The sequence below is a fragment of the Pieris rapae genome, chromosome 16, assembly GCF_905147795.1.
Source record: "Pieris rapae chromosome 16, ilPieRapa1.1, whole genome shotgun sequence".
Lineage (NCBI taxonomy): Eukaryota > Metazoa > Arthropoda > Insecta > Lepidoptera > Pieridae > Pieris > Pieris rapae.
Genome location: NC_059524.1, coordinates 676,582 through 742,273, shown reverse-complemented (window position 1 = coordinate 742,273; position 65,692 = coordinate 676,582). Strand labels below are relative to the sequence as shown.

The following is a 65,692-nucleotide window of genomic DNA, read 5'->3' as shown; positions in this document are numbered from 1 at the left end:
AGAATAAAATTTAATTAGGTGTCTAGAATGCGATGTATAACTTATAGCAATCACCGAAATCAATTAAGGTACCAATTCAGGAAGGTTTTTTATGATTAAGGTTCTGTATATACATGAAGCCAGTATAGATGAAATTAATATAATAAAAAATGTGAGCTGTGACGGGACGCCTGGCAGATGCGATTATTTTGTAAAAGTAATATGCAGAAAATAACAGATTGTAATAGAAACCAAATATGTCATAATGATAAAATAAAATATTACGATTTTTTTCCAGATAACGATGACTATTTGTTGAATAAACATTATTTTCATTAAATATTAAAACTATTATAAACTTAACATTACACATTAAAAATATGAAATTTACTACTGCATTTAGACTGTATATCAAATAGTGTGGCGACGCGTCGCCACGGCATGCGTCGCCACGCCAGAAATCGGTTTTACGTGCGGCTATAGATGTTTCATATTAATATAAATGATTGGCAAAAAAAAATCACATATAGTCCTAGGCTGCTAATCTAAAACGAACTGTTTTCTGGTCGATCGGGGCATCGAGGTCGTCATTTATTAAATGGCTTCATCATACTATGTGTAGTGGTGCTGTTCGGATTAGTATGCACCTGAATTTCATAACATCATAAATCATTCAGTCCATAATTGACAATTTTTGACAGTTGGAACCAGTACATACTGACTGAAGTATTTCCGAAGAAATTGGACTTAGGTTCCTTCAAGAAAGAATCAAATCTTAAACGACCTGTAAAAAATGAAATGTAAATTTACGATTAATTTAATTTGTTTTTCTTGACGTTCATAAGTGTACATGTTTACCGAAATGAATAAAGATATTTTGATTTGATTTCATTTCATTTGACCATTAATCTGCATATGATATAAAATCAAGCATATGATATATGAGGAAATAAAATCAAGTTTGTATTATTAATAATAATCTGTGTAAACCTTTAATAATCTCCATAGCCGAGATACGTTTCCATTATTAAATTGTGTTTTAATTACATTAGCTCGCACATGACACGTTCCACACAAATTCTATCGGCGTTAGAGAATTATGCCTATCGTATATTTTGATCCAGTGGTGTTGATAGCGGTCTTGTCTTGTGCCTACAGTATTACTAAAATTTTACGTTTTGTTCGACATTTGTGTTCTGCGATATTAATTACTTAAAGTCATGTAGAACATGGTGTAATCGTTATAGCTCCTTAAAACATTGTGTAAAACAAAAATCTTGGTGATTAAATGAGTAGGTTTTTTTTTAATTGAGAACTGGCAGTAAATATAACATTAAAAGCATTTCATATGTATTTCTTATTTTAAGTTCATAAGTGTTCATAGGTAACACAATGTTACCTATATGACTTTGACTTTGATACTGTGATAAATAAATAAATCAGTGGCGCTACAAACTCTTGAGGTCTTGGCCTCAGATTTAAGAATCTGTTTAATGATAATTTTTAATTCAAATAAGCAAGTAGGTGATCAGCCTCCAGTGCCTAACACACGTCGTCTACTTTTTGGGTCTAAGACATGTCGGTTTCCTTACGATGTTTTCCTTCACCGTTCGAGCAAATGTTAAATACGCACATAGAAACTCCATTGGTGCACAGCCGGGAATCGAACCTACGACCTCAGGTATGAGAGTCGCACGCTGAAGCCACTAGGCCAACACTGCTGATACTGTCATAATTTTGTGAAAATCCATGAAATTGAGGTTTCAGAATACGATCGAAATCCTCAAATAATTGGAGCACACGTTCTATTTGAAGTACGTCTAATTGTTCATTGTTCACTAATTCGTTCGTGTCGCCAGTCTCAGGGGAACCAGTGGTCATTAGGAAATACTAACTTCCTACTAAATTGCACAATGCAAGTTTATGTCTTATGTTATTGTAATAAAGGATAAAGTGGAACTTGAGTTTCAGGTTTCAAACTGATAGCTTGTGCAACGGTGAATATGTCTCTCGGACTCTATTTATAGACGTTTTTATTTGTAATAGACTATTAATGACTCCTTAAAACCTCCTTACCTAACTAACCTCCTAACTTTACTTGAAAAAAATCATGCTATCTTACAAAAATTATGTGTATGTATTATTTAATAATAAACTAACGAATTTATTTAAATAGATTTAACTATGGTACAAAATAGCAGTTCGAGATGGATCACAATAATCTTTCGTCAAGGCAGAATACAAAACACCATCCGTATGAACACGACGTTCGTCGTTCCACAACAGAGCGTTTATTAAGGCTGTTTTTGTAGTGCACCACCACTATGTAGAACCAGTTGCCCACCACTGTTATCACTAAATAATTTCCCAACCAATTCGACATTTTTTTTAAAGGCCGGTATCGGACTTGCGAACCTATATGAGTATCCAGGGGTATCACTTAACATCATATGAGTTGAGTGATACCTACCCCATTCCCCTGCACACAAAATAACCTGTCAATAAAAAATAATAAATCAAAAATTTGATTTAACACTTGAGGCGTCAAATAACAAAGTTTAACAACAGTTATTAACTAGTTGTAACAAGCAGTGAAATCTCGCTACACATATTTCCGGCTCTCTTCGCCTAATTTACCACATCTCTCGCGTTTTGGATTCGTCCTGTATCGCTGGTCAACCGGGTTTTCGTGGCATCATTTTGAACAGAGATAGATATGTTTTCTGAACAATAGTTCCCATATTAGGTGAAGCGAGCACACCCACTTAGAAAAAGGTAAATTGGTTGTATTTAAAAATGTGGTCCCAGTTTCCATATTTTTATCGAACTGAGTTTTGGATTCAAATGAAATACGGAATATGTCGTTATCCAAAAATGTTATTTGGAGACTCGTCAATTAATAAGTTCTATGATATTGGTTATCATATTTTTTCACGAACTCTGCCTAAGACACAATATACACTAAGATATATAAATATGATACAATAATCTTTTCGGCAAAACATATGAAAAGAGGAGTTTTAAGGATGAAATGAGACGATTCTTTTCTTTACTAAAATTAAAAGGAAAATAATTTTCAAAACATTTTCTGCTTAAGCTGAAGTATTTAGCACCTAAAGTAAGAAACCGGCTTTCATTTCAGGAAAAATCTTGCAAACGAGAAATGCATTAGCACGTTCTTTTTATATTTTAAAACTAGGTATGAAATTAATTTTGACTTTAATAAAACACTTTAAGCTAAACAAACTTTAAACTACATTTTTATACGCAAAAATATTTTAATTTTACATTATTAAAGTACTTTTTGCGGTTGCTTGGTTACAGTATGGATTTTGTAACGGCGTAGCGGTGCTACGGCGTATCGTAATTATAATAACGAATAATATAAGAGGAATTTAAATATTTTTGTCCATTACAATTTTAAATAAACGTTTAAGCTTTACCTTAAAAATAAAATTGTTAGTATATTTATGTGTCGAGCTTACATGAAAAGAGGATAATTTGATGTAAATACGTTTTAAGCTGTGAATAAAATATTAAATTAGGTTATGTATAATATGAATCTTTTAATTGCCGATTATTAAAAATAACATGTATGATTCGCACTATTAATTGACTAATGTCATCTAATACAGAATCAAAAAAATCAAAAATGGAAGGCTATGCCGGCACCTCTGATCACCACTTTAAGTAGCTGATCTATGTTTGTTCTAGCAAGGTATCTGCTACCATTTGTGCGACGACTTTTGGTTTGAAACATGAAGATGAAGACCGGGAGACCAATTTTATAATTTTAATTCGATAATTGTAAAATCGATTCCGGTTTCCGGTTCAAGTATCACAGTATAAACGGATTCAGATTTCATTTGTCAGATTTTTCCTGTACTCGATTTTCACAATTTTGTAATTATTATTATAACACAGTTGTATAATTTCTGACTTAAGTTCACTTTGATTACATACTTGTTTAATAATATACATAGACGTAATACATTCTTTATAAATTTATAATACATTATTTATCTTAAGTTAAATCTGATTACTTGTTTCCCTAGCCATTAATTACCTTTGTGCTTGGCATTATAAAATTCGGATTTCAAACTTTACTGAGGTATATCATATACGTTTACATTCGGAGATACTATTAATAAAATTTTCTGCTCCGTATCGCACTTAAAATACTTATCGTAGAGGCAGCCGCAGTAATGCGAACATTACCTATCATTACCGGCAATGTCACGGTATTAGCATAATCAGGCTATATAACGCTAAATTAAGAATCCCATTGCGAAGGTAAATAAGGTGTTAACATAGCACAAAACGTCTACCGAAATTAGCCAGTGTTTTTCTTAGAAGTTCAATTTCCTTAAAAATTCTACAAGTGTGCAAAATAAACCTTAAAGTTAATATATCTAGTTGCACACTGGCTGAATATTAGCTTTAAAAAGGTTTAGGTTTGTACTATATCTTGTTTTTTTAATTATGTCCTTTTTTTATATGAATAATTTTGTATTGTATTAGGATTAAGTTGCTGCAAGAATTTAAAATACGGAAATAAGTACATAAATAAATATGTATTTCTTCAGATCTCCTATCGTCTAATTGGGATAGAGTACGCCATCTTATTTGGCAGTAGTTTTAATTTCACTCCCACTTTCTTTAGCTTAGCAATGATGTTTGCCGGGTCTGTTTTGGACATCTATTATGGCTTTGGGCCTCTAGACTTAAGTCCTTCCGTAAGTATTATATTTTAGTAACACACTGTAGACCTACTGTAGTCAATTATCTATAGTTGCAGAAAACTGATTTTCGTTACATTTTAAATTTAGTGTAACATAAATGAATACAAAACTTTAAACTTAACCGCCGCGTGATGTCTAATTCATTGGTATTTATTGTTTTCATTATTATATTAGGGGAATCACCCCATATTTAACTATTTTAACAATCATTTACACTAATATTGAAATAGAAAACTACCTGTTTCTTTAAAATAAAGCAAACTCTTTAGCCAAATTTGATGGGTCACTGTAATAGTCTGTAAAGCCTAGGCGTAGCTGTCGTGTTTCAAATCTCTTAGCTATGAATGTGTGATGTCATACAATTGTATGATTTATGAGTCCCTCTTTGAAATTCTTGAACTATAGTATTATCATAGCATTCACATCCAAGGCATGTGCGCTCCCCGGGGCAAGCTCTGATTTATCGCCCTCTGGCCACTACTTCGCATTCCTGATTTCACACGTAAGCTCCCACTATAGCTTTGCAAATAAATTCATGAAAATAGCCGTGGACTTAAGAATAATTTAAACTTTAAATTTTATCGAATCAAAAATATTTTTTTTAAGGAAATTGAAATAATACACTGTCATAAGAGAAACAGATTTATCGCTTCAGATGCTTCCTTGACTTGATGGCAATGGCATGGCAATCAGACATGAGGTGCCCACTTTGACGTTCATAAGTATACATAGTGTTATACATATGAATCAATGATTTTGTATTTTTGACTAAAGAGAGAGGGAAATGTAGGCACACAAAACAACAAATCCATTAACTTATGTTTAATTTAAACATCAACAATCTTTATAACACTCCTTGGATGCAGGTCTTCAGTTAGATATGATGCTAAAATCGACCATATTATACGTAGTGAAATACATACATACATAATCAAATTTGATAGGTTTTTGTATTTAATTAACTGTATAGTAGCCGTTAGTATACGAGAGTTATACTTAGCGCTAATAATAAAAATATAATATTATTTCTAACCCAATTCAAATAATTGCTGGAAAAATACGGGTTTAATTTAATAAAAATATTTATTCTACAAGAGGATATGGTTAGAATTACAGTTTTTATTGAATGGAAAGTAAAATAGCGGATTTTCCGATGTGAGCGGGTATTTTCGTTACAAAACGAGGCATAATAGATCTTGGCTATTGTTTGGAAACAATGAAACATACGAATTAGTCGTTAAAGATGAACTGAACTTTGTTCATTGATGGATCGAATCCAATTTTACGTAAAAAAATAATGGATGTTGTTTTTAAAATAATATACAATGAAGAACATCTTATCACAAAAATCTAGAGAAGCAGCCAGCTATAACATTCAAAACTTTGTATATATAAACGTAATTTTATTTAAGTGTGTACTACTTGTATGAGCACTGGTGGCGTCGTCAGTCAAATCACTCGAATCTTGGCTGTCATTCTAAAGTCAAGAAAAATCCCAAAACTTTACATTATGTCGATTATAAAGATATCAAAGAAAAGGTTGTTATTTTAATAGCGTTATAGCAACCCCAGATTTATTGCTCATGTCAACCAATTATTAACTTACCAGTTTGTATAGAGCCATCTATTGTTCTGAACTGTAAATTAGGCTATTCGCTATTCTTAATGTCCTGTATGACTCCTTTCCCTTTCCTTAAAGTTTTAACGGTTAGACAACTATACTTAATAGCAATAAGCAGATATTTTCGGAAACAAACAACGACCACAAATCCCACACAACGCAAACCTACTACTACGCTATCTAAAACGCAGTTTTCACCCAACCCATTTTCTCTTTTTTTTTCTTTTTCAAGAAAGATGAAGGCATCTTTCTTTAAACACTTTCTTAAAGACAAAATTATCACTTATTCAAAACATTATATATAAGGCTAACAATAAATGAATAAATAACTATTTTACTAACTTATTTATCTTAGTGGTTTGATTGCAATTTAGTTGAACAGTGAAACTCAACGTGATGATTCATATACCAGGAGTTAGGTGTCGCGTGTTCAAAGCCACCATTTACTGTTTATTACTGGGTTGGGAAATAGGCGGGAAACATTTGGTGAATTGATGTGAAATTGCTAATATTCGGGAAGTGGCTTTATTGATGTATGTTAAAAGAGTTAATATGATAAGTATGATACGAGAAACACTCTTCTAAAGTAATGATGGGATGATTAACAAATAAACAGTGATCTAATTTTATTTATAATAGTCGCAATTCTTACTTCACAAATCATATGTTTTGTCAATATTACTCTTATAATTTACAATGTATTATTTTAACTGTCTTATTAAGATTGTGTCATTGTTGTCATATCCATTGCACTCCCTTTCCCCACTGACGTAACACCATTACAAAAGGAAGCAGACAACAGATACCAACAGCTCAGACCAAGCTAAGCTCGCAAAAACAGTCCGAGCGAGATTCCTTACAAAAAACAAAATACAGCTGACATCGGACCTGTCAATTTTCAACTAGTAATAAGTCTATAATATAGATCATTGATCGTGCACCTCATATCGGGACGATTAAATAGTCATATTTTGTCTCAATTATTTTAGTAGTGATTTATTAATGTAATTTAAATAATATTGTTATTTGTTAGATTCACCGCTAGCCCTCAATTACTCTGTATCCTTATCCTCCAAAGGCATCGCACATCAAGGAAGTATCCTTAACAAAATACTATGCTATCTATCTCTCTATATAAAAACCTAGTAATAAAAAAGCTACTAATTTCGTTATTTATAACATAATATTTTCGTAGACAATATTAACTTCAACATTTTATACGAAAACATGAGTCACGCAAAATTCTTTTACACTTATGTCGTTCATAGACAACACCATTTTTTATTCATGTTGGGGGAAAATTGTTTTAACTATGACTCATAAGATTTATTAAGCGGGTCTACACGATTATTTTGTCAAATCATTTAGTGTTATATTTATGATAAGAGCGATAGAAAATCTGATTAATATTCCTGTTTGACAACCGTAATATGTGACTATACAAAATAAAAACTATTGTATACGCGTGATTAATCGTAAAGGTAAACTTACTTATTGTAGAAAATATATGGATTTTTTCCTCACAAGATACCCTACGGAAAATTGTTAACACGCATACCTATAGATATGAAGGTAGAGAATAAAATAATAGCTAAAACGTTCCCATCTTCTTGTCACATAACCCATATGAAAAGAAGATAAATACATTTACCCACACAAAGAAGAAGATAAATACAGTTACAAATATTAAAAGTCATAATATCTTATTGATCAATAGGACAAACTCAAATCAGATGAAACTCTAGGTAGTCATATGTTCTATAAAAAAATTGTCAATGACGCATTCCTTAATTTAATCTTGGAAAGATTACCGCTTTGAGATCAGGTTGGGTTCAGATTTATCAGTGGGGTAATTACTCATGCTTAGAATTTTGAGCCTATATTGATATGTATCTCTCCTCAACAGTACAGAAATGTGAGCAATGACACAGACGGCTAACTAAATATCTGTCTCTGCCCCATGTCCCATTTGGGGGTTAAGGAACTTCACACTTAAGCCCGGCTGCTAGTATAACTAACCTTTAGCCAAACACCTTAAGGTACATTTTCTTTTCCACAATTTTCCAATTGCAAAATATGTACGACGCCAGCGGCTGCACAAAATTTCCATTTTCCACCCGATTTACCACAAATTAATGCCCCGAATCCGTCGACGCCTCACCAATTTATGAGAGGATTTGCATCTAACGAAGTTAGAGTTAAGTTTTCTACGGTCGACCGATGATTGCAATTTGTTGAAATTGGCCCAATATGTTTTAAAAGCCAAAGTTCAAACCAAATTAATTTTTAAAAGAATAGAAACAGTATTTACGTAGTTGATAGGTGTGTTAAATGGTGGTTAAAATAACCCCAGTTGCAACAATAGATCATTATACAGACAATTGATATACATACACTGAATCAAAACATCTTGAGGAAATTGCAGGTATGTGCATTTATGCGTCTTAGATATACAATTTCTTTACTTCTTATGTCCATGAAACAGAAACAGAATTGTGTCTGAATAATTATACATGCGTCTGCATTATGCAAGCAATAGCAAGTATAATAACAGTACCACAAGTTATACATCATAATTACACTTTAGCCTGGAGTGTTCGTCATCATCTTTGAGGTGCCTTACACACGAATTTTCATTTTATTTATTAGTATTGAATAAATTAAAGGTATCGATAAAGAAAATCCGTTCGCTAATCGCCAAGATATAAGAGAATCGTCCAGGCGTTGTTCATTTAACTCGGCTTACGTTAAATTCGCAATGAACCTCAGGTCCGCTCCCTGCGGACACAGGATAATTCCACCGGGATGAATTTTAATTGGGATTTAATTGAAGAATTACGAGATAAGTCCTAATAGAAACGTGCTAAAGGTTTTTTCGGTAAATTAAATTATTCAATTGAAATTTCTCTTCTACGTATTAGATTGCCGAGTGTTAAAATATTTTCGCGATATGATGAATTTCATTATAAGAAATTTAATTTTATAAAACGTATTAGATTAGGAATATATTTTTGCTTGACAATTAGTTGTGTTAGCTCTTAATTTATCATTTGTAAACAAGAAACAAGAAAACATGTCTGAGATGTTCTCAGGCGATAATTAATGTGAAATATGAACATCGTAACAGATGTTAATTATTGAATGTGTATTATTGATATATGTAATTCCTAACTCAAGGACGATCTCTGGCTATGCACCAATGGACATTCTTTCTATGTGTGCTTTAAAATTCTTCTTTTCTCTTCTTCTATTCAACGCTCGAACGGTGAAGGAAAACATCGTGTAAGAACTGGCTTGCCTTAGACCCAAAAAGTACGTTTACCTTATGTTATATATAAAAACATTATTGGCTTCAATTCTTAAAAGGCCGGCATCGCACTCGCGAGCCCTCTAGCATCGATTGTCCATGGGCGGCGGTATCACTTAACATCAGGGGTGCGTCCTGCCCGTATGCCCCCTGTTCTATAAAAAAATACAACTTTTGATTGATAATTTTCTTTACACGCAAAATAATTTATTAATTGGGTATAATAGTAACACTATATGTGTATGTATTGAAGGCAATAATGTGTGTCTATGCATGTGGACGTAATTTCAGCACTTAGATACTCATTGGGTCCGTTGTGCGTAAAGTGATTAATAATAATTATTATTTATGCGTCCCATATAATACTTGCAACAAACTATAAGATTACAGTTAAGAAGAAGGTATTGGAAGACTGGTTTATTAGGTAAGAATAACCAGGCATCCACAGCATGTCATACTGAGTGATAATAAAAAGTACAAACATATGGGTTGGCAAACAAATTAATGCCAGCTAAGCTCCTTCTAGCTTAGAAGTTCTGGGCGCGTTGCAGGCTTCACAGAGTGACCTCACTGCTACTCGAATTACTTGAAGAGTCATAGTTTGCGCTCAGTCTCCTCTCAGAATCTCTTAGAATGCTGATAAAATCCTGGCTGATAATATAATCATTAAGATCAGTAATAGCAATAACGTAACTAAGAATTCCCAATTTCCTTGAATTGCATTTAACCGAAGCTAAGCTGACTTCTAATTCTATCTTCTCAATCTTGTATTTAAATAGCTCCCATCAGCTTAAATCCTTTGATCCCGTAACATGAGAATAACTATTTCCTTTTATACATTGCGTTATATCTTACTGTTCTACGTTCAGGAACTAAATTTGTCAAGTAATTTACGCAATGTATCCGCGTATTTGAAATATACAATCGAGCTAATTACGATACGCCAGGTGAGGTAGGATTACATTTGATTAGCGATGTTTAGTTTTACGTCTAGTTTGCTTGACTTTGCAAGAGATACACCTAATCTCTTAACGAACGATGTTTTTATTATTCGAAAATCATTCGTTCATTTAGGTAGCACAATGTACACTTATGAACATCAATAAAGAAATACATATTAAATGCTAAATGCTTGTAATTTTTCATTTACATTGAAAAACTGGTAGGGATTAACGATAAATATTAAAATTATTCAAAGAGATTTTATTTAAATAAATGAATTATTAGTAAATACTATCACCGTCGTATATGAATTTAATTTAAAAACACCAAAATAACATTTATTTATTCACACTGTTTAATTGTACCTACTGTTACGAAACACGTGCTCTAAATATAAAAATACTAGAATATACAACTTGAACATAGTAATCGATTTTCATGCCACCTAGAACTTACTTTACGATGTCGAATTTAGGTGTTGGTGTGCGCGCTTCATTAACATTCACTCTCATCATTTTTCTCCATCGCGCCTAAAGAAGTATAACCTCAAACAATAACATAAATACATATCTAGCCGTGCATACTTTTGCCGTGGCGTGGCCAATAAGGCCTTTAGATAAAATTAATACGAGAAAGAGAATGATAGATTATCCCTGGCTATATATCTGTAAACACAAAGATAAATATATTACTAATCTACTCAAAACTTCCTCGGTCATCTTTTAATAAAGTGACCAAGAACTGAAAGAAACGTTTTTTATCAAATATTTTTCTATTTTATCAACTTAACTTTATGAGGTTTGACGGACTTAACGTAAGCCATTGAACCAATAAAGTGCAGAGTAACTTCACTTTTATGATGCTATTAGATCCAAGTCGTATTAAAAATATTTTCTTTGATATTGGCAATTGAAGTCTCGATAATATAATGGCATAGTTGTATTAAATGTTCCATTAGATATAAAAATATCACACGGTTCAAAGCCATTCGATTTCTGTATCTGTTCACCTATTTCTATTCTCAAAATAGCTTCTGCGTTTGGCACAACCCTATGGACCATAGACCACTTTTCTGTCTAAGGCAACCCTTTTTCCTCACCATGGATTCCTTCACCGTTCAAGTGTCGGCAACTGTCGAATCGATGCTTAATTCACTAAGCCATCACTACTCGCTGAAATGGCGAATACATACATATAGTAGAAAGTAAGCGAACATGCGAGTCAGGATTCGACGCCATAAATGAAATGGTAAGTAGATTTTGTAATATAATATTTGGTTATACAAATTAGAATTCACATCTCTATTCAAAGCCAATGCAAAAATTAAAGGTGAAACAAGCTCCCAAATGAACTCATTAAGGGCCCTTCGTTAACATTTATAAGATCTTAATGAGGCTTAAATGTATAATTACATGATTTCCTTTTTACAGAAAATTAAGAAAAACTTCCTTAGAAATTTCCAAATATTTACTGAACAATTTATATTTGCTTTGGAATACCAAATCTAATAAAGCATTTTTTTTATATAGAACAGGGGGCAAACGGGCAGGAGGCTCACCTGATCTTAAGTGATACCGCCGCCCATGGACAGTCTCTATGCCAGAGGGCTCGCGAGTGCGTAGCCGGCCTTTATACATATATATTTTTGCATAAATCTTATATATATAAAAGAAAGTCGTGTTAGTTACACCACTTATAACTCAAGAACGGAAGAACAGATTTGGGTGAAAATTGGTATGGAGGTAGCTTAGAGCCAGGAGACGGACATAGGATACTTTTCATCCCGTTCGACAGCGTTCCCGTAGGACTTGACATGAAACGTCAATCACTATAAAACGTGGTATAACAAAAAAGAATCATACTTAGAATAATAGAACGCAAATGATAGCTATGTAATTGACGTATATATGACAATTTGATATTTGTAAGAAATCAATATTCAAAATATTTCTATTAAATAAATAATTAAATGTAATGATAGTGCCATTGCCCATTCGTATAAACAGTGAAGAGAACCATAAAACTCGGTATGGTCGTATGTATACAGTTCATCCAAAGAATGATGAATGTTTATATTTGTTGTTGTTGTCGAATGACGCATTTAATCGAGTATTGGAACGGGAACGTGAATATGATCACCAGGAATTAGATTTAGTAGTTCAAACGAATGTACTCCTGTTGAATTACCAACAAAAGGATATGATACTTTAATGAAGGCAAACGATGATGAAAATGGTGGTTTATATTTCCTAGATGCCCTTGGTGGAACTGGCAAGACATTCCTCATGTCATTAGTTTTAGCAACTGTTCGGGCGAGATCCAACATAGCGGTTGCAGTTGCTTCTTCTGAAATAGCAGCCACATTGTTAGAAGGATGCCGTACGGCTCATTCAGAATTAAAATTACCGTTAAATCTTCAAACTATTGAAGAACCAACGTGTAATATTGCAAAACACTCAGCAATGGCCAAAGTTTTAGCGGCATCGAAAATCATCATCTGTGACGAATGCACAATGGCGCATAAACGTGCATTAGAAGCACTTAACCGAACATTAAAAGATTTACGCAATGACTCGAGATGTTTTGGAGGAGCAATGATTTTACTGTCTGGCGATTTCTGCTAAATACTGCCAGTAATTCCAAGATCTACGGCTGTCGACGAAATAAACGCTTGCCTCAAATCGTCAAATCTATGGCGCTATGTGAAGAAACTGCAGCTGACAACAAACATGAGAGTTACATTGCTTAATGATACATCTGCTGAAGATTTCTCGGAACAATTGCTCACTATCGGTAATGGTCAAGTACCTGTCGATGAATGGAATCAAAAGACGAACTTATCAACAATGTATTTCCAAACATTATTTCTAACTACAAAAATAATGAATGGTTGAGTGAGCGAGCAATTTTAGCGGCTAAGAATAAAGATGTAGATGACCTGAACTACATAATTCAAAATAAGATCATTGGAACAATGCATTCATTCAAATCTATTGACTGCGTCACAAATGAAGATGAAGCCACCAACAATCCAATTGAATTTTTAAACTCTTTGGACGTGCCTGGCTTACCACCGCACAATTTACGCCTAAAGGTTGGCTCCGTAGTAATCATGCTTCGAAACATAAACCAACTAAAACTGTGCAACGGTATGCGTTTGGTGGTTAGAAAATTGAAGAACAATGTAATTTACGCTACTATAATGATAGAAAAATTCAAAGGTGAGGAAGTTCTTATTCCGAGGATCCCGATGATCCCAACCGATATGCCGTTTGAATTTAAAAGACTTCAATTTCCGATACGTCTTGCATTTGCCAAGCTACTTAAGTGAAGAGTAACCTATGTACTAAAATACAGAAATAATAATGAATGATTAATAAAAAAATAAAATAAAAAATTTATAGTATAGTATTAAAACTTTATTACAATAAACAAATATTTTTACTATATTTCTTTTATTAGCACCCCAGTAGCATTGTTCTTTTACATATTGTTTTAGTTTAGGCCAATTCCAATTGTAAAACATGCATTGAGAAAGGGACATTGAAACGTGATTCTTGTAATTAGACTGTAATCCTGAACATTTATACTCAATCACGAGTATAATTGAATGGCCGAAATCGCGAACGAAGAATAAATTCGATGCCTATAAAGATTCACCCAAAACCTCATTGTTCGATTTTGTGGTGAATTTCTTGCTATCACAACAAGCTGTAACATTTTATACGGATTAACAATTTTTTTTATTATTAATTTAATTAACCGCATGATATATAATGCACTATCTATAGTATGATATATAATCTATAATCTTATTATGTTAAACACAAGTATACAGTAAAAATATTATACTTTCAAAGTAAGATTTTACCAGTAAGTAATTGACTTAGTACCTGGACTATTCCGCAAGTTTAAAAAATTTAAATAAAAAACATCACCCCAAATTGTTTTAATTTCCAATAACTTCATACGCGTTCAAGTGTATCAGTAAGTTTTGTTTTTGTATGAATTTTCATAGAACACAACCTTTTATATAAATATTTAAAGTCACCTACGAACGGAATTAGCAAGAATTTAAATTTACCAACGGTAAATTTAATGTGTTGCGACTTCTCGAAATGACCGTAATTTCACTCGGCCGACATCATCAGCCAATAAGTCGCACGTCTACAACAATGCTTTAATTGATATATTTTCTTTTATTTATAGATGAAAGTTAATAACTTCAAATATGCTATATCTATAGAATGTGTTACAAGCTTTCTTTACTAAAATATATAACACTTATGGTAAACATAGATGTTAAAAAAATAAAACATAAAATACAATAAAAGATTACACTTTCAGAACTTTAAGAGCTTCTCTTTAACAACATCCTAAACCGTATATAAGGTAGTGTCAAGGATTTAATTACGAACGAAATTTTCTATGAAAATAAAATAGTATGTAAAATATAAATATATACGCAAGTATTCTTTAATAAAGTGTTACATAACGGTGTAAGAGACGGCCATTTTTAACGTTAAATGAGATCGGTGTTAACGTAATGGAGGATCTGACGAAGGTAATTGATTCTGAATTAATTTCGGTCACTAATAAAATCCCTACATTAATCGCACTCGTAATCTAAGACGCATCGTAAATATTTTTAATGGCTCTTTTATTTCGGTTGATTGTTTGATCCAAAGATCGTTGGAAACTTTTATTAAAAGAATAAATGCTATTGGCAAGTTTCCTTTATTGTGTTAAATTACAAGGAATAAAATTGTCTACGTTGGCGTTGGCGGTTTCAAAGTGCGACAGAGTCCGTACCTTCGATTGGGCTGTGCAATGGACTTGTGCGCATTTAACATTCGCTTGAACGGTGAAGGAAAACATCATAAAGAAACCAGCGTGCACCTACTATGCGTATTACTCGATCATGAAATAGATACAAAAATTTAAGTCCCAGATCTGAAAAGATGGTAGCGCCACTGTTTTTTTATGTCCCACGCATATCACCACAACACAATCACTAGATTTGGTATATTGACATTGTAATCTCTGACGAAATAGTTGTGTTTCTCTATCATCACTACATATTATACAACAAAGTCGCTTTCTATGTCCATTTGTATGCTTAAATCTTTGAAACTACGCAACGGATTTTGTGGTGTTGTAGTGATGTCGTAAATAAGTACATTTTTTCCGCTTATCAAAGTAATGTACTAAGTATTGTACACATTGAAAAGGTCTACAGAAAAGTCCGTGATGGTATATGTCTATCTCTTATGTATAACCCACATTTTTATATACAACGTTCACAGATTTTCTGTAGTGTATTTAGTATTAGCATTGCACCCGTGCGAAGCCGGAGCGGGTCGCTAGTCTATATGTATAGTATATATAAAAATGTTATGTTGGTTTGTGTACGCTTCAAAAAAGTCAAAAAGTGCTGACCCGCGAGCTGAAATTTGCACTTGATATATAATCCGCGTCTAGGATTGTTTCTATCTATTTAATACAGCTTTTTAAGTACTAACAGAGACCGCGCCATCTGCCGAATGCGAGGAAAAACTCGCTGACAACCGCAACAGTAACGGCGCAGTCACTTGAGAAACAATATTCGTTCCCAATTACGTTGTTCATTTACAAAAATTGCATCTGATTATTATACAATCTAAATTAAGTAATAACTTAAATCAAGAACTTTTGTGTGATCGTGTCACAATGTGCCACAGCAAAGCGTGGCAGGGTACAGCCCGTAATGTACATATTTTTTGAAGTGATACCTTAACTACGCAATGCGTAATCTTAATAGGCTAAAAACATGGAAAATAACAAATCAGAGCTACTACTTCTACTACTATTCTTCTTTTAAATAAATTCTTTTAGACCTTTTAGAAGGATAAATACAAAATTTAACCGTCGAGTAAATTAGTCGTATTTATCCTTCTAAAAGCCTTATTAAGGGCAGAGGTTGGACGGGGATTCATTTTCAGAGTGTTATCTCGAAATAGGCTGTGATTCTCTCTAAAAAACCTCTCCCACGCTTATCTTGACTTTAAGTGATAAGTATTTATTGCCTCTTGGGCTTTTGGGAGTTTTAAGTTTAGAAGAATGGTTTAACCCGAAATTTCCAAATGTTTGAATTAACAGACTAATGGGAATTATCCAGTCTATTCTGTATTGGTTTAAGTCGAGACTGTATTTTTAAACGATAATATATTAAAAATTTCAATCTCTTTCAGGCTGTCTAACGGACTACCGTCATTATTATTAAGTGGATACTTATTATAGAAAATATAATACTAAAATTAATAATTTTTATATAAGTGCTAATAGGCATGAGACTAACCTAATATTAAGTTTTTTCCGCCCATCGACAGCCGAGACGAGGCTCGCTGAACACCACAGTTTGGAATCATTAAAAACACTATACATCGTAAAAACATATACTTATCAATCAATTATTATATTATAATAAAAGTAATCAAGAAATGAAAATACTTGCTAATTTTAAGTCTTCTGAAAACTGTAATTATTTTATTTTAAGTATAAGAAATATTATTTGATAAATTTTTACTTTCGAATAATAACATTCTTTATTTCAATGTTAAATTTTTATTAGTCATAAAACAATCAGTAACTTAGATTTAGATGAATTAAAACAATAGCGATAGCAATGTTCTAAAAACCCAGTAAAGGAAGTGTACACATCAGCCACTTCATTAAGCTACGTGTTGCCGCATAATGGCGAGTGCATCCAAGCCTTTTACCAAACCGTTTACGCTCATGGAATAATCCTAAAACTGAATTATGTACCTCCGACGATGACATATGATTTGACCTTCTATACGAGTGTACCCGTTTTATGTCCTTAATAAAAACATATTTATCAAATCATATCAAATCAAAATATCTTTATTCATATCGGTAAACATTTACACTTGTGATCGTCAAGAAAAACATATTAAATTAATTGTAAATTTACATTTACAACCATACGATGATACGATCATCATACCATACGATCGTTGATCCGTATGGTTTATTGTGTTAAAAAATAATAATAAATAGAAATGTGTTTATTTGTTTGACGATAATTAATTCTAATATGTTAGATTTGGGAATCTTTTAAAATAAAAAATACCTGGGATCCCAGCTCTGCCATAACAAATTTAATTATTAATTCCTTGAAATTATTTCTTATTTAATTACATGATATTTTAATCGAAAATACATTTATTTTATAGGTAAATAAATACACTTATGAACGTCAAAAAAATTAAATTAATTGTTAATTTACATTTACTACAGCAGCACCCCACAGTAGAATACCGTACGACATGAAGCTGTGAAAGTAGCTATGGTACACAATTTTAGCCGTATCCTTATCAGTAAGCTGTCGGATTTTCTTTACTGCATAATGTGCTGCAGAGCTCAGCCTATTCGAATGATTCTCAATGTGTGGAAGTTCCCACTGGAGTTTACTATCAAGTTTTTAAATACAAGATTTAATAAAAGTTAATCAGTGGATACCTCTTTAGGTCTTGCCTCAGATTTCTAAATCTGTTGCATCATAATTCATAAATCTAACCGGCAAGTAGGTGATCGGCCTCATTGCTTTGGCATGTGACTCTAAACCCTAAGGTCGTAGGTTCAATCCCTGGTTGTAATGAACTTTCTATATCCGCATTTAACATTCGCTCGAACGGTGGAAGACATCTTGAGTAAACTGCCTTGTCTTAGACCTAAAGAATTAGTCAGGTACGAAAGGCTGACCATATGATTATTAAATTGACAAATTATGATGAAGACATGAACCTGAGGCTCAGACCTAAAAAAAATTGAAGAGCCACTGATTTATTTATAGAAAAATATTACTCCTCAAGAATTAAATTAAATCTTGTTACAGTTAACAATAATTATTGTTTGTTTTAAAATCAGTTTCAATTCAACACATATTAATATGACTCGATTTTTTCAAAACGAAAGCTTACACAAATTAAACATGTAGTGAAAATGAAAATTCAGAAAGCCTCATTAAAATCAAAGTAATAAATTCAGCTAGCAGCGATAGTCATGATTTTCAGTTAATTAACTAGTTTATTGCAGTCCCCGCAATCACCCTTTGGGAAATCAATATAAGCACGTTTATTCAACCACAAATCACAGATTATTTTATCAACTTACATTTCGAATTGTAACAGTATATTTTGTTTGTAGTTGTGGAATGTTTGAACGTATTTATTAGATAGCTTTGCCAACAAGATCAGAACTCATTTTTTTAACGAACTATGGTTTGTTAAAAAACTGTTAATATGATAACAGTTTACAATTGATTACAAAAATTATAGTATTAGTTTTAACATTGTAAGGAGTAAATTTTTATCGATTGTTTTAGAGTTTATTTCTATTAATGATGTTTACGAAGCAGGTAGAAAAAAAAACTTTGGCGGAATCATCATAAAATCCTCTTACTTATTTAAGTGAAATTAGGCATATTTAGTTCACTTTTTAAATTATGAAGTTCATTAGTAATAAGAATTTTTATATTTTGGTCCGTCCAAATAAAGTAGTAAATTTCATATTTTATTACCGATTATTTAACTTCATTTTTATCATTTAGGATTACAATTATCACTCCCATACAGAGGCCACACATAACACATCTCACAAATCACAACTCTCGTAACTTCATCATAGCATTCTATGAGGTAAAGTTTTTATTTACTTAAAGCTGTGCTTGTTCTAATGCATATTGATATTAAGTAGAGAATGTTCGAACTTTTGTTCATAAAGTAGTTATTCAAATGTATAGCGTAGATGCATTTCTAATTAATTTTAGAAAATTGAGAGTTTTCTTATTAATGTCTCGATCAGCCACTGGGTCCTTTGGGCAGTCATTGGTTAAACCTCCTCCTCCTCCACGATTATATCAGATTTAGGAGGCGAAGTGAGTCCTTACGTTCTGACCGAGGGCATCTTTATTTCTTTTTAGGAACAGCCTACTCTACTACTACCCTACAATCATACGGAAGTGCTCTGTGTACTTTTAAAATTAGACTAAAGGTATTTTACCTTTAAAGTTATTATAATTACTAGCTGATCCGGCAAACGGCGTTTTGCCATGTATATCATTTATTATTGTGCCTCACTCGACATAGATAGGTATAGTGTGTCGCGGACTTTTTTGTAGATATTTATGAGATCTACAATTAGTTAGAACATTTTATGGTTCTATCTTTAATAGTTTAGGCAGGGTACGCAAAACAAGTAAGTTTTTTGGTTTATTTTTTACACTTCGTGTCCGAAAAACCGCAATATCTTACGGAACCCTATTTTTGTTCAAAATTAAATATAGCCTATATTACTCGTGGATCAAAAGTGAAAATCACTATGAGTATATTAGATAAGGTAGACAAGAAGTGCAACAATAGTGAATATTTTTATTCCGCTACAAAAAATAAGGATCCAAAGAATAAAATACTACCGCAAATTGCGGGGGAATGCCAGTTGTTATTATGAATTTGTAAAACCAGGTGATTCCTTTTTACTGGGTTCGTTACAGTCTAAAAGTTAAGACGAACCTATTATTTCAAACTTTAATACACTAAGTTTATTTATGAACTCTAAAAGGTTTTCTGTGTCGTACAGATAAAACTAACAAAACAGTTAATGTTCGGTTAAGTGAATTTAAATTGAACTTCAAGTCATTGGTTTTTGTTTTTTTTTTGTTAGAATATTGAGTCACGTTAATTTAAAAAAAAACTAGCATTTTTGTAAATGCCAAATCTTCGAAGCAAATTTGGAAAGTGGCTGATAACGCAGCGAACCATCCTAATATAGGGCTTACTTATGTTTTTATTTGAAATATTTATCCACTTTTAGTTAACTTTAGTCCTATAAATGAGGAATTAAATTCGAAAACTGTGACTGTCCCATTTCCCATTGGCTGGGTATTGGCATGCGCATTATAATGGTAGCTAACATTGTTTTGTTTTTCTTAAGTTCGCTTTATTCAGCACTGTTTTCACTCAGTTTTAAACCAGCTTAAAACTAAGAAATATTTATGTAATTCCCACACATTAACACTAATACCACGCACACAGACATACTTGTTTATTCAAGAGCGTCTATGACTTGTTGGATACGAAAATGAACCTTGTTGCTTGGTAATTCGAGTTCTGTAAGGTGCAAATAGAAATTGTGTTTTAATAATCACAGTTTCAGGATTCTAAGCACGTCGCCACTTCGCCAGGAAAATTAAGGCACTGAAACACTGTATTAACGCATTCTACTCGTCACTGGGTTTCAAGATTTTTTTAAGTAAAACTTTCCAGGTTAATACGGACAATTTAAATAAATACAAAAAAAATCGATTGTCTGTAAAGTCAGTGTACTGACGATAGTTGCAAGTGAAACGTCATGAGAAAATACTGATGGAATTTTAATTTTATTTGTTTGATATATATTTTGTATGGATATAGAGGAGGTAAATCGAATTCACAGTTAAATTGATCAAGTTACATTTATTTGTACTCATAAATACAATTATGTCAATTTTTTAACGAACGAAGGCTACTGAACTCGGAGGCCGATTATGCCTCTTTGTCGTTGGTTCCGCGCTCTCGCTTGCACCTTCAAGCCTTAAATATAACGCCTCAGAGCGAGGTAACGCGGCATGCGTCATGTTACTTCGTGCGTGCAGCCGGCTCCATCGAATTATAAGACGTTGTCACGTCAAAATCAGCTACAATCTCACAACCTTCGATTTTCTTCATCATTCTCTTGTCTTGACTGATGCCGTTGTGGGTATAAGATGAGCCGGATTCCTCACGATAATTTTCTTCACCGTTCGAGCGGATGTTGAAAGCGCACATAGAAAGTCCATTGGTGCACAGACAGAGATCTTCTTACCATCTCAGGGATGAGAATCGCACGCTGAAACCACGAGGCCACTGAATAAATACTAGGTACTGAAGTATTATATTTTATACTGAAATCAGACCTAAATAAATCTATCAAGCACCTGGTGGACGAATCCATGGAATCTTTATTCATAGATATTGTTTAACTTCTCATGTTTTTTTGTGAACTGGCAAGCTGTGGTATCAAATTCCACGGAAGATCTTTCCTAGGATGTACGACCTTCAAACATTAAAAAAAAGGCATAGATACTACTCTCTTTCGTGCATAGCCAACGCACCATCTAACAATGTTGCCCAATCTATGGGCTGTGGCAGCCACCTTTTATGGCTGTTCCATTAGTTTGCCCTTTTATAGAAATAGCAAAGAATCACGCACTTGAGAAATAAGTTGTGCGTCACATGATAAGCGGACTTATAAGCCTATAAGTTAAATTAAAGATACTTGAAACTTGTGGGTTCGAATAACTTTTTTATTCATTTATGTATGTTGAAGGACTTATTATCGTAATTTCTAAACTCTGTATTCCTTGGATAAATTAACACCACTGCTTCAACACACGTTATAAATACTACTACATACTATGAAATAGTCTGTTAATTTGCAGATCTATACTGATTTGAAATAATTTGATTTGATGTTATTAAATAATTGCATCTGATACCAGTATCATTGCTCCGTCGTGTACATTCTTATTTATCTCAATATAATATATACTTTACAGCGTCTGTTGCCGAATGTAAAAATATATATCCTCTTAATTAAACATCCCAGTGGATACGCGCCTTTAGTCGCAAAAACTGGGGGTCACGGCTCCAGCTAATGAGCAATGTTACTGTAACGGACTTGCTCTTATTTCCGAATGTTTCTCGTAATACACTCGTTATTAACCGTTAAGATCACTAACTTTGTCGACGAGGCTTTTTGTAAGACTCGTTATGAGTTCTGCTTTTGATAGATGTGTTTACGGCTTTATACAACTTAAGGAAATTGCATTTATTACAGTTCATTACTGGGCTTAAATGATTTAGGAGTAAAATGTTAGGGAAATTATATTATTGTGTTAGCCGAATAGCTGAGATGTGAGGCGAAGCATTTTAGTGGCTTCGGCGTGGGACTCTCATCCTGAGGTCGTAGGTTTCATCCCTGGCTGTGCACTAATAAACTTTCTTTCTATGTGCAACTTTAACATTCACTCGAAAAACTTCGTGAGGAAAAGGCATGATGATAAGACAGAAATTGTAACTTTATTGTAGGGTCTGTAAAGTTGAGGAATCCCCCCTTATTTTCTTTTCATATTCGAGGTGGAAATCCTATGCCCTTAAAAGTAGGGTGTGTGAGATTCGACCTGCACCAGAATATCTGGTATTCAGAGACTGGGATAGCTATACCCACTAAAACCATATCTTCTAGTTCCTACAAAGCCGTTTTACAGAGGCTCCGGGACGGTTCTTATTCTCCCGGAGATTCAAATTATTTGTGCATCGAATGCAGAAGAGAATATCCTATTTACTTCGCGTCTTCTATCCTGTATCCCTCTATCCATCCATCTAGGATGGATGAATGACCCCACTGAAGTAACAAAAAAAGTACATTTCAACAGATTTATATACTTCACAATGTTAATATTGATTATTCTAATAGAAAATTACAGAGATTTAGAGTTCAATATTTATTTTAATGGAAAGATACTCGTATATTGCCTGTATGATCAAGTTCAATCTTATCAATAAATTTTATTGAAAAATTGATAAGACAATACGATCTTGCATACGATGAAGCTTTTAATATTAAATGTAATATCAGATCTGCACAAAATATGGATGCGAAAGGTCAACTTTTCATTTCGCTTCCCTCGGGTCATAGAATATTCGGCCCTTTGAGTGGCTTATAACTAGATACAGACTGCTATTGACGTTTGCCTATGTAATATTTCCAAAGTGCTATCAGCAAAAGCGGTTTACCAGCAACATCTTTTTTATTGTACTTATTACTTTAATTGCCTACAACCATAATGATGTAACTGTTCTAAGTATTACTATTACTGTATTAATGTACTCTTATTTAGTATTAATTATACCGTATTACTGTGAGTAAAAACATCGTGCGGAAATCAGCATTCAAAAAGAGGCTTAGAACACAAGAAACTAGGAACCGTCACACCTTTGACCATGCATGGTGTTGATCATAAGATGCGATCTGACATAGACAACGGGGTGAACTGAACCTGCTGAAATTCACACCAAAAAAGACGTACGCCTCTTTTTCTGCTTTACCAAAAAAATCTGGTCACTTTATTTGTGTGCTTATTTTATAAATTAAATAAATAAATACGCCAGGAATCAATGTAAAAATTAGAAATGAAATGAGGAGTTTAATGGTCGATAGCAACGAGTCACCATTAGCTCGCAAAAACCCAAAAATGACTTGGAAAAGGGAATCAAAAGGATAAGATATAGCAGCTAAAACCATCTCGTACATTCGGAAATACTGTATACATGTCAGTTGTGGAGGCGAACACTGTGTATACGGCAACAACATGGGCACCGGCTGGATATAAATTTAGCTGCCAACTTGAAAATAAGCCAACGCAACTTCACACAGAAGGTAATAGGATCTCGAAAGGCCGTGCAAATGGCAAGGCGCTATCTTTAGCGATTCCAAGTCGGCCTTATTGTAATAACTAGCAGACTCGGCCAAGCGTTGCTGTGGCTAAGGTTTTTGTTATATTACATAGTAGTAAATTAATCAAGGGAAACCGTAGGAGAACTTATGTGAAACGTTGGTACCACGACACGGACCTAAACTAAACTACCTTTAACTCAGCGCCATCTGTTAGAATTGTATCAAATAATAAACAAATGTTAATGTTATCGTAATTTTAGTAAGGATGCCTATTTTTTTGAAAATGAAATATAGCCTATGTCACTCAGGAATGATGTAGCTTTCCAACAGTGATAGAATTTTTCAAATCTGCCAAGTAGTTTCGGAGCCTATTCAATTCATACAAACAAACAAAAAATCAAACCTTTCCTCTTTATAATATTAGTATAGATAACTAACGCCAGAACAGAACAAAGCTTGCCTTTCAAGCAAGAAATATGAAGGAATGTTGTGGCGAGGCACACCAAGATGTGATGAAGAAAGATTAAAAGTAAAAAACATGACATGACACGAGAGCGATAAAGACAAAACATGCTTTGTTTCAAAATTTCTATAGAAAGATGTTTCTAACAGCGCCATCTGTAAAACGCTCATAGAATCTAATTAATAAGCTATAAATGTTATTCGCTATTCAAATAACAACCTAGGTGAGTACGCTAAAGTTCATGGAGCTTAAACTAGATGGCGTTATAAATAATATTTATAGTTTTAAGTAATAGTGGCATGCCACAAAGTGTACTACGATAATGTTTATATTTATTGAGTAAATTTTATCAGAGTTGTTTGATAATTGATTGATGATTATAAAGACGTCATTAGATAAATATAATTAATAAGATATATATGTTAATCCTGATTAATGAATAAGGAAATGCGAGTTTGTATGTGGTAAGAAATATCTGATCCAATTGAATTTCTTTTGTAAATAATCCTCTTTTTTCCGATGTTCCTCATAAAAGATTGTTTGATTAGACCAATTTATTACCAAAATAAACCAAAAAGTAGTTTAGTTTATCCTCCTTTATCCGATATAAAAACTTGTATAATGTTTAAAATCCAGAAATACAATCGATATGTTTACTAAAAACCTACTAAAGCTATTCCGATGAAAGTTAGACTGAAAAAAAATTACGTTATGACGTTTTACTGTCAAGAAATATATAAAATATAGAAATAAATATACTTAAATATATAATCATAATAATCTGTTTGCTATATTTATCAACTGCCTGATTATCGCCTTATTTTCACCATTACACTTATGACCTCGTTCAGTTTACACTGGATGAACTTCCTCTGGCGATTCAAACGATGTATAATCTTCATAATATATCTATTGGAGTTAAAGACTTTGGTGTTACAATAATGACTGCCAGAAGCTAAGTCTTCATCATCGGAAGCCTTTTAATTAACAGGGTTAAATAGGCCTTGGTCTTGGCTCTCCACAAGGCTGCTAAAAACCTTTGGGTCGTGTTAAACCAAACGTTGTCCTGGGCTCATTAGGAAAGGAGATCAGTCGTAAGCTTTACCCCACTTCTAATGCTCTGAGACGTCTTTCTGATTTCCTTCCTATCCGCACTAAAACGATGTTAGCGTAATCTCTTCTGCTTCCTATTCTCAAATGTATGCAGCTAAATATATACATTTTGATTTGCAGAGATTGTTCGGTTTTCACCGTGATTTTTTCCCTATATAAACCTCAGAATTCAAGCCATTAGTTTTTAATTAACTAATAAAAATTAATGTAGATCCTAAAGTGTTGAAAATTTAGGGTTGTATGTATTTTTTAATGCTGTATCATAAAAAAAATTCAAAAATTGAAAAAAAAATTAGGGGTGAATTACCCTTAACATTTAGGGGGGTGAAAAATAGATGTTGTCCGATTCTCAGTCCTACCCAATATGCACACAAAATTTCACGAGAATCGAGAAAGCCGTTTCGGAGGAGTAATGTATAAACTCATGCACATCTGATATGAAGGAAGAGGTGCTTGACCAGTTATTCCTAAAATTATGTCTTAGAAAATATGAACATATGTCAAAATTCCGCAGGCCAGCTGGCTAGCCAGTGGGGTCGAATAGGCCACCTATTCGACTTAGACGTGAAGCTCATCTCCTTCAACTTTAATACTCACTTCTTTTCAACTCTTCTTTCACTCTTATCTTAAATATAATTTAAGATATGTTACTCTAATAGATGCTTTTTTGGAAAATTTCCCAGCTCAACCTTCTTAGGTAATTCGTTTAGGATCTCCGCCATTAACTTGTGGAAACGGCTGCCCATCACCATCCCTACCAAAACCCTTCTACACAAACATTTCTTAACCATATCCTATCCTGCTCAATCGTGACTTTTATTATTCTTTTTTTTTTTTCTTATGTATTGCATCGCAATTCATGAATCCGTGAGATTGTTTTTTTTAGTTTGTTTTATTATTTTAGGTTGAGGTTGATGATTCTAGAATTTTATAAGATTTGGTTTTGCACATCATGCACTTTACAGATCATACTTCTTTATTAAATATTTTTGCCACATAGAGATTGCTTGTTAGCGATAAGACCGCCCGTTGCCTATCTTATAATTTTTATATATAATGTTATTTTTTGTTCTATGAATGTAACGGAGTGTAAATAATTAATAAAACTTTAATCAGTTTATATCATCGGATTAACGATAATAAATATATATATCAGTTAATCGGCGTTATATAAATATGTTGTTATGTCATTTGTTTTTATTGTGAAATATGGGGCGAATTTTGTGGCTAATTTGTTGTGTTAGTTTCACGTTTGTATGGCAGCCCTCGAATGCGATTGAAGAGCTAAAACTCACGGATTTTGAATCCAGAATATCTGATAACCTTCAAGAGGATGCCCAGCTTGATGTGGTAAAACTTAACCCATTTAATTATAAAAACTAAATATTTTTTTGAGCTCTTCAAATTTGCAGGTCTTTTGTCTCTTTCTGTCCAATTGTGTTCCGCTGTGATGAAAAGATATAGATGTAGTATTCATCGATATCGAACGGCAATTTGACTGATATATTTTTTATTTAGTCGCTGGGTCCAAATCTTTCCAAAACCAATAGTAACTTAACAAACTTAGCAAACTACTTCTCAACTACTGATTTACCTAGCTCAGAGTCCGTTTAATGTTTATCAAGACAAGCGTTGGCTTCGTATTTTTTGGCCACAAGAAATGCTTTATTGACATATGAAATTCCTTTATTATATTTAAAAAAAACAGTCACAATATTTACTGTATCTAATAAAAACACTTGTAGTCTTCAAAGGTCACGTGTATTCAAGTCTCTGACTTTGAAGGTTAAGGCTAACTAAAAATCATATTTAATTGAATAACACTAGCGCCATCTACGTGTCATCCTACATACTACTAGTAACTTTTCAGCCGACTGATTACTATAAAAGTAATACCCTAATCCGTGTCTACCTGTATTAGCATGATAATCTCAGAAATAGATAAATCCTGTGAAAAAAAAACGTTTATTATGGAACATAAGACAGGTATCACTTATTCCACGTCATTAAATTTGTACCTGTAGACATCCGTACTTATAGGCAATACATAGAATTCTAGTGGTTATTTTTTCTTTAGTATAGCGATGTCTATATACAAATCTTTGCGAGCACAGCTGCGGGCGTACAGGTTGGTAAAATAACAGTAATACCAGACGATAATGTCCTTTCTAATTAATTGCAGGGAGGCCTTATAAAGAAATACGGCTATCCTTTCGAGCATCACCATGTCATAACTCAAGATGGGTACATATTAGGTCTACACCGAATACCGCACGGGCGGGACCAGAACAACACTCCTGGCAAACGTCCAGCCGTGCTTGTCATGCACGGAATTCTCTCCTCGTCTGCTGATTTTGTGCTTATGGGACCTGGTACTGCTTTGGGTAATAATATTTATTTATTCATCTATACTTCGTTACGATAAGGTACATAATTATACAATATACATATAAAAAAAACAAAAAGTAACATTATTTGATTTGAGAACTGGCAGTAAATTTAAAATTAGAGGCATTTTATGTATATATGAATTTGAATTACTTATTAGGCAACGGGTGGACCTATCGCGAACAAGCGATTTCTTCCAGGCAACCCTAATATGGACCAAAAAAAATGTTTTTGAATTTTGGAATATGATAATGATAAATAATTGGGTCCAATTATGTTCGTTGGGGTGGAAGGTGTCAGAAACGCAAACTAATGCAGGCATTGAAATTTCTATAAAGTATCTACATATATTCTATATTTCCTCTTTAGCCTACATTCTAGCGGAAGCCGGCTTCGATGTTTGGCTAGGAAACGCACGAGGCAATTATTTTTCCCGCCAACACCTCACATTAAACCCAAACGATGGTAAAGGCAGTTTCTGGGACTTTTCCTGGGACGAAATAGGAAACTTGGATCTACCAGCCATGATTGACTATATCTTGGAACAGACTGGCCGAACGAAACTGCACTATATTGGAATGTCCCAGGGAACCACAGTTTTCTTTGTGATGGGCTCTCTGCGTCCTGAATATAATAAGAAGATTATCACCATGCAGGCCTTGGCTCCTGTTGCATATTTAGCTCATAATAAGCATTTTCTGTTCTTGACATTGGCACCTCATAGAAAGGTTATAGAGGTAAGTTGTAGCATTGTAACACGTGGAAAATTGGAATAGGAATACATAACCAGTAATTATTATTGGTGCGCTTCAATATCACCAACACACAAATATTTACTATATTCTTAATATGCATAGTTATGATAATAATAATTAAACATTCATAAATAGAAAGGACGAATATAAAGAGTTTGGTTCTTGGACCTTCAACGCTGGCAGCATTTCCTCGCTGTTTGGCGAAGAAATGCTGATTGGGATACTTACTCCTTGAGCGAGGAAGGCACCAGCTCTGCGTCACTGATTTTATCTACCAAGCACAAAGTTGCACTTAATTAAATCTCAATTCTATATTCTTCTATATTAAGTTGATTTAGATTTTCCCACAATTGCAGTACTATATTAATTGCTGGCCTCTTGCAGCCTCCGGAAGCAGTCATATATTGGTTTCCATTGTGCACTTAACTGATATTTTAATTAATCAACATTCATTTTTATATTTAAGGTGATCCTTGGAGAATTAGGTCTAAAGGAGATATTTCCAAGGAGTCCTATAATCACGTGGGCTGGAGCCACGCTGTGCGGTGATGGAGCGGATTTTCAGCCTTTATGCAGCGCTCTACTCTTCTCATTAGTTGGTTTTAATCCATCACAACACAATGCTGTACGTAAAACACTATATAAAAACGTGTTCTTTAGAAAAATACTATACTTCTCGTTGAAGCAATTGCTAGGAATTTCTACATTTCTTACTAAAAATAATTTGAAAATATCTTTATGATTGTGCAAATATATTGTTAAATTACAAGTAAAATACTTAATTACATAATTCATGTATAAAATGCCTTTCTGAATAAATAAAGCAATTACAATTTCAGACCATGTTCCCTGTGAAGCTAGCTCACGCACCTGCAGGATGTGCCGCGCGCCAACTAGTCCACTATGGACAGAACATCGTCGAGAAAACCTTCCAGCGGTATGACCATGGCTTTCTACGTAACTTACTTGAATATGGAACAGAAACACCACCCAATTACAATTTATCTCAGCTCAAAGCCCCTGTTTATCTGCATTATTCCCTACAAGATCCCTTCGTTCAGTTAGAAGACATGGAACGATTGTACAGGGAATTGGGAGGGCCAGTTACCAAGGTTTTAGTACCTGAACCTACATTCAGTCACATAGATTTCATGTGGGGCATGAATGCCAAGGATGTTGTTTTTGATAAAGCAATTGATATTATGAAATCCTATGATAATAACGATAATAAATGAGATATTAAAAATATGTTTTTAATTTTAATAGATTTAAATCTAGCGTAATGCCTTTAATCATAAAACTTAGTACATAATGTTTATGCTGTGATTAAAATGATAATTTGCATCAGATCGACCCTTTAGCCTGACTCATTACATTAGTGTAAGGCATACTGGTTTGCTCACATTTCTAGTACCATGTGAACAGTAAATTGCGCACAAATTGACAAAAATCGATTGGTGGTATTTGATACCGCAGAGTTGAGGGGTTTATCTACAATACTGCAATATTAGGTAAGTAAATTGATAAATAGTATTATATTTATTGAAGTGTGTAAACAGTGTGAATATAGATGTATACAAATACATGTAGTGATCATATCATATTATGAAGTACACGATCATCTATTGACTTTTATCTTAGTAGTTATTAAAATACAAAGAAGTTTCACTTCTGACATGTGTGCTTTGTACGCACGCACTTTTTTATCAAGACTTAATCAAATATTTTACAAAATATTAGCCTAGGTGGCGCACAACACAATCTTAATGCTGTGTGATGGAGTTATCTTTATATCGATATTCTATTATTCACTTGCGAGTCTATAGTAAGTGTTCATAGTCAGCGATCTCATAAGAAGACTGTCCACAAATCCTCCTTTATAAAAATAACTTGAGGAATTAAATAACAGGCATGAACAATTATTAACCTTCACGAGAGATCGATTTGGTGCGCCAAGGAATCCAACATTGCAACTAAATGCGTCACTAAGTAACAGACTTATTAAAGACTAGCTTTTCTATAAAAGTTAGATTCCTTACTTAGACAGGTTGCTACTTGTATCCAGGCGTTGTCAACACAGCGTAGCGTATACAACGAATAAATAAATCTGCAATGTCTATTTTATAGTTAAATTACGAAAAATATGTCTCTAATTGATACAAGTGATTCAGTGTAATTCAATATTTTTTCATCACGGCGCGGCGTTCACAGATATTGACAGAATGAGTACAATTCACCTTTCGTTAACTAATTTAGTTAATTTGTGTATTTATAAAGCTATTTATGAAGAGTGGGGCACGCCATCTCAGATACCTTCTGGTTTTATTTTGTCTAATATTTTTGAGTTGGAGCCCATTTATCGAGGAAGAATATAACGCTGTTAAATTTTATGCGGTTACAATCATAGAACGCAATAATGTATACCGAAGCTACATTTTACAGGTAAGGTAATGTTTTATTTATTTATTTATAAAACCCTGCCAAGACTCGGCTCACTGATACATTGGTACATAAAATATAAAATACTATAAATTTTTTTTTTATTTCGTGTTCGTAATTTTAGCTTAATACACCAAAAAGTAGTTTAGATAAATATTTTATGTTAATACAATTATTTTTAGTAACAATATAAACAGTAAGCGTACGTATTCAAGAAGATTACGAGCACTTAAATGTAGTTCCTATAACAATATGGCATTTTTTTCTACTAAGAAATCATGTTTATTTTTATTTAATTACCAAACGCTTGAGCACAACTGTCTCAGTTCACATCGGTTCAATCAACCCTTTCTTCCAGATCACCGTCAGTCCGAGAATTACTTTCCACTCAAACGCGCACATTCAAGGTATCTACTTTTATTTTTATCTACGTCCCTTTAACAATCAAATAATTTTTCATCACATCATAAATATGTGACGAAAGTACTATATTTATTTAATATACTTTTAAACAAATGCCAAAAGATAGTTAAGTCAAAAACGTTTTCATTTATATTATAATCAATTTGAATTTTCCAGATGCAGTGTTTTATCTGCTTTGCTTACCTCGTGATCGTATGCACCGCACACCCACCGAAAGATCGAGAAAGTCCCAACCAACAACGACGATCGCTTTTCCATGACGTCATAGAATCACTTCGTATAAGAGCACAATTACCTGAAGAATTTTCGGAGGAAGAAAATCATCTGAAACAAAGCTACGATAAATATAACTACGAAAATGATCTGAACCTACCAGACGACTTTGACTTCATTCCAAGAAGAAACGATAGACTGGAAATGCCTACATTAAAATATCGTTTCCCAAAAAACCTAGACATCAATGACACTAAAGGTGAAAGTGCAAAAGAAGAAATTGTTCTATACATAAACTCGCCAGAAGAAAGTGAAACTACCACGTTCAAACCGAAAAAGACGAAACGCCCAAGGCCGACTATCAAAAACAAAATCAAAACAAAAGAAAGTGAAGAACCAGAGGGTGAACAAAAACCAGTAACAAATTCGTTAACTGGTTTGAGTCAAATTGGTAATCGGGAATCGCAAACTGTAGTAAAACCCACAGTGATTGTCAATTTCAGAGGATCTGTTAGTAATAGGGAGAGTGACATACGTTTAGAAAGACGAAAGAATGTAACGAGGAGTGAAACAGTGCCACAAAATATTTTTAACATTAATCAAGAGATTAAACTAGAAAGATCTGTTCCGAATTTAGGAAATAGGGGAGATGCAAGCGTGCCACTTAAAGCAAGCAAGCATGCAATTAAGCAAGATGTTACAATAGAGACTGAAGGCAGAACTAACGTTGAAGAAGACATGATGATGTGCGAGTCAAATTCGTGGAAAAAAGGTGATAAAAATGGTAGGCAGCTACTACAAATTTTGCTAACAGTTTAAATAATAGAAAGTCGTCCTAATTTAATTTACATAAAAATATTTTCTAATCCTAATTCGTATTTCTGATTAATTTAAGCATCAGTAAAGAATTTAGTTTAATCAAACTACTTGTAAGATAGAAAAATTCGTTTGTTATTATATTTATGAATGTCATAGATTAATGTAATATTTAGGAGTGTTGCAAAAATTACTTTTTTTAACTATGGAAATATGAACTGAAAAAACTAATTTCATCTTATGTAGCTTAATATAACCTATTTCAATACAAGTTTATTAACGAATACTGATTAGTTTATTTTAATATTTTTATCATAAACTTATTTTTGTATTTATTTGTAATTATATATATTAAAAATAATTCTTATGCAATGTAGGCGGGTAAGCCTAGTACGACAAATTACGTTCTATATAAAATAAATAATTATTAGGAATAAAACAAGTCTGAATAATTTGTATGCTAATTCTTAAGACATAAAATGTTTATTGTATAACGGCTTTCCTTTTAAAATAACTTGGCATTTCTAGAAGCAAGGAAGCCACAAGTGGGTAAGTTAAATACAAAATGCTTGACGTTTTTATTTAAGTCTCCATAACAATAAAGTTATTGCTCATAACATTATAATTTTTAATAAGAAGTCCTTATATGTTTTGTCTCATTAATATATTATAGGTAGACGGAATCTACCTATATACTATATGCTCATTTAAAACTTGCTTGTACGGTGAAATAAATTATCGTGAGGACACTTAGACCTAAAAGTCGATGTGGCACAGACGGCTGATCACCTACTTGCCTATTAGACAAATGATCATGAAGTAGATACACAAATCTAAAAGGTAGCGCTAGTGGTTCACATATTATTAGTGTTGTGACATAAAACCCGAAGAGAGATGGGTATCTTATTTTTTCCTTTTAACAAAAGTAAAAATTTACAGTCTAAAATTGTGTTGATATGTCTTCTATTCAGACATGCAATTATATGAAGGTCTGCAGCTTGGACTTACAAAATGGCTTTATTACTCTGACGAAATAACAATTAAAGAAATTGTTAATAAATATTTTTTAATTCTAGTTAATTATTGGCATTTTAAATCATACATAAACATAATTTAGAATGTCTAAGGTTAACATTTCCAGTAACGTTTTGAATATAAAAATTACTACAGTTGGAGTTCCCTCGATTTTATTAAAAACGTACTGACATGTTTTATTTATTGATTTAAGTGTAACTAAGGGGTTGTCCAGAGTACAAATTTTGTCCACCACAGTAAAAAATACTTCCCTGAAATTTACGAAAAAAATCAAGAATACAATCAATACATAAATATACAAAGACAGAGAAAATAATAGTGTCACGTTTATTTTAAAGGGATGCGAGTACGATAAAGATGTAAAGTTCTTTCAAAATTTGATTATAGTATCCAATGAGCATTTTGAAAAATCTATTGGTAAATTGGTTTCTATTGTTAAACATAGTTCACTAATTTCAAGAGGTTAATGACCTATGAATTGTAGATAACTCATAAGCGTGAGATTTATTATGTATATAACGATAAATTAAAACCGTTACTTCGTCATTATTAATCATAGAACCAGTTGAAGCAACCTGATCTATTTTTGACATTAATTTTATTGATCTACAATTCTGCATGATATATCTAAGATGTAATAATTTATATTTTTTTCATATAATTTGTATATTTTTTTATTTAAAACTACTATTTATAATCAGAAAAAACTAAGTGTATTTGAATAGATGTCAAATCTATAAATGTAATCTTAGAAAACTGCACTATTATGACTAAATAATATGAAAGACTGGAGAGCTTACCTATATATACCTAGTATTTCATATTTATGTCATAAATAAATATCTCCAACATATCTAAATAAGTAAGTATGGCCTATATATGATTACAGATTCAACGGAGTAAGATTTTGAGCACCAAGTGCTCGCTATAAGAATGTTCTTTGCGGGTAACGGTTAATCTGAAAGAACAGGGTAGGTACATTAAAAACGAAAATAGATCAATCACCAATTTTAGTAAAAGCGAGTTTGCGGTGTTAATTCTATAAGGAGTTTTATAACAAAGCCTTTATGGTTCAATGGATTAGGTTTTTTATATTTGGGATAAGTATGATTTAGAAGTTATTAGATTGACCTACCTAATCACTGCTAAAAATTGATTAATAATAATTTATTATTAATTATGTAGTTAATACTATGCAAATCATTGTTATTATTTCAAATTTTGGAACCAGTGAAAGCTACGTTAATTAAATGAATTCACGGAGAACTGTGTAATTTATCTTAAAATCTATTTTGAAAACTAACTTCTGGCGAGAAACTTGTTTCCTTCTTACTATTGATCGTGTTACCACGAAGTCATTTTGTCACATTCGATTCCCGGTATACCAATTATTACACAATAATATCCATACAATATGTATACAAATTTCTGAGCTATTTCCTATTTCCAAGCTACTGTCTAATCTAATTTTACCTTCAAAGACATATTTCGAGTGCAGTTTCATTAAAAAATGTGTGCGTGTACTAGTATACACACATAAGAAGTGAAACTTCCTCAAGACCTTATCTATCGAAAAATGATCCTATATGCAGCTTTACAGAAATTGGTTAAATAATGTTAAATTAGATAAAGTTTAACAAAAGGCTTTTATTATCATAGACATGAATACAAATACGATTATTTCATTTTACCCCATTACTACTAAGATTATTACAGAATTTCATTCATTGTAATAAAATAATTACTATCATTGTTCTTGTTATTTTTGTTATTAATGGCTTTGAATATCTTTGAATCAACTGTGATAGGGACATGAAAAAGATGGGGTGTAATCGAAAAATGTGATGGTAATTTTTTTTCCAACGCAAATAAGACGTTTTTTATAGCACAAAATGTTCGACTATGTTTATATATAAAAAATGGAAGTTCGAAATGTTGAGATGCTTATTGATTAGCGGACGCCAACTTTCACATCGTGGATCCGTAACATTACTACGAATTCTCGAAAGAAATACTTACGATATTCGAAACACAAGGTAAGAAAAGGAAAGAAACATAATCAGTAGAAAATCGGGTTACGTATAGTGTCTTATATTGATATGCATAACATGAAAGTTATTTTGGTTTAATTTAAATTAAGTGTAAAGTTTAAAACACAGACCGCATTTTTGTCATTGCTTTTATGTGTTCTATAAAGTGGTCTCAATATGACACATATGTATACCTTTTGTTCTTTTAATTTCTGCAAAATTGTGTTGAACACTGTCATTGAGAGACAAATGAGACATCACGTAAAATGCTTTAACTAAAATTATTTATTTTTCACAAGAGTTCTGGCTCGCCATTTCAAAGCCTGCCAAAAAATTTATGGATGTTTTTAATACTTCAAACACTGTTAAATTAATCTGGCTTTTCAAACTAATCTTCAAACATAGTATATCTTTATCAAACTTCTATTTCACAAAAACGTAGAACACGAGTCGATTCTCATGTGCTTTATATTCATTTTAAGTTTTAACCAATAGTAGTGGTTTGGCGCAAAGCAAAAAGCTGTCGCAAATTGACCAACTTAAAACTTGACAGTGGTTCGTGTTGACGTGCGGACGTACAAACAAAACTTTAAAAATGGTGCAGAGATATTTATTATTATTATCGGTGAGTGAATTTTTATATTAGAATCATTTAATCAATTAAATCAACATTCTGGACAATTCCCGAGAATTTTATTAATGCAATAATAATATTGTTGTTAATTATATGAAATAAAATCAACCGAGCGATCATGGCTCAGTGACATAACTTTGTCATGTTATCTATTCTGTTTATTTACGGGTTCATATCCCTTTATAAGGCAGGACGCTTCCTGTGATTTTCAGAATATGCTAATCGAAACATTTTTTCTAACAAACTTATAATTCATAAATTATATACCTCTTTTAAACACAGAAAGTTAAAATAATTCAATAGTAACATAATCCTGATTGAATAAGACCGCAAAGATAAACAAACCTATTAAGTAATACATATTTAGAAAGCATCTTAAATGCCAGTTTTCTTATCACATTTGTGACAGGATATATAGTAATCAATTAGCATTGTGATTCTTTTATTGAATGTGTAAATAATTAAAAAGTAAAATGTAGGTGCGATATAGTAATATAGAGGTAATATACAGTGGTTATTTAAATTTAGAATTTAACGGTATATTTGCAAATTCTGCTGCTAATAAAATAAAATCTTGGCTACAATCAAAAGTACCTTCAAATGACTTAATTAAATAATAAATAATTGTAATAAAATGCCATTTTATCTGTGAAATAGTTTCATTTAAATGAAATAATTCAAAGACAAACAAAAAATGTGATAAAGGGCAACATTTTGTTTGAAGTGCTTTTAATGTCAAGGCTTTCAAAATGTTAGTTACCGAGCTTTAGGCATTTGCATCTACAAAAAATAAGCCTTGGAATCTAATCGTTATTTGTGATCTATTTATTAATAACTCAAGAAAACCAAGTATGTATGCCAGCGTTTTGTTAGGCTCGGGTCATATCCCTCCAGGCAGACAGTTAGTTCTATGATTTTTTTATTGATTAAGAAAGTAGTTTGTTATACTAAACCTGAAATTGTAAAGTTTTGGGTCTTAGGTCTTGCATCGGCTATGGAGCGACATTGTTTCAATTGGTTTATTACGTTCGTACAATTGATGGTTTAATGATAAACAATTTATATTGTATATTATGTCACTGGCCTTAGTGTATAAGTTAATTATTGAAATATGTTCGACGTCCTGGTGGACAGAAAACTGTGTCCAGTTTGTGTTTCTTCCACACCAACTTCTTTCTATTTAAGATTATGTATACAATAAATAAATAAAGACTTCAAAATTCTTCGCTATATTTTGTTTAACGGTAAGATGCAGTTATAAACATTTATACATTTAATTGGTCAGCTAGGGTTAGAAAGCTTGATCTCGGGACTTGGAGTAGCTAAAACCCTAAACTAACACGAAAACAACCCAGCGGTGAAAAATAAACACAATTTCATAACATTTAAGATGCATGTATCATAATCTGGAATACCCCGCTTGCCAAAGTTTCACATTATCTTGCTAATTTTCTTGACCTACAAAACAGCACATAACATAATCAAAAGATTTAGTAAGCACTCAAATTTAGAAATGCCAATTTCTAATATTTCTACTATATTTGATTTCGCCGCATAAAAAAATGAGTCTTAAAAGTTTGTCTAATATGAATAATAAAAATTACTTATTGTTTTACGTGCTTACATTACATCCTCCAATCAACACACACAGATGCAAACAAACATTCTTACATGTAACATATAAAAGGAAATCATTTTTTCGAACTGGCGAAATGCGATTCTAGCGTCTCTCGGGGTCTTCCCTGTGACGACGTCCTCAAAGGCCGCGACGCACCCACTATAATGCGAGTCCATGGGCTAAGCTGCGATGCCCTTCAGCATTGGGCATAATTAGTTATCCCATAGGCTTGTTTGCAACCCCTTACTTTACTTACTTATATATTTTTTTATAAAAACATAGCCATACAATTAAAACTTGCGATTTGTATGTGAATATGTTGAGATGGAATTAATATTAACACCTATAGTCACAATACTGCAATTGCACCGCTAATTAAAACCACTAATCGCCATTGTCGATTAATTTCTCATTTTATTAGTATATCTGTATGTAGTAAATGTCTATGTAATCTTTATTACAGAACCCATTTCTGGCTAACATTTTCTTTCTTAATAACATTTTTTAGAAATAAAATTTTTAAAAATAATTAAACATTTTAATAAGGTAAATGTACTAAATTACGCGGTACCAAGTAAACAACGATATCATGCATTTTCGTTAATAATTCAAAGGCAAAACACGTTTAGCAAAGTCAAAATAAACAAATAGAGTTCGACGAACTCGTCCTTATAGTGAAGCCAAAATACCAAAATTATATTAGCGATCTTCTTTTTAATGTTATAAACAATCTTATTCATTAACATACCATAATATATTAAAACTGAAACAAAAAATATAAAGACCAAATATTATTTTATTTTTAAGGCAAATAAAAATTACAGATTTACGAAAATATATTGTATGCTAGAGTTATAAAATACTGCAACTTGTTTTGCAATTTTGATAACCCATATAAAGAATATATTGAAATATATATTATCGTTTGACATATCATTATACTGTAGACATGTTTATTATTCTTAATTGGTATTAGCCATACTAAAAATGTTTATTTCTTTTGGTGACTTAGAATATAATTGGATTTTGAGTGTGAATTTTTATAACACTATAATAATTTTTATACACTTTTCTCTAATTAAATAATCCATGAATAATACCAAATGTATTACGTAAGGCATCTATAACAGGTGTTTTTTTTTACCTATAACAAGCTATTTCTCAAATAGACACGTGAGAGCAAGACTGTAACTTGATTTTAACTTAGTAACTATTAATATTAGGTATTTCATATATATAATTTTACATAAATTTGGTGACTATCAAAGCCTAGAATAGCGACTTACACTACATATTTTTTGTACAAAAAGCATTTGATGGCATGTTTCCTAGTTTTAAATAATAAAACTAAAAAAATCATGTTTGATTAAATTAAGTTTTTAACCGTTTTATACTTTATTTTCGAATCGTAGAAAGATTTATTTTAAATTATGTCCAGTATTATTACCATACCAGTAAGTAGACCATACTAGTACAATATTCAACCTTATTCTCATAGAAAGTTCAGCCAAGAAACATAAATACACAGTAGCCGCTTTCTTTGCATATTTTCCCAACGTAGAGATAACAAGTTTAATAATAATTATTCGAACTTGACCCCTGCCAAGTCAACATACATATCTTAGATTGATTATGTTACTTTAATCTAATGATGCCCTTAGAATAATAGTTGCTTCTTAGTAAAATCTAGTTAGGTCTGAGGGACAAGCCGACGACTGTTTCGAGAGGCAAGCTTCCCACGAAAGAAAATTCATTGTGGCACAGCTGGGGATCAAACCTACGACCTCAAATGAGAGTCGTAAGCTGGAATCACTAGGCCAACACTGCTCTGCTTGCTTAATGAACTTGTATATAGTAGATGTAATACTTAGAAAATCTCAATCACAGAAGATTTTGATTGAAAAATTATTTATATTTTTTTCACTAGTCACTACTAATTGTGGTAGATAATTCTTACATTACCACTTTCTAGTCTCGTTATCGGAGTTGCTTTCATCTCTTGAGGTCATTAAGATCTGTGGTCCAGTTGTATTGTCTTTCACGTTTGACCTCAACAACGTTGTTTGTTTTGTCGTAGTCAGCGAGATTTATATTATACTTGTTTTCTTCTAAAAGTCCAGAGTAGAGATCAGTGACCTCTCAGAAAACATTATGATTGTCATCCCTTATTCATACCCAAGGTTCAAAACAGCAGAATTTTCCAAATTCCGTCTGCAAATACCAACTTAGGAGTTCAAACACCTCGCTTTCGAATTCTTCGGGAATATAAATCCTGGTTATCCAGAGCTTAATGTGAAACGATAAATTTTAACTAATCGGCCAAACCTTTTCCGCTTTTGTACTTACTAGTATTTGTTGCTTCAGAATAAGCAAAAAATTACTAGTAAAATCTAAAATTGAAAAAGTAACACGTTGCTTTAAATTATTTGTAATATTTATGGTTACAATAATTGTCATGTATTTTAGAAAATATACCTGATAACATATACTATGGATATGGATAAAACATGTTAAGATAAGTGTTTGCTGATGGTTTTTTGTTTCTCTGCTTTAAGAACCAAAAATTTTGGTAATTTTACTTTATTGTGTATTTGTCTTATCTTGTATATGTTTTTAATTCCTATTTTTTGCAAAACTTATGTTTACATAATAATAAATAAATAAGTAAATAGGTGTTCATGACATCACTTATATGTAATTTTACGCAGACGTTCGAAATATAAATTTTCATCCGCTTTAAAAAAGAATCACATTTACAAGTTATTTAATGGTAATTTTATTGCGGTAATTACGGTAATAAAATTAAAAACTAGTGTTTCCAATACTTAACGTCAGGACCAATTAATATTTGACATTCGTCACGAGTTATACACGGAAGAATGAAGATATAATTTAACTTGACATTCAAGCATGTTCAGGACAATTTTGTTATTAAAAATTCAACGAATAACTATTATATACCACAAACAACGGTTTGATAACTCATAATGTTGAAAAAGTCAAAATTTTCAGTCGTGAGATGTCGTAACCAAAATAATCAAGGGAAATGTCAGTTTCATTATGTAATTTTTTGCAATCAAAAAAATCACAAAACACGAACTTTTGAGGGCGTAATTTATGGAAAATCGAAATAGAAATAGTCAAATATCAAAAACAAGTGCGTCTTAAACTTAATGATCATGTCAAAATTTATATATTGACAACATTATAAATTATTCCCCATTTTAGGCATATTTTGTATACCAATGACAAAAAAAGTACTACAGCCCTGCAATTCTGTAACTCAATAATTGAGTGTTATTCTCACATCATGTAATTCAAATTGTATTAGGTAATATACCTAGATAGCATAATTTTATTAAGCCTTTATTAAACAATAACAAATGTATCAAGTTTAAAGGAATTAGGATTTCTTAACATGTTTTTTATTAAGTGCGATTATTGAAAGTTATGCAGTTTTTTTATAAACATTGCTAAAACTAGTTGCATTATTTAAATTTGAATTTAGAATATTTGTGACGATTTAATTACATACAAAATCAAGGTATATTATATTCATAATAGTAACACAATGTAGACTTATGGACAAAAAAGAAATTAAATACTTCAATATGTACATTTACTGCCAGTTTATTCTATTTGAAATAGAAACAGAGAGGTACTGCCTAAAATCTTCGTCACTCTTTAATATGGCCAAGTTTTTTTATACATTATACTCCTCATGAAATCGTATAGTAATCTAAGAAACAAAACAAAACAGGTATGTAATAAGAAAAGCATGTTAAAAATCAATACGTAGAAATTATCAGACAATACACGACTATTTCGACTCCAAAATAATCAATAGATTACAATTCATAATAAAGCATAAAATTTCCATCAATAATTGCATTAACATTTACACGGACCTTGACGGGATAAAATTGTCACCTTCCTATAAATGTGCAAAAACTAGAAATAGACTCAAAGCTTTTTGCAATTTTAAACTTTAAATGTAATCATAATAATTATTATTCTACAAACTTTATACTGAGAACATTATATAAAATACTGGACAAATTCTGGCTTCTATCGGATGTTACTGTGGCGTCATGTGAGAATTAGAAACATAGTGTATAGAAATATAGTGTAGTGTATACAAAGTATCACAGTCAAATATATTTTTGACATACGGGAGCCAGACTAAGCGCTAAGATGTTTCTTACCTGGAATCTGCGTCTACACATAATTACGATGATGTCATACATATAACTGAATCGCGCTAAAGGAATTATATCGAGCGTTTAACCTATATAAAACATCTCGACCCTAGCCGTCGGGACCTTCGGAACAGCCAGACAGTGGTCAGACTGGTCGAGAAACCTCCCTTTAGGTGGGAGGAACTGGAAAGGCTTCTGTGTCAATAAAATCATTTTAAAATTATTTCATTGAAAGCAATTATAAAAACAAATAAACTATGACGCGAGTTATTTAACCTTAATTAAGTAACATAATATACATAAATATTTTAGATAGTAATTAGTAGCGTATTCAAAATGTAAACAATCATCACACGAGAAGCCGATATAACCATTTTACTTTTTACCACAGTTTTAAATTCTTTTTTAACATTCTCGTTAAATGTCATAAGTGTCATTTAGATTTATGAACTCTTAGATAAGACAAGTTTGATTTTGTTAGCGTTGCAACCCCTAATTGTGTCAGTTATAAGCTTGGTATGCTTTAAAGATATAAACCATTAAACGCCATTAAACCGTCAAACAAAGAGTTTTATGTTAACATATCCATAGAACCTAGTTATTCAGAGCATCCCACATGATTTTTGTTTAAATAATACTAAAAACACATATAAAACTTTAATAGTCACTGGAGCTTTTCTCGCATTGTTATTTTGTGGTTGTTTTGTCTATACAAAATGTGATACTGTCGGCAGTTCCTAACAGGGCATTGTAACTTGAACTTTATATTAATAAAATAAATCTATAATAATAGAATCAACTCCATATATATTTTAATTTAGTAAATATCGCCCACTGTTCAACATTGAAAAGGAGATAGTAACGGTAAAGCAAAAACAGCTAGCTTTCTCGAGCAATATAAAGGCTTTATTAACTTTTTTGGTTGCGCCACTTAGCTGACACAGTGAAGGTGACCCCAGTCTACAGTTAAATGAACATATTGAGATGAGTCAACAGAATATCAATGGACCTCTTCATCCGCGAAGAGTTATGATTGTTAAGTAAACAGAAATTACAAAACAACTTAATTCTCAAACGGATGCAATGTATTATACGTGTTTACGAGAGATGTGGATGTCCTGACAGTGCTTGTTTATAAGAATTCAATCGTAAAGCTCGGTTGAAATTCCTGATTTGTTATCTAATATTTGAGAGAAGTAAACATGTATTTCTTTTCAGTTTCTCTCAGCTAGTTGCTTTCTCGACAATGTATCCTCCCGGCCGTCAAACAATGAGTAAGTACTTATAACTTTTTGTAATAATTATAGAACTAAATATTAACTAAATATATTATAAAATTTAGATTACTTACTATTTTTTCGGCAATTTAATAACAATAATAATGAGTGGATGAAAGTCTTTATGGGTTTTTGGGATGTGTTTTAAATTTCTAATATAATTTATAGAATAATAATAAAAATATTTATTGAGACTTATAAATCCAAAGTAATGTAAATGTTTAAGCTATTTTACTGAGTTTTTGTTTTCAATATATCCCTAAAAACAAATACAATAACAAAAACAAATACTAATTAAAATACCTTTACATTACACTTTGACATGTAATAAACAACTCTATTAGTACGACGGATACCTAGATTTAACTAAATTACTTAATACTAGCATTTAATTATCAAAAAAGGCGCGTCATTGTGTATACTAGTTATTAATATACTAAAGTTTTAGTAGATTAGGCTGACGTAACTAACGCAATAAGATATTTAACATTCACCGCTTTGAAACGTGAGGTGCACATTTCAACTAACCCTACTGAGGAAGTATGAAACAGTCGGGTTCAGGTATGCTATTATACTTGTTTTCTATTAGACATGCTTTGCTTCTAAGCTAAAAAGCTTTATGCTTAAACCTGTCTAGACAATGCTTAATATATCAATTTTCTAGGTCGGCACCTTTAAAAGTTGAGATACCAGTTGAAACAACTACACTAGTAGAATCGGAAGGCAAGCATCCTGTATATTATCATCCTGATGCCAATTCAAAAGTTACTGATGACACACGAGATATTATCGACAAAATTAACTCGATAAACACCGGCCTTGAAAAGCCAAATGGTCCGAAAAAACACCGTTACAAAATTCACACAACGGGCGGCACTATCGTTGTTGATATAGACCAATTACAAAAATTACAAGATGAATACGAGAATAATGAAATGAAAAAAGCAGAAATAAATGCCCTACAAAAAGAAAATGAAAGTATTAAGCGATATTTATATGCAAAAGAGATGAAAATGGGGCAAAATAAAGAAACACCCATGCCACCACTACCATACTTAATGAATATCCCAGTTATTGTAATGCCACAGGGCATTGATTTAAACAACCGGTTCAACTTTCCTAGTAATCTCAACTCAATTGCTACGAACGATATCTATCAAACGAGGCAAAATTCACCATCTTTTCCTAGCTTTCCGACATTTCCATCTTTTTCATCATTTCCATTCCAAAATTTCCAATTCCAATGGCCTTTTGCCCAATTATTTCCTTTCATAATAAAAGATCCCTATCAAACATTCAGTCAAGGTGGCAGTTGGAATAATTTATTTGAATATGGTCAAAATGCTGATGTATGTTCAAGAAAACAAAAATCGGTAGATGAAAGCTCATCAGACACTGAAGAAAACTTAAATGAATTGAGCGATATAAACTCTTTGCAGGAAGTCCATACGCGACAAGAGCGCGCTTTAAAAAAACGAACCATAAGCAACCGCGCTACTCACCAACAAATAAACGATGATAAAAAAGGAAAAAAGATTTACGTAACTAAACCCGTGACAACGAGTCAAAAGAAAACCACTAAAAAGCCTTACGTAGTTGAAGAGCTAGAGGAAGTGAAAAATGAGGAGTCTGGTGATTTGCGTTTTCCTTTCGGGGATTTTGGTTGGTTTGGTAATAAAAAACCTGTAGCACCCAGTCCTGGATTTTTTATAAATAAATTGCGAGTAAGAAAGGGTGGTGTTGCAATTGCTGGCCCTGGAGGTGTGGCCACCGCTGGAAGAGGAGGTACAGCTATTGTTGGGCCAGGTGGTCTTGCTTACACCCAGCCGGGTGGCTTAGCTGTCGCTGGTCCCGCCGCTAGGGTTGTGGCACTCTCTTCAGATGCAGATTTACACTCTCTTATAAGTCGTCTTCAACAAGATAATGATGGATCAGTGCCACGTTCAAAGCAACCGATCAGGGAAGGCAAAGTAGTAGCCACGGGCCCTGTGGTTTATTATCATCCAAATGAACAAACATCGACCTGAATGCTTTTTTATTTTATAACTACATCAGTATTAACCTAGCTAATTGTTTGCAAATAGATATCCGGAGCAAGTGGAAGGAAGGACTTACTTAGAAGAGCCGCACAGTATGGATTCCTACTATTATGATGGAATGGACATTTCAAAAACGCCAACCGAAGGCATAAAGTTTATCGTGCGAGTAACTCCACAGGCGCTTGCTGTTAGTGGAGCAAAAGGTTCAGCAATAGCTAATCCAATTTCATATGTATTTATAAAAGGAGGAGAAAAGAGCACAATAATCCACGATCCTGCTGCAACTGCTGTTGCTGGCCCCGGGGGAATCGCACATGCTCTGTCTGAACTCTATGTATATGAGAATAACTCTGATTAGTAATTTATTTTAAAAAAATAGTTACATTAAGAAATATTGAGATTGCGAAAAATAATTTTGACTAAATTTAAAATTATTTTTCGAATTTATTTTTGTAAATGAACAAAAGAAAACTAAAATATAATAAATTTCTCATTAATTGAATTGCATTTTCAATTACCTGACTGAATAAATTCAAAATTTATTTAATGTTCAAACATATTTGCTAAGATACTTTATGGAGGCGCTTTAAGATTTCCTGTATAAGGTTTTGCTAAAGATTTCCATTACAGTTGAACGGCTTTTTTATATTTCATTAGTATATCTAAAGAGAAAACAGGTAAATAATTTATATGAAATTTATTTATACATCATTAACTATCCGTATAATTAATTAATAACATTATTTTACAGTGACTCCACTCAGTATTTGCCGTTTTACGGAGGAGCTAAAGGGCAATATTTAGAAATAAGAAAGGACACTCGGGGATCTGTCCTCAGTGAAAGGATCGTCCCAGAAGAGAGTATTTCCAATGAGAATATTTTCAAAGCTACCGAAGGAAATCTTCAGGCGAAAATATTTCAAGCAAACTTAGCAGAGCTGAAGTCATTGTCGTCTAGTGTCCTAAGATTGTATAATTTAGGTAGACGACTTGGCTACCTTGGCGAGAGAGAGAAGGAGAGATTCGAGACGCAATTAGCATCCCTGGAAGAGACCGCGTCCAACACAGTAAAAATTATTGACGAAATTGGTGACGATGTGAATGTGTTATTCAAGAAAAATAAGCCAGAATCTACTACATCTTCAACGACTGCTGCAGCTGAGCATTCCTCTTCCGTACCCGCACTTAGAAGATATCAAGACAATTATGATGATGATGATGTAAGTTATTACTTATTAAATCAGCTAAAGCATGTCTGAACAATACATAATTTATGACGTTGTCCTCGTCCCACAATTTTATAGGGCTTAGTGATCAGGCGTTTTTAAGTACTGACTCGATGCTCAAATAGCATTTAATATAGACAGTGTTCAGAGGAGTTGTTCGAACTAATACCTGCAGCTGAGTTTCTTCATCGGCCGTTTAGGCAGTATAGGAAATACCATCAGTATTCATTATATTATTATATTTATATAGTCTTCGACATTCATCATTCCACAAAGCATTTCTTTAGGAAGTTTTTGCCGCGTACCACCACTATGTAGAACCATCTGCCCACTGAAGTGATTCCGAACCAATTCAACTTAGGGTTTTCCAAAAGAAGAGCGTAGCAATTCTTGAAAGGCCCGCAACACACTTACGAGCCTTCTGGCGATGTGAGTGTCTATGGGCAGTTGTATCACTTACCATCAGGCGTTTCCTGATATATTAAAATATCTCAATTCAAGTCTCTATGGTACAGTATGTAAAACACGTATATCTGTATCCAATTTGATTAATAACTGAACAATATATAGACAACAATACGCTATTACGAGCAACCAATAACATGCAGTAAACCACTCAGTCATTTTAATTTGTATTAATTCCAGGTTGGAGAAGAAGGTATCAGTGTTGGCGCACAGGCCGATGATGAACATGATGAGGTACATGAAAGAGGAACGATTTCTGAAGCTAAACCAATCGGTTAGTTGCTTAAATTTGATTTTCGTATAGATCACCGTTTATCAACATTTATTATATGTATTTGTTACATTTCATATGCATTATTGCTATAAGCAAACATTATATATATAACTCATGGTCTGGTTATTTAAGGAACATAATTGTAGCATTAATTAACTGTTATTTGCTTTCTTCATCTTCTTGGTTCTTCGTATCACATAGAAAAAATGGAGACAATTATGACTTATTGAATCAGTTAAAGCCTGACTGAAAAATAATTTAAGCTTATTTCCTCGTCCCGCTATTTTTAGGGCGACATCTAGAGTAATAAAAAATAATAAAATAAATTAAAAACAAAATTTGTCGTCTGTCAGCAGGAGGCATAGGAGCACGTACTTACATTCTCGTGGGAACAACACGCAAATACATAGTAGAAACAACTAATACATACACACGCATACACGAATTCATTTATTCTTTATTATATTAATCTACGTCTGAATGGAATTGAGAATGGTATTTCTGGACACATAGTATAATGTTTATATTATTACAGGTCTAGCAGTGGTTGGCGAAAACGGGTTAGCAGCATCAAGGCCTATAGCTACTGCGGTAGCAGCATCTGGAGTGGCTATCGCCAGACCCATCGCCACTGCCATTGCAGGCCTAGACCCAACACTTCTTGGCATTGACTTCCAGCTCAACCATCAACGGAAATCTTTTAAGATTAATAAGAAAACATAATTTATGTGAAACGTGTTTCAATAAGTTTTAGTAGTTTTAACATTGAACTTAAAACTGCTAATCTGTATTGAAAAATTGAAATCTCAGTGTGGAATTATTGTTGTGCCATGAATTTCCATAAACAGAATTATTGATTTAAATTATTAAATAGTTTTAGAAAAGGCCTCTTTTATTTTTATAAGTTCTACGATATTCAAGTGCAATAATCGCAACATGGCCGGTTTTCCCAACGAACGTGGCCACCATTTTCTTTGAAGTTCTTCGAGAAGGAACAACTTTAGACGGCTTTAGGTCATCATGGAAGACCCAAATTGTAAATTTATACTTTTTATTAACATAACTTTTACACATTTAAAGAAAATCACTTTTTTAACGGATTGAAGTTATGTATTATTGTAAACTTATAACTATTTAAACATAATTTTAAATTTAACGTTTCGCGTGCTTTACAGCGTGCGTGGTCACGGTGACTGAAGACAAAAGGTGTTGAATGTCAAAAAAGTATTTTAATTTGGATATTATTAAATTCTCAACATAAACAATCCGCGAACGAACTTAAAATGCATGCCAGTAAACACAATATGACATTTTTTCTGTCATGAGACCAGTATATATAGACCTTTATTATAGTTAAAACAATACAAATAAATGAAATAGATGCCTGAAAGCGCTCCACGATCCGCTTCAAAGCTAGCGAATTGGTAGTGGACCTTGGGAGACCTCGAATAGCTACCAAGGCCGGCGACGTACCCTCTAAAATTCCTGGCCGTGGACTTATGGGTCCCCCTATAAAAAAAGTTTTTTATGAATTATCAAAATATTATTTTCTGGTTTTGACTGCTGCTTTTATTCCATAAGAACAAGTCATACTACATCAATAAAAACAATCACGGCGGATATGTTTAGGAATGTCATCTCGTAAATACAATATGCAAACATATGTAAATACACATTCTGCGACATTTCTTATAAATAATAGAATAGTTACGTAATTTCTACGCCCAGATGACGCCACTTCGACTTGTTCAAAACAAGACGAAGTGGTAGAGTAGTAAAGTAGACTTTTGCAGCTTATGTCTGAGAGTCAAGGAATAAATCATCTGGATCACGATTATCCTCCGTTTTCTGTCCAGTGTCTCTCTTAAAATATATTGGCAGTCCACGGTATTTTTAGCATTAGCAACCAGCACTACATCTCGAAAGCATCGGTCCTTTGCCTTTCGAGCCAAGATAGTTTCTACTGTATAAAGGAAGATGAAGATTACTAGAGCCCGTATCAGTCTTATTTGGTTGTAAGGTTTTATGCACCCCAACTCATATTACATTTAAATTCTATATTTATTAAGAGGATTTTTAAGAAATATCTTACTTATTAAAACATTATTACGTAAGTATATTTACTGCAATTTATTACCCCTTGACGCAAACAATAAATAAGAAAATCAAAGAAACTCTTTAAATTTAATTTAGTTATCTATTTATGCATTTTTAATTATTATCTATTACTATGTAGGTTAACAATATTGTCTCGAAAAAAATAAATACATTCCCTTCTAACATATCTATTGAGTTTCTAGAATGAGTGTCGGCGCTGCCAACTGTGACGTATTTTTTCTAGTTATAATATATGTATGTATATTATAACTAGAAAAAAATCAATGAATGTATAACGTTGCCTTGTTAAGATTATACTTATTAAATTGTTTTTATTACGCGTTTAAGAAAATCTTAACGAAGTCGAAATGCGCAGTTCACTTTTAAATAGCACACATGTTTATTAATAATCCACGTGCCATATTATTTACGTTTAACACCTATATAATTGGAACTCTAAAATATTCACATAGATTATATTCTCACGAGGTTGTAGTAAGGCACTCGCAGACTAATGCATGATGTCTCATATAAATATTTAAAAAGTCGTGTTAGTTACACCACTTATAACTCAAGATCGTATGGACCCATGTCGATTATCTCTTTTTGGTGGATTCTTCTCCGTTCCGAATAGCAAAATAAGTAATAAAATATCGAAAATTTAAGAATAATACGTAAATAAATTAATTTTACGATTGCAAAGAGCATGTGGTGCCATCTGTTGTGACTAAAATACGCATAATTTTAAATCGAATTCGTGACAATTAAAGAAAAAAGTTGTATTAATATTATTAATACAACTTTTATAATATACCTTAAATTCACATCTTTCATTAAAACTGAAGCGCGCCCTGAATACTTATATAGTATGGACTTGAACTTAATAACGAAAAACGCACACATTTGCCAGTCGAACAGGAACAAGATATCAAATAAGACGAATGGCCACGTCAAAAAATTGACATTGATCTCCCCAATTTAAAAAATAAAACAAATAAATTGGAAAAAATGCAGTTTAGCTACACGATTGTACTAATAGTGAACTGTTAGTTGTACTCAGAATAGGTAAGGATTTCATGGAGTCCAAGGGGTTGCATCAATAAATAATTATGAAGAAAAAAAGAGTGTGTGTACTTATGTACACGCGTTAGAAGTTAGACTTCTTTGGCGTATGGAAAAAAATAAATAAAATGCAGTAGTGATTAACGATAAATATTAAAATAAATCAAAAATATTTTATTTAAATAAACAAATTATTAGTAAATGCTATCACCGTCGTATATAAAATTGATTTAAAACACCAAAATAATATTTATTTATTCTAGTTGCTATTTTAACTGGCTGTTACTAGTCCGAATTTAATTTTAATAAAAAAAAATCCGACGTCCAGTACGTAGTTTGACCTGCTGAAATAAAAATCATTGTTGCTATTTATATCTTATAAAGATCTGCTAGCTAGATCTTTAATTTGCGCCACGTCAAAACGTAAAATAATTTATGTCTTTCTTAATAATTTTAAATAACAAGACGCCTTTTAAAGAATTAAAAAGAAAAAAGTCACTTCATATGCATCATAAAAATAATCTTCTCTTTAAAATCTAGTAAGTCGAAAATGACGCACTATACAAAGTTGGTGAGTAAACTTCTTCAAGGAAAGAGTCACTTGTGGCTTTTGGTGACAAAACCCAATTTACCACAACTTTATTCAAATTTATTATCAAAGTTTTTGCCCACCCATAAAATACAATCTCTGCCACAATGACTGGATGATACCGTTCTTTTACTAAGGAAATAACACTTTGTCTTTATTTAATAATTTTCAGTAGCCTACAATTTAGAATTTACTATAACAAAACTGCGCCGTGTGCGTAGTATATATGACTATACATTTAATAATGAATGATGTATGTGATGACAGTAAAAAAGTACATAACGATTCAAAATGTTTAAACGAACTTTGGCTAGTCTAACGGAATCTAACATGGCTTTGTGTTCTATCAAAGCACGTGTGTACAAAGTACCCATGTCAGAGGTGAAACTTCTGTGTAAATTTGGTAAAAATTGGGTAAAAGCGCCAATAGATGCCCATCTACCAGTATATGATCACTCTATGTATTTGTATATTTATAAAGGTAGGTAGGTAGAGGTAAGGTAGAAAATAATGAATGTCATACTTAGCTAAAACCCGAAACATTGGCGAGTTACACTTAGAATTCGTGTTCGTACGAGGCACATGAAACAATTGAGAGTATCTCTCGTCGCATATGATGGAGGGATTCTAAGAGAAATTAACTACAGCAAATAGGGGATCTATCAGCCCATTAAGTATATCCAATAATAAGATTTGGCGACTCCGCCAACATTCTAATGAGTCTAAATTAAAATATTCCCAAGAATCTTCATAACTATAGAAACACTTTTTAAAACAAAGGAATTTCACAAATCGTTTTTGTATATTGTTGACATCTTTTATATATTATTGAATATCATTTCTTACTTCCTACATCTTATTGTGTAGTTATTGGCTTCGCGCCAACTTCATTAACTATCGATGAGAAATAATCATTATCCGTTTTGTGCTAACTCGAAGGTAAGTAACTAACTATTGCAACTTACTGATGAATCAATTTCCGGGGGATTTTCTTAGAGAAAAATAAATGGATTTAAAGTAACTTTCTGCCATTATTTCAATGTGTTCCAGTGACTGTTTTAATACATCTCACATGTTTTAAACAAATGTTAAATGTGCACATAGAAAGGAAATCTATTGCTGCACAGCTAACCGAATCCAATAATTAATCCACAGATTGAAAACAATCTAAGATCAGACTTACAAACACAATCCGTTTTTGGCGACGGATAAAATGCAATCTCTTGGCTCTTTACACTCATATTTGATAATCAATATAAACCAAAAAAAGTAAATACAACCATACAAATAATATTAAAATATACTTGTCTATTTTTAAACATATCAAATAGATTTTTAATTATTTTAAAAACTGGTGTAAGTTAAAATCTTAAGGTAGGATATTGGCACAGTTGAACTGACATTTTCATACAACAGTTTATTTCCACATACACCGATCCGACCTACCATGGATAGCTTGCATCGACAAATGGCTATTACAATCCGTCGGTTGTTTATTAGCACACTTTTATCAATAATTGAATGGAGATGTTCACCTCAGATGGTCGAAAATGGATTGAGATAAGTTGTTGAATTTGGGCGTTAATGGAATTCACTCGGAAATACCTCAGTAGGCACCACCACATAGTGCACGGCAAAACTGTTTAAAGAAACGCTCAGTTGCAGAAAGATTACGATGCCACCTACACTGAATCGCGCTAATATAGTAATTCCCAAAATACAACTTCTATATATCCTTAGACTAGACTAGGCGATGATCCTTCCTTTAGTTAGGAACAGAACTTTCCTTTTCCATTCGAATTTTTATAAGGCACAAAAAATGTTCGAAAATTGGGATTTGAACCCAAGATCCCATGAACATGCTAACCACTAAACGACGTATAAACACTATGACACATTAACTTGCGCTTACGCATTGATGCGTGTGTGACTTGATATAAGGCTGGCGAATGCGTCCCACACACAGTACTGTCTTGTGCTGTGATCTGTGAGTGAGGAAAATGCCGGTACTAATTGTAAGTAATGTACAGATAATTTTTACGGTTACGCGAATAATGTTTTAGTAACATGAAGTATAAGCAAGCGTAAAGAGGCTTATTAAGACTGAGATATTTATTTCGTTTATTACATTACATATTACAGTAGGTACATTGAGATATTTTCGTGTTTTTTTCATGTACGATTTTCTATGAAAATAAATTTTCACATTTAAATACTCTACCGATATCGGTTTACGAAGTATGTGAATTTCGACTTATTACTTACGGTCTATCAAACCATCAATAGCGTAACAAATCTTAAAGGCCGGAAACGCACTTGCGAGCCTTATGACATTTCTTTACCATGCTCCGAATATAAATATCATTGTCTTTTTTAGCTATTTAAATTCAAATGTGTATTTTTACTACTTTACAAATTTCGTTTTATGAAAGACATTATGGGTCCTTCAAGAATGTGATACCTAAAAGGTCGACATTACACTTGTGAGCCTTCTGCCATTTTTTCGACACAGCTGCCCATTGAAATATGTCCGATCCAATTCAACTTAGTATCCTTCATCAACTAAGCGTTACAAACCTTAAAAGGCTGGCAACGCAGTCGCGATTCTAGTGGGTGGCATCTTATATAATGAGACAATAGCGAAGCCTACTTCTAATTAAATAAAATCAAAGTAACTTAAGTGACTCTTAGTGCAGAATTCTGGAGTTAGGATCATGGCTGTGTAAGGATTTTTCTATATACATAAATAACACTTGCTGAAACGGTCTATGCATGCGAAAACCATGAAAAAACCGGTGTATCTACCAAAAATTAATTGTATCAGTCACTTCTAGTTGACTGAGATCTTTTTCAAGATAAGCGACATTTTGCTATTTATTTAATAATGGAATGCTTTCAAAACGCAGTACCGGTATTATTATTTCAACTCAGATTATTGTATGGAAAAACTACCGCGGTATTGTCTAAAGAAACAACTTTTTATCAGATTAACACTTCCTATATACGCTTATCATACGCATCTTTATAATATTTATAGTTCTTGTAAACGCTGTATTTATCTGGCAATCTTGTCTTTATGTAAAGACTATAATAGTCTGTTTACGCAAGTAAATAGCTTATTTGTTTAGCTGAAAAAAAACTATTTTCTTTAAAATCAACTGTCATTTATTAAAAGGTTTAGTTTTAGTGTTCTTAAACATAAGATATATTTTGTTTATCAATGTAATAAGTTTTATATATTGTCTAAGTATTTTAATGTTGTAATCTGTGTGGCTATAAAATTAAATAATTATTAATAAATATAAAAATAAGCCTGGTCAATTTGCTTTTATATCGATAATTTTTATAATTATTATTATTTAAAATTATACCAAAATAAATCTGAAGTCTGAGTCTTAAATATTTTAGAAACAATGGTTAGGCTCAACTAGATGTAGATTTGACATTAATAAAAAAGCGGTACCACAAAGACGGGTTTGGTGGATTGCCCTCATCAAATATTATTCAACTATAATTATGTTTTTCGGACGATAGCCTTTATCTTTTATATTCGTACTCAATCTCTGATAGAGAGGCCTTTAATAATCTGAAGTAAGCCTGACGGCCTACTTATCTCTATTTCTCGCGTTTCTGATGAACGTCCTCTCTTTCTTCTATCCACTGGGTCATTGCAAGTAAGACCCATCTTCTAGAAACATCTGCCTTCACAAATGCGATGTGGGATTTTCACACTGTAAACAAAGAAATGTGCAAACGTTTTATGAGGGATAAGTTAGTGATTAAGATCGGAATCGCGTCGTTGCGACTTTTATTTCAGGGCAACGCACCCTCAAGCCTAGGCAACGTCGCCTGCGCAGGAAGTTAACACATTAAAAGACTACACTTAAACTTTTATGTGTTGCTGTTTTCTAGTGTTGTTGTAAGTCAATTGAGTTAGTTGAAGGCATACATCTCGTCTCGTCATATCTATAGTCATATCCAATTGCAACTGACATATATTTCGAAATGAATTTTTTATTTATGTGGGGTGTGCTTATGATGCAGGTTATTTAGCGCTATTCTTAATACTCCTTTTATTTATGAGTGACGGGGAAGTGAATTGTGGTATCGAAATAAATATTATAAACTTCAGTTAAAGCCATGTTATGTTTCATTTATATGAATTGTCAGACGCATTTCCACAAGACCAACAACCGTAGAAGCGATTGCATCACAACAACGCAACTATAATGCTATAATTACAGTTGACATATCTGCGGGGATTCGCATCGTTACTGCTCAATGGCCTCATTTTGTATGGAAGTTACTTAAAACTACGCTTAGGAAATATAAAATGCCTTAATTGAATTAAACTGATGGCTTATATCACCAGGGTCGTGCGACGTTCTTAGAGGAACGGTTATTTTTAATACTGAGTATTTTAAGATTATCATAGATGCAAATCTGTCTGATGTAAGTGGAAATGGATAAGCCATAAACTCGGAAGAGATTCCAATTAAATCTCAAAGCAGGCGTTTGATCACAACTTATAAGGAGAGCGGTAGCTTGGCCTTCTCAAGCAAACCTTTAAAACTTAAATTTTTCCGAAAAGTATTTCCAAACCAATTCGACTTAGGGTCCTTCAAGAAAAGAGCGTACCAAATCTTAAAAGGCGGCAACGCCCTCGCGAGCCCTCTGGCACTGAAAGTGTCCATGGGCGGCGGTATCACTTGACATCAGGTGAGCCTCTGTTCTCACAACGGGAGCCAGCGGTACAATATTGCTAAATACATTAATATTTAGGTATGTCTATAGGTTTATGTCAGTGTTGAAAAAGTTAATATCCACCCGTGCGAAGCCGGCACGGACCGTGTGTATGAAATTTGTGAAGTCATATTCATGTATAATTTAAGCATACATGTTTTTAGGACTGAAATTTAAAATCTTTGTAGAACGAATGTATATAGTTCATGACTTCTTTTGTTCGAAGTCTGTGTTTGTTTAACATAATGTGCAATTTAACACGCGACTAACGGTGTCATTTTTCTTTTTTGAACTCGGATCTAAGACGACATTATTCGTACGTTCAACTTAACATAAGACTAGCAACTCGTCCTGGTTTCACTGTTCTGGTATTGCTAGTGTGGAGTGATCATATTAGTATTAACACCAAATACATGATATCAACTACCTTCTTCTATTCTGATAGTTAGACAGTAATAATAATTCTTGTCCTGAGAGTCCTCCTCAGTTTGTAAAATATTATATTTATAACTTCACGCCTTTTTCCCAAAATGGTAGGCAGAGACTACAGATCTCCATTTTCAATACATACCCTTTCAGACATACCTTTCTCTTCACCATATTATACTACGCATGCTCGTTGGTTATGGTTACTTGTCGCTTCTCTGGTAGGTACCTCCATTAGGTACGTCCATTGTACAACAGGTAAACAAGGGATTACTTTATTTTTACCGAATAGGAGGCAAACGGGCATCATTAAGTGATATCCACCGCTCATGGACACTCACATAGCTAGAAAAAGTCTCGCAAGTGCTTTGTCAGCTTTTAAGAATCGGTATGCTTATGTTAAACGCTTCTTACCTAAAACCACCATCCAAATCCGTCTTTACATACACTGCACACATAAAATGTATTTTTGACTATTTATTTTGTAAAAATCACGTATCTACATATCATAATCGCAAATCACTCTGTTGGCAATTAGCATTAAAATCGAATCAGAGAGTTCAACGAATTCCTCAGACGGCAAATATTTTCTTCAGAAAAATCAGGTACAAACTTTCATGTAGATACTATTGACTTAACTCGCGTATAAGGTCTGCGCCTTAAGGGATGCTTTTGTATGACGTGGTTTTCTAACTATACTTATTATTACTATTATTTTCAAGAAATTAAAAACCTACATACAAAACATGAAGGTGGTTAGGCTTTTAAAACACCATAAGTCATGATGAAATGTCCTTGCAGACATTTTAAACAAAATACATGGCAATTAAATAGGATGGCGGAAGGTTTATTCTTCGTTCATCCTTCCTTGGATTTAACAAGCGGTAAATGTAAATTTAGAATTATTTATTATTTTCTATGACGTTACCTAGATTAGTTATTTAAATTTTGATTTTTTATCAAAGCGGACGTTGTTATTTACACCCTTTATATTCTGTTCTTCAGTAATCAAATTTTATCTGACAGGTGGCAAGGAAGGAGGCTAATCTGATGTGTAAGTGATAAATGCCGCACATGGGCACTAACACTGCCTGAAGGCTCGCAAGTGCGTTGACAGCCTTTTAAGAATTGTTCCGGTTTTGAATTGCAATGTTTTGTAATCAACACTTAGATATAATCAGACGACTTTAAATACAACTCCGTTGAGTATACGTAAACAATTTAAATATGAAGATAGTTAAAGTGAGAACAACCAAAACATCCTCACACAAGTTTACAAGCGTTGACATATAGCAAGGTCAAGGTCAAAACGACGGAGGGAAAAATATTCATTGGAGACTGGTGACAAACAAACGGTTCACAGTAGATCTTTCTCTATAAATAGGTTTTCTACTTCTAATGTTTTTGGAATTTTAGTAACCTTTTTTTAGTATCACAGTATCCGTGTATGATAAAGTGTATGTGAATGATAATTTATATTAGAAGGCGACGAATGTTTTTTGAATAATTTGCGTGTTGTACCCCCGATAATGTAAGTGCGTACTCCCATTTCACAATGCCCACTGTTGATGGAGGACAAATTTTTTTTTTTCAATTATTTTTAAAAATGTCACGTGGACCATGGTTTCGTGGTTGCAGCTCACTTCATTTTGTAAAAAAAGAACTTAGTAATAAGAGTGGTGGGGAGTTTATTGCCTGTTCTTTTTATATTCTACATGAACCTGAACTGGCAGTATATTTTAAATTATTAGCGTTTAAAGTATACATAAACACTCTGTGTGTGTGTTTGTCATTTGTGTAAATAATTACATATCAGATTTGAAACTACTTTAATGTTCCAGTGAATCAGCTATCTTACTTCTACAGCTTAATTACTACTTAGTTATAGTTATTATATTTTCCTTGCTAATTAATGGGTATGTGTGTATAATTTGTAAAGTCATATTTGCTTGTATATTTTAAGCATACTTTCATGTTATTTTATAAATAAAAGATAAAAAAATATCATAAATATCTTAACCTGATATTAGTTTTTCATCCTCTCTCTTAAAAACTTCTGTACCTTATAATATAAAAAATCTCCGGGTTCACAAAGCAAACGTTGTTATTGTTACTTAAAACCTTCGATCATTGTGAGCCCTTAGAATGAGAAAAACAAATTAATTATTGCAAATACATACTGAAGTTACGTAGAATGGTAATTTATTGTATCATCGATTGATATTACTGATAATGCATCTAAGGCCTGTGCTATTTATACATTGGAATCGCTATAACTCGAACCTCGCTATGAGAATTCCTCAGTAAGTCGAAAAGAAAGCCATTTATTTAGGTATGTATTCTACTACATTATGCTACCTTAACAGATACTATTAATTCAATATAATTTATTTATATAAATTATATTTATATAAATAAATCTTTTAACTAACAATATAGCAAGCAACTCTTGTGAACTCAGCAAGTGTAGAAACAAACAGGTCTACCTCAATAGAAATTATATAATGTAGACCCAATATAGACGTAGGTTATCTAGGTAGTAGCGTCACTGATTTTTTATTAGTATATTAGTATATACCAGTATACATATTAAATAGTTATATATTTAAGATCTTAACTATTTGCTCTATTTTACCTATTCAAATCAAAATTCGCACTACACTTAACACTTACATAACCTACTGGCCTCACGTGCGGCCGAAGGATGGTCAACTTCTTGAATTATAATTAGATGAATCCAATGGGGGCGTTAGAATTGAAGGTTTAATATCTTGGGCAAATGTGACAAAATTTTCTATTTATTTACCACTATTAAGTGTTTCTAATAAAGTATTCTTTAAATACTATAGGACTCAACTAAACAAATTTTAATTGTTTTAATTCCTTATTTTCAGTACTTAATTGGGATAGTTAGCGCAGCAATTGCTGCTCCACCGGCTCCATCTGGTTACTACACTCAGGAGCAATATCCACAAATAAATCCGTAAGAAATTTAATAATTTTGAATTACAGGCTACTGCATACATGGATTCCGATTTGCCTTACGACGAAATCTATTGGTAATATCCATGCAAGTTTTCTAATACTGTAGCTTTTCTAAATTTAATATATATTATTGTCAATCTATAAAAACTGAATTGTTAACTTAAATAACTTACATAATAGGCTAAACGAAGAAATTGCTAGGAATTTTTTTCACATCAAGTACATTTTCAAAACAATATAATGAAAAATTGAAATTCGAATTCCATGTAATTTTAATAAATTTTCAAATAGCCAGAATAACAATCAAAGTGCTTCCGGTAGGGCGTGGGCCCCACGTTGGGAAACACTAGTATAGTATCATGTAAAAAACTAAAAGAAAACACAGGTTAAAAGTTGACACGATAACATTCACATCGAACAAGATAGTAGCGAAGTTATCTTTGGATATACATAATTTAAATTTTTTAATTCAGATTGGACTATTATTCTGGAGCACCGCAGTTAGAAAACTTCTACAGCCAACCTCAACAGAAACAAGGTAAGAAGAAAAATTAAAACATGCTTCAGTTCGTGACAAAAGTACGATTTATTTATATTACAATTTACTAGTGTGCTAGGCGCCAAGTGAGAATATCTTCATCTACAAAGTCAATCGGAGGATTATTTTTCGTCTAATGACAAAGTACACCCTTCTAAAGATGCGCTTGAAAGACACCAAGTAAGAAATATTAAATAATTTGGAAAAGACTTGAAAAGCGAAACTTCAACTGAGGAATTTTTGAATCAAAACTTGGCGGGTATAAATTGCGTCCGCCCATTGAATTGAACCTACGGAATCTACAGACGCCAGGGAACGACATGCCCAGTTTATTGGGCGAGTGTTGTTTCTTTCCTAGAAAAAACGGATACAGAAATTGTGCAACAAGAGACGGTCCCACCCAAAGTGTTGAGTGCATTGTTAAGAGGGCAGCTGGTGACATAACAAAAGTAGTAGTATAGTTATTATAGCATTTTGATTAGCCTTCAAAATTTTTCAGTGGCTTCAAATACTGATGACACTCCATCAAGACTGGAGACCCTGGACCCTGACAGTGAGGTGGAACTTATCCCCGGAGCACAGCAGCCACAGCAGCCTCCACAACAGGTAAGATATGTATTGTTATGACATAAGCCTTTTATATAAACAAATTCAGCATTGTTAAGGTGAAAAAACAAAGTACATACTTGTAATCATAATAAACATATTATGTAAAATAGCAACAATAACAAAATTAAACTTGGATATTAATGGTCTTTTTTAAATTCTTGACTTTGAAGCTTGTGTTAAATGAAGCTATATTTGTCCAAAATTATTTCTTAAGGTTTCATCAGATACCTACTGATTTTCATAAATCTTAACTGTCAATTCTACTTAACTATCGAAACATTATCAAATGTTATGTAAATATGCTTGAGAATACATCTGAAAACAGCAGTGTGGTTATTGTGGTTTGGAGCTATTGAAAATTACTTTCTTAACATTCGCATTTTTAACGCCTGTATGGGATGTTCTATATTTTTATAAATCACAACCTATTTTTATCTTTGTTAAATTGATATATTTCTTAACAAACAACGGTAATCTATATATATAAAAGAAAGTCGTGTTAGTTACACCACTTATAACTCAAGAACGAAAGAACAGATTTGAGTGAAAATTGGTATGGAGGTAGCTTAGAGCCAGGAGACGGACATAGGATACTTTTTATCCCGTTCGACAGCGTTCCTGTGGGACTTGACATGAAACGTCAGTCACTATAAAAAGTGGTATAACAAATAAGAATCAGACTTGGAATAATAAAACGCAAATGATAGCTATGTAATTGACGTATAATGACAGCTATGTAATGACGTATATATGACAATTTGATATTTGTAAGAAATCAATATTCAAAATATTTCTATTAAATAAATACGTTTAATTATTTTTACAATTTACAATTTAATTATAATGATAGTGCTATTGCCCATTCGTATAAACAGTGAAGAGAACTATAAAACTCGGTATTGTCGTATGTATACAGTTCATCCAAAGAATGATGAATGTTTCTATTTGTTGTTGTTGTCGAATGACGCATTTAATCGAGTATTGGAACGGGAACGTGAATATGATCACCAGGAATTAGATTTAGTAGTTCAAACGAATGTACCCCTGTTGAAATACCAACAAAAGGAAGTTTATGATACTTTAATGAAGGCAAACGATGATGAAAATGGTGGTTTATATTTCCTAGATGCCCTTGGTGGAACTGGCAAGACATTCCTCATGTCATTAGTTTTAGCAACTGTTCGGGCGAGATCCAACATAGCGGTTGCAGTTGCTTCTTCTGAAATAGCAGCCACATTGTTAGAAAGATGCCGTACGGCTCATTCAGAATTAAAATTACCGTTAAATCTTCAAACTATTGGAGAACCAACGTGTAATATTGCAAAACACTCAGCAATGGCCAAAGTTTTAGCGGCATCGAAAATCATCATCTGGGACGAATGCACAATGGCGCATAAACGTGCATTGGAAGCACTTAACCGAACATTAAAAGATTTACGCAATGAATCGAGATGTTTTGGAGGAGCAATGATTTTACTGTCTGGCGATTTCCGCCAAATACTGCCAGTAATTCCAAGATCTACGGCTGTCGACGAAATAAACGCTTGCCTCAAATCGTCAAATCTATGGCGCTATGTGACGAAACTGCAGCTGACAACAAACATGAGAGTTACATTGCTTACTGATAAAAAAGAAGAAAAAGAATAAAGATGTAGATGACCTGAACTACATAATGGTATGCGTTTGGTGGTTAGAAAATTGAAGAACAATGTAATTTACGCTACGATAATGATAGGAAAATTCAAAGGTGAGGAAGTTCTTATTCCGAGGATCCCGATGATCCCAACCGATATGCCGTTTGAATTTAAAAGACTTCAATTTCCGATACGTCTTGCATTTGCCATGACCATCAACAAATCACAAGGCCAATCCTTAAAAGTTTGTGGTTTAAATCTAGAACATTCATGTTTTTCCCATGGTCAATTATACGTGGCATGTTCACGGGTCGGAAGACCATCAGCGTTGTTTGTTTTTGCGCCTGATAATAAAACAAAAAATGTCGTGTATCACATGGTACTTAAGTGAAGAGCAACCTATGTACTAAAATACAGAAATAATAATGAATGATTAATGTAGGTATTTAATTTTTTTGTATTTTTTCCAATAAAAAAACCCAAACTGCTTATTTATTGCCATTAAGGCGGAACAAAGTTCGCCGGGTCAGCTAGTTAATTTATATTCTTAAAAGTCTGTTCTGAGTGACGTCTGTTTTCTTCTTTTCTTAGTGTCCTGTATTTATATTGCCACATACATCAAAATCGTATAGAAAATACTACACTATATAGTATGTACATTTTAGTGCGTATCTACGATACGCTACACCTGTCGATAAGTTTGAGCAAAAGTTTTCTTATTCATTTTGCTCTATAAAATGTATTTCTTTCAGACTCCTCTAGCTCCAAATATCCCTGGTTTGATTCCAGGCCAGAGAGTGTTTATTGTTCACATGCCCGTGCCAGGAATAAGGTAAATTGTTAAAATGTTTTTCACTTGTCATATAATGTTAAATAAGTAAAATTAAATTATGATATATTCATATTTGAATGAAAATAAATTCCCATGAACCAAAGACTATATTGCGTCTTCATTATTTTTATTTCTAGAATTAATTTGCTGTCTTTAAACGCTCAAACGCACAAGGAGGTTACTTATTTATAAGTTTTAATCGACGTAAGAGGAATCCAACTAATCCCAAAAATCATTTATTAAATAATTTGTATTTTATAGACCCGGAACGGTTGGCGGATACCAACCTGTTTACATCGTAGCAGCTGCACCACAAGGAAATAACGCTTATCCAGGTATAAATAAAGTATATAATTTATATGCCGCAGTAAAGAAGTTAAATCACGGAGTTAATTCATATTCATAGATTCTCTAAACAGTTATTCTAAGATCGATATTCAATCAAATCGCTATTTGATTAAAATTAAGCAACGTCGAAAACGTTTAACTATCTGTCCGACCGACGACGTGCCAGCGTGTTGATAAATAATGTAAAATAAGATGGCGGTCACGACAACAGCTGATTACTGATAGTCTTTCTTTTGGCAAGTCGTTTTTGTTTCAAATTGTGGTATTTGGTGAAATTGGAAACTTGTTGACGACTCCGCCATGATTATCGGTGTGATCGTGAAGCTGACGAGCTTAGAAATTCTATGTTGTATTTTATTGTAAATGGTTAGGTTAGGTTAGAATATGTTAGTCTTATTGCCTAGGAACGTTTGAACTGAAGGAATTTTAGCGACTTGATTGAATTTCGATCTTTAATTAACTGTCTAGACTACAGTAATGGCAAACCGAGTGAAATAACACCTTATTAAGCATTGTATATGTTTTAGGATACCAGAACCCAGTTCTTCTGGATCCATCAGGACAAGTCCAGGTGCCGTACCAAAATCCAGGCTATCAAGGAAGCCCTAACATATTCCTGGGTACTGCGCCCGTTCAACGACCATTTACGTTCGCCTACCCCAATCCAGCTTATCAGTAAGAATTCATACCCAAGCAAATTAATACTACGAGACGAAATATTAAATACATAATTACTGTTATTTTCAGAGCTGTGCCGGTTGAGAAAGCCCCAGGTTTAAACCAATTTGGATCCGTTCAGGGACCAGCTCAAGCAGCCGCTTTAAATCGTAAGAATTCAGGGTTTTTTTTAATAATTGTATCCGCGAAAGATGTATGCTGGACTCAATCTCCGAACTTAGACTGTCACTAAGTTGTGCATAAATTGTCACATTGAGGGCCTATTTCTAAATGTATGGATAAAGTACCAAATAGCTACGCAACACATAAATTATTCGAAAGATAAAAGTTCCAAATAAGATACTTCGCGTTTCATGTCGAATAGCGCTATCTGACAGTCGTGAAACGCAAAAATACTGATTATCCTACCAATAAATACTGAAGAGCTTATTTGGAACTTATCCGGACATTTTGAAACAGACCCTAATAGTCCTTATATGTCGGAACGTATATAAGGTGTCACATGTAATGTAAAATGAAACGTTGATAAGTTATGTAAATCTGAACAATGTTAAAAAATCGCGTATATGAAATGAGGAAGTTTGAAAATTGCTCGTCTAATGCAGAGACTTCCATTATTAAAATATATTTTCATTATAGAATAGAAATCCCCGACTCTTAATTCGCAACAAAAGTACATTTTACATTATGAATGTTGTTGACGAGTTGACAAAAATCCTGGCCAGATTTAAGAAATCCGGGCCTGGATGGTTTAATATTTTACCAACTTCTGTTCCGCAGATACATTATACTTTAACTTTATATTTGCAGAACCAAAGAACAAACAGAAGTTAAGCCAAATGAGAGAAGAGACCAAAGAAGAATATGAGCCACTAGCGAATTCTCAGGCTTTACCAAACCAACGACCAAAACTTTAATGATTTATTAAAAAACGTAAAAAAATTATAGGACATTACAGATTTCTGACATTTTTTTAAATTTAAATCAATTTGTTTGTAAAAACTAGATTTTTTTGGAAACAATCTTATTTTATTTACGCAAACCTGTCCAAAAATATTCCAAGATACAATGTGCTAAGCATAAGCATAAGGCATAAAGCAGAATGCTTTGTATATCGTGTCTCTGTACTGTATACTTATGTAAATAAATAAATTTACAAATAAACAAATTTAATTTAATTATTATTTTTATTTCTTGTGTCATCCAACGGCATAGATACGTCTACATTATTTCATGGTACACCATTGCCGAGTGATGAAAATATGTAGAAAAAAATATAACAAATAAATATCTAATGAGTTCCTTTTTAAATGACCACTTAAGAAAAGTATAAATAGAAAGCAGGCTGCTTTCTCATTAACGTCTCTCTTAGGGCTTTCTTTGCTTCATTAGCTCGCTTAGAACTTGTTTCGATAGCATTTAAATTAATTTAATTCAAATTACTTTAAAGTTGAACTTTTTTACAGCGCGCCAAAGTTGCTACATACGAGTGTTTAAAACTACATATATCGAAATTGCATAATTAATTATTGATATACATTTTGTATACATTCTGTCACTTCTCACCATGCTCCATTTCTCCTAGTCGAAGCATAAACGACAACCGTTACGATAAAA

At 32.8% G+C, this 65,692-nt stretch overlaps 4 protein-coding genes across 5 annotated transcripts; all 4 read left to right on the top strand.

The window, feature by feature from the left end:
* The first annotated feature begins 26,894 nt into the window (after window positions 1-26,894).
* Window positions 26,895-30,094, top strand: LOC110991735 (lipase 1). The gene is made up of 5 exons (XM_045631712.1): window positions 26,895-27,053; window positions 27,886-28,087; window positions 28,461-28,828; window positions 29,313-29,471; window positions 29,686-30,094. Exons 1-5 carry the CDS (start codon window positions 26,913-26,915, stop codon window positions 30,079-30,081), a joined length of 1,266 nt encoding a protein of 421 aa, XP_045487668.1. The 5' UTR covers window positions 26,895-26,912; the 3' UTR covers window positions 30,082-30,094.
* Window positions 30,095-31,192: 1,098 nt separating this feature from the next.
* Window positions 31,193-33,521, top strand: LOC110991747. Its single transcript, XM_022257228.2, has 3 exons — window positions 31,193-31,288; window positions 31,644-31,692; window positions 31,865-33,521. The coding sequence occupies exons 1-3, from the start codon at window positions 31,263-31,265 to the stop codon at window positions 32,738-32,740; spliced, it is 951 nt and encodes a 316-aa protein (XP_022112920.2). The 5' UTR covers window positions 31,193-31,262; the 3' UTR covers window positions 32,741-33,521.
* A 2,809-nt stretch (window positions 33,522-36,330) lies between these two features.
* Window positions 36,331-48,418, top strand: LOC110991757. Of its 2 annotated transcripts, XM_045631750.1 has the most exons (5): window positions 36,331-36,427; window positions 43,472-43,527; window positions 46,321-46,789; window positions 47,441-47,534; window positions 48,070-48,418. In XM_045631750.1, exons 1-5 carry the CDS (start codon window positions 36,398-36,400, stop codon window positions 48,255-48,257), a joined length of 837 nt encoding a protein of 278 aa, XP_045487706.1. In that variant the 5' UTR covers window positions 36,331-36,397; the 3' UTR covers window positions 48,258-48,418. The 2 variants fall into 2 exon arrangements, with proteins under 2 accessions (XP_045487706.1, XP_045487705.1); XM_045631749.1 differs by lacking the exons at window positions 46,321-46,789; window positions 47,441-47,534; window positions 48,070-48,418 and adding an exon at window positions 44,195-45,732.
* Window positions 48,419-53,212: 4,794 nt separating this feature from the next.
* Window positions 53,213-65,253, top strand: LOC110991759. Its single transcript, XM_022257243.2, has 9 exons — window positions 53,213-53,297; window positions 59,346-59,434; window positions 59,910-59,974; window positions 60,474-60,580; window positions 62,970-63,049; window positions 63,311-63,384; window positions 63,925-64,072; window positions 64,145-64,224; window positions 64,886-65,253. Exons 1-9 carry the CDS (start codon window positions 53,283-53,285, stop codon window positions 64,990-64,992), a joined length of 765 nt encoding a protein of 254 aa, XP_022112935.2. The 5' UTR covers window positions 53,213-53,282; the 3' UTR covers window positions 64,993-65,253.
* Window positions 65,254-65,692: the final 439 nt, after the last annotated feature.

What these genes read in the sequence shown, in the direction of transcription:
- LOC110991735 (XM_045631712.1), top strand. Translation starts at nt 26,913, where the DNA reads ATGGGGCGAATTTTGTGGCTAATTTGTTGTGTTAGTTTCACGTTTGTA. An exon ending in AGGATGCCCAGCTTGATGTG is followed by an intron (nt 27,054 to 27,885) that starts GTAAAACTTAAC and finishes AATTAATTGCAG; the next exon opens with GGAGGCCTTATAAAGAAATA. An exon ending in GGGACCTGGTACTGCTTTGG is followed by an intron (nt 28,088 to 28,460) that starts GTAATAATATTT and finishes TTTCCTCTTTAG; the next exon opens with CCTACATTCTAGCGGAAGCC.
- LOC110991747 (XM_022257228.2), top strand. Translation starts at nt 31,263, where the DNA reads ATGTATACCGAAGCTACATTTTACAG. An exon ending in ACCGAAGCTACATTTTACAG is followed by an intron (nt 31,289 to 31,643) that starts GTAAGGTAATGT and finishes CCTTTCTTCCAG; the next exon opens with ATCACCGTCAGTCCGAGAAT. An exon ending in CTCAAACGCGCACATTCAAG is followed by an intron (nt 31,693 to 31,864) that starts GTATCTACTTTT and finishes TGAATTTTCCAG; the next exon opens with ATGCAGTGTTTTATCTGCTT.
- LOC110991757 (XM_045631749.1), top strand. Translation starts at nt 36,398, where the DNA reads ATGGTGCAGAGATATTTATTATTATTATCG. An exon ending in GATATTTATTATTATTATCG is followed by an intron (nt 36,428 to 43,471) that starts GTGAGTGAATTT and finishes ATTTCTTTTCAG; the next exon opens with TTTCTCTCAGCTAGTTGCTT. An exon ending in TCCCGGCCGTCAAACAATGA is followed by an intron (nt 43,528 to 44,194) that starts GTAAGTACTTAT and finishes TCAATTTTCTAG; the next exon opens with GTCGGCACCTTTAAAAGTTG.
- LOC110991759 (XM_022257243.2), top strand. An exon ending in AGGAAATAACGCTTATCCAG is followed by an intron (nt 63,385 to 63,924) that starts GTATAAATAAAG and finishes TATATGTTTTAG; the next exon opens with GATACCAGAACCCAGTTCTT. An exon ending in TCAAGCAGCCGCTTTAAATC is followed by an intron (nt 64,225 to 64,885) that starts GTAAGAATTCAG and finishes TTATATTTGCAG; the next exon opens with AACCAAAGAACAAACAGAAG.